The following is a 63,496-nucleotide window of genomic DNA, read 5'->3' as shown; positions in this document are numbered from 1 at the left end:
CTTTAATTATGCATGTGATCCTCCATCTCCCGATAAAACTGGAACTGTAGCGGAAAAAAGAATTGAAATTGAACCTAGAACGTCATGTTCTTATCCCTACTTCTCCAAGTCAAAGATCTCCATATGCTTCCACGTGTTTCTCCTTAATCTACTGTACACACATCAATTTTTTTTCATGGGGGTCTTGGGGACCATCAGCCAAAAATTAAGGTATAAAAAAAATGAGAAGAGATTAGGACAATAGATTCCGAAAGTCGATGGTCATTTGTCGCTTGAAATCGAAGTCCCCCTAGGAGATAAATGCTATCTGGAGCAGATTCTTGCACGCCAATCTGTTCGACTTTTGACTTTCATGCTCATGTTCTATCTATCTGGAGCAGATTCTTGCACGCCAATCTGTTTGACTTTTGACTTTCATGCTCATGTTCTATCTTCTATTAAATATAATCCCTTATCATTGTTCATAACCATATGTTGAAGTTGTCGTACATAACATTCATTGCTCGCGACTTATTACCCCCTGGAAATGAACTGTAAGTTCAACTTTATCAAATATAATAATGATCGGCTTAAATCGAATATTCTGTAACACATACGAACCCTCTATGATGATGTTCGTAGGCGATCTTCATTGCCGATCGCAGATTCCCATCCTTATTAAAAAAGAAGGGGTGATAGGGTGAAGGTGTATGAACTCCAAGAATTCTTGAACGCTAATTTCCTGTCAACTAAATAGATTATAAATCAGAAGATCTTGATGATGTCAGTTCTTGAAATGAAGCAATTTTTTCTGAATACTTCGATCAAGAATATGGGCAATAAGCTCAGCAGAGGACAGCTGGCCAACTTTGATTAATGAAGAACTATTTACACCACCCACTGATTTTCCCCATGTTTTAGGACATCTCTTTGTTTCGTCACAGGTCAAACAACTCTATATTTTCTGGCAACTGTGTTAACCTAAACATCGTCTCTGTCATCAGCCTGCCTGAGCACATTACTGCCGTTTTCGCTTCTTTACTCTTCCGCAGATGGCAAAGTCTGGAGTTTGATGTACACCAGAGAATTTGGTAAAGAGCAGCCAGGCATTTACTACATCTGTTTCATGACAAGGTAGCGCGGATAAACGAATAGGAGATAGGGCCTTTCTCCAAAGATGCAGACGCAATAACGTTCGGTCGAGTTCATATGATCATCTCACCCCGGCATCAGTGATGACTATAATACTACATCATGTTAATCCCCCAACAAGTAGGAGATCATACGATATGGTAGCGAGACGTGAACGGCTAAACGAATAGGAGATGCGCCTTTTTTCAAAGATTTAGACGCAACAACATCCAATTGAGTTCATATGATCACTCCCTGTATAAAATTACCGTGCAGTGTAGACAAACAAAATGAAGTGATCATATGATCCTCACGAGGTACCGTGCCCTTATAATCGATATCTTTTACCGTGGAGTAAAATGCAAAGGATCTCAGCCTTGGACAATTGTGATTTCTCCCTTCTCGATCCGACTGTAAAACGTAAAGGAGGCACGATGCCTCATAGGGATCACGGACTCACCCAACAAAATGAGTTGTTAAGAAAAACATCTGGCAAACTTAAACCGCTTATATATTTTCTCACAATTTTCATTATATATCAAGGTCCATATTTGAAAAAAAAGAAAAAAATTGAACTGAGATGCATTGCCACATCAATAAAGTATGTGTAGATGTCAACTCTATTGTAGATTCTTTTGTGAATCCCGTGTCGATTAGTATCTAGAAATTTAAGACTAATTGGCGTAATTCAAAAGCCTTCAACTCGTGTGGAGGGTCCTTTATTCTAGCGTGGGTCACACTCCGACGTTTGATATTCATTATAATAAGTCAAAGTTAGGCGAAGATAATAACATGTGGATCCAGCCAAAAGCCAAAGACAGCACCTCTAATCTATTGGAGATAAATCGACAGAATCGTACTTCAACTGAAGTTAGGAACGAATGTTAGCATCTATGTTTGATCTTTATCAACTTTTCAGGGTATAACAGGTCGATTATGATTCAGGATCATCGAGCTATGCATCCATCATGTTAAAACATGTTTAACAAGTGTCCGCCACATGTAATTAGATATACAAAACTGCAAAACATGAGAGCATTATCTGTAGTAATGTATGCTAAATGTTGAATCTATATAACACTATTTTTTTTTATTTTTTTTTTGGTAAGGTCTATATAACACTTTTTTTTTTGGTTAACCGAGGTGTCCGGGACAGCTTGCGCGCATCTCGACTATTCCTCGGGGGAGACTGGCACAGCAACCCACCGCCATAGCCCCCCACTTAAATCACAAGTGCTCAGCTAGGAAATCGAACCTGGGACCAGTGCGCCTAACCACACAATCCCAAGTACGCCATAACCAACTGAGCTACCCATGGGTGGGTTCTATATAACACTATTGATGTTTGTATAATCCCACTTACCCATTTTCTATCAAATTGGATAAGACTAATGTTTTGAGGAACTTGGAGTGTATGGTTTGGCTCAATGGACACAAGGGCAAGATCACTCACATGATGCCACGTCCAAAAAATCACATTCTTGAAGGGAGTTGACCATTGACTTTTAGCTGCTGCTTCTTCTTCTTTTGTCCTTTTCAATTAGTATCTCGTGCATCATGCGAGCTACGGAGGCCCCGTGCAATTAAATTGAAGCTTGATATTATATGATATCTCATCATTAACACAAGCAAAAGTAGTGTTCTTATGAAAAAAGTCTCCTCCTAAATCATTTCAACATTTGGTGCGAAATAAAGGGCACACCAAGGAATTTATGACAAGTAATATTAAGGCAAGGGAAAATTATATAAAAAGTCCTAAATTTATTGTACGGCGGCCAATTCAATTATAAACATTTCAATCATGCCAATTTAGTTTTAAACATTTCAATTGTTCCAATTTAGTCCTCATCTTTTTAACGAAATATTAATGTAGTCCTTCCGATTAATTTTGACTGGAAATTGCTAACATGATGGTCCAGTCAATGTTGGTCATCCTACATAGCCCGGTCAATGCTGACATGAAAATTTTTCTAATTTTATTTAGATTTTTTCGAATTTTTATTGAATTTTTTTACGTTTTTTCTTTATTTTTTTCTTCATGGGGTCGTCGGCCCTTGGGTGAGGACCGCAAAGCCCTCGCTAGCCATGGGCAAGGGCTAGCAAGCCCTTGTTATAGCTAGTGGAGGTCGCCGGCCCTCGTCTAGTGGTCGTGGAGGTCACCAGCGCTCGGCTAGTGGCCCTGACGGCCCTATGAAAAGAAAAAGAAAAAGAAAAAGGAAAAATTATAAAAAAATTGTCCACGTCAGCGCCGGTCGTGCCATGCAGGACAGCCGACATTGACAAAATTACCACGCCGGCGATTTCATTTTTAATTGGCCGCCGTACAATATATTTAGGATTTTTTTTTGGCAAATTTTCCCTTTAAGGCACTCATTAAGCAATCAAACAAGGATAATATAGAACTGCAATGCATCGCTTTTCTTGTGTCGTGCCCGATCGATATCCGAAAAATCCATACATTACTCATCGAATGTATGCACCCGATGAGATTCACTGAACAAAGAAGAGCTTCCTCACATAGTTACCACAGGAATTCAAAATTGCAATGATGGGGGAAATATCGTTTTTTCACGAGCAGCATCCACCATCCCTTCGCCGTCGAGTGCAATCATTCACAATTTGATAAACTAACGCATCAACGGTGATGAAAGCCGGTTGCGTGGAGAATTTTGCTCGTGGAGACTCTTATGGGTTTTCGTAATCAAACCCTATTACATTATTATCATGAGAAAAGATCAGCAATAATTGGAGGTGGGGCATGAAAGTCATACTGTGGACCAATAGCATTTTAGAATCGGAGGCGGAGAGCGTGCGATGCCGTTGAGCTATCTAACACGCATCGATTAATTCAATCCAAAACCTTTTAATTGTGTCAATTTAATCGTAAATTTTTTTATGATTTGTCAATATAATCTTAAACTTTTTAGCGATTCGTAAATGTAATATTTCCAGTCAATTATCCTAATAATATGTTTAAAACTAAATTGGCAAATTTTTAAATGATTTAGGACTCAATCGACATAATTAAAAAGTTTAGAATCAAATTGGCATAATTGAAAGATTTAGAATAAATTGGCTGTGTTTAGGATTTTTTTGGAGAATTATCTCAAAAATCGCAGATTCACATGTTTGGAGGGACTAAGAAAAGAGTCCATCATCCTCTCTCGCATTCACGTTTCACCTGAAAAAGGGTACACGCAAAATGCCAAAAATGTGAAAATTGAAAACAACCCCCGCCGCCCCCCCTTCCCTTTCCAATATAAAACTTTATGTCAATTTTTTTAAGCTGTACCACAACACTTAAGTTTGTCAACTACCCATCTCCATAGTTAGTGATGGGACGATTAAATTTAGGCGAATATCGGTTTCTTTCTGATCTATTCGACATGATCTCTTTGATTTGAGCTTCTGAAAGGTACATCAAGTGGAATGGCTCAATGAATAAAGAAAAGTCGCATATCTTCCATAAGGTTGTAACTATCAATCTTTTCGTGAACGAGTCTATAGCCAACTTATATCTAGGATCATGGTGATTCTTTATGTGGAGAGATTTCTTGATTTCTAACGTGTCAATGGGCCCATTGATCGTAGTAGCAGGCTCATCGCCTTCAGACCGTTGTGTTGTGAGTAAATTAAGTAATTATGATTCACATCGAACAATATTTAGCAAGTGCGAGATCTTATTGATAACCTCTGGAGGTACCTTAGCCATCATAAGTTTTTCTATTCAATCCCTTTCCTTCTTTTTGTTGCTGCTCTTAGTATTGGAATTAGTTCGGTAGCGAAAGGAAAGGTACACTTTCTCAAGGTACTCCCAGGAACACTCGGATCGAATCAATATTGATGTATCAATCCCTTTTATAAGTTGGTTTATTCTGTAGCAAGTTAAGTCTGTTGATAATACCCCCTCGTAAACTTTCCAAAATAATCGATTTCTAGCCATTAACTTTTACGCAGGTTTTAGTAATGAAACCTAGACATCAAAGCCAATTTAAAGCCGAATACATCCTTGGTCTTGAGCTTGAAATGTACCTAGCTTTGTTTCCTTTTTTGTCGTGTTTTTTTTTTTTGATCGAATTTGTCGTGTTGTTAACCGGTGCACGATTGAGCTCCTAACAGTGCACAAAATCAATAAAAAAAAACCCTAAGAGAAGCTCCAAGATCTTTCTACTTGAGGAACATCTCGTTGAAACTGACGTTTATTTATACTTTATTTTCTGTTGGGCGTGTCCAAGGTTTCATGACTCTTCTGATAATTTACATAAAGTCGAATAGGATGTGACAAGCTTTTCTATGTAGATGATGGACGAGGAAATGGGGAATGTGGCATGTGGCATGTGTGATGCAATTATTGTCGAGTTGATGTGAATACGAACGTTGACTTCTGATTTAGCATTCGTGTCGTACCGATTAGCTTAGGAGAGAAAGAAAGAGGGGGTCGATGTAAGGGGAATTTAATGCCCTAATCTCGTCGTATCTACACTTAATTTGTCCTTTCCCCCTCGTTTTTCTTGTTTTCATCACAAATTGTGACTACGGACGTATGTCAAATTTTGAGCGAAATTATTTTACTCACGACAGGAGAATTCTATTACGTTTTCTTTCAATCTCACCATTTCTAGCTAACCCTTTCGGCATCCGTCGTTGCTGCTGCGGGAGCTTCGTTGTCGTGGCCATCGACTCCAAATTTTATTTTGTCGTATCTACACTTAATTTGTCCTACTCCCCCTCGTTTTTCTTGCTTTCATCATAAATTGTCACCACAGACTTATGTCGAATTTTCAAGAGCGAAACTATTTTATTCACGATAGGAGAACTCTAGTACGTTTTCTTTCATTCCCACCATTTCTAGCTAACCCTTCCAACATCCGTCGTTGCCGCGACAGGAGCTTCGTTGTTGTGGCTGTTGACTCCAATTTTCTGGCCACCGTCATCTCCGGTAACGCCTCTGCCCAACCTCTCTCTCTCTCTCTCTCTGATCAAGTTGTAAACTAGCGATGACGGCAGTGACGGCCACAATATTGGTGCGGCTTGGCAACAGGGTGGAGAGAGAGTGCGAGAGATGATTTTTCAATCAAATTCTTTTAGATATAACATACATGAATCACAAATAAACGTCTCCATTGAAGGAAAACATAACCCTAAATCATCATAAGTCCGCATATAAATCATAGGCTCTCGCTGGTGTTATTGTGCGTATAATTTAGGATTTTTTGTGGTAACTTTCCTACCACTCGAGACAAACGGAAATTATTTGGACTTTGCTTTTGGTGGGAGATACGCAGAAGATTTGAAATAGCTGTCTAACCACCTCACTACCTATATATTAAGCAAGATATATCTAACATAATGGGGGAAATAACATAAGGCAAGGAAAAGGAGGGAGCATTAAATGCCTGCGTTTTTTTTTTTCTAGTATTTCATTGTTTTGGGGGGTTTCTATGTAGCGAATGAAATAGATCGACTCGATCCACACACAACTGCCGATATTAGCTGTAGCTTTCCCTACGACCCGGTCCAAGAAACAGTGCAGGTGTGCGTGTTGGTTCACATGTTGTGCAACCCTGTTGTGCGTTTGATATCACGAAGTCCCGTGATTCACGATGTCCCAAGGAAAAAGCACTTCAAACGGGACAAAAAACGAAAGAAAAACCAGTAGAAGAAGAAGCAGAAGAAACGGATTTGAACAGCACCGATATTCTGATCAAAAGCATTACATCAAATCTTTAATGATCATGACAATGAAGCGAAAGACTTGCCGGGGACCGGTGGCGTTAGGTGTGTTGCATAGGTTTCCATTTTTCATGCCACTAAGTCAAAACAATCGCGTGTCGGGTCTTCCGACTCGAGTTTTGGCACTCGTTTTATTTGATTTGTAGGGATAATATATAGGGTTAATACCCCGAATGATCTCAAATTGGTACGCCCGTGACAAATTTTCCCAAAACTAAATTTTTAACCACAAAAAATCCAAAAACGGTACACCCATGACAAATTTACTATAATCTAATTTTTTAACTACCAAAAACTTCAAACTTGTACATTTATGACAAATTTACTCTCTGTTAATTTCCTTTAAATTGAATTAATTCCACGAAAAATTACAAACTGACCTCAAACTGATATACCCGTCATCTGCCACGTGTTATCCAATTCAACAATTTGATGGTAAAATTTAACTGAAAAATTTGTCACAGGTGTACCGGTTTAATGTTTTTTGTGGTAAAAAATTAGTTTTGGATAAATTTGTTATAAATATATCAGTTTGTAATTTTTCGTGATATTAACCCTAATATATATATAGGATGCTTTCTAGATGCAGACCTTTCCAAGCCGTCGAGAAAACAAGATTTGCGAATCGGAACTCATCCTAGCCAACAACAAAACACTTACATAATATGTCAACAAATCTCCTCCTATCAAGCTAAGAAAAGACCATGTTAAAAAAGCTCACGCCCTTGGCCTTGGGCATCAACTTTTGCACCATCCCACCGAACCCTTACGCATTCCCACATACGCCGTCCACAGCAGTGGTGGAAGATGGGTAGGTATGCCCGTCAATAAGCCACGGGTTGACTCTCTTATCAAACCTCTATTCCCATAAAAAAGACAGACATAAAATGAAAGTGAGAAGTAGGGGTTGTTTTCAGCCAAATATGCAAAGACCCACTATCTCGTAGAACTCGAATCTATCTTTAAAACGATCCATTTCTGTATATAGACGCCCACACACATGATCGGGAACCATCTATCATCATCATACGGTCGCAGAAGCGCGAAGAGAAAAGGTTCATTATTATCGTGCGCTGTGTCTCTCCATCACAAACCTTAAGCTGAATTCCTTTCTCGATAAGTGAAGCATCGCCTTCTGAAGATAACGTTGTTACACGTGTGTTCTTGGTGTTTAAAAGGAATAGATTCCTCCTCCTCCTCCTCCTCGATTGGATTCTAAGTTCTTGACTCGATTTCCAAGAGGGGGAAGACGATAACATGCGCGATAAAGGTTTCTGATGATTCCAATAGGCTATATAGGATTCGCGAGGGGTCTAGGTATGACGAAAAGATGCATTCGATGCAACCCTTTAGAAACTCGGTAAAATAATTAGTCTCTTTGAGCCTTAACATTTATTATTGGCTAGAAATTATTATCAAACCAACCACATAGAGATAAAAACAAGTGGCCCGTCAAGAAAAGTTTTCACAAATCATATGTGATCGATTCCCGTCTATTACATTATACATGTCGACTAAGACTGCCCAACACTATGTTTCATTGGAAGGTGCGGGGTCAACAAGAGAAAGTAATCCCGTTTTCTCTTTTTCTTCTGGTAGGTAAAAAGGAAAAGAAAAGGGAGTTAGATGCTGCCCCCCTCCCCATTGTTTTGGACGGATAGAGAGGCGCACTTCACCAAGCAATCACAAGAATAAAGAAAACTTGTCTTTGATTTGGTTATGCACGGGTAGGTTGAGTGCTAAAGTGAAAGTCTAGTCAAACATAGGTATGTAATATACTCCATATGAGTAAAATGAAGCAAAAGAGGTTCAAGAAAGTGATTTTGGGTATAGACCATATCATTCTCTCCCCAAGTTGGACCTCCTCTTCACCTCCACAGTCAGTTCAAACCCTCCAAATCTCTCTCTCCTCTCTCTCTCTCTCTCTCTCTCTCCCTATAAATCTCCAATCCGCTCAGCCCTCTTCTTTTTCCTATTCAAAGTTCTCTCTCTCTCTCTCTTTCTCTTCTCCTGCAATAGCAAATCACAAGCACAAGTTGAAAAGGTTTCTGTGTGGAGAGAGAAAGGATAGAGAGAGATAGAAATGGTGGGTTCCTCTTTCTGATCTCTCTCGTGGTTTATGGCCCCCCCTTCTCTCTCTGTCTCTGTACTCGGCATACATGTTTCCCCTTTAATAACTGATAACAGCTACTCATCTTTTAGCAGAAGAAGAAAAAGGAAAAGGAAAGAGAAAAGGCTCATCATGTGATCAATCAATTAACCTTTTTGACTTTTCTGGGTTCTCACAGGATCAAGAAGGAGGCCATCAACAGATGGCGGCGACCACATGGGAGGGCTACGTCGATTGGAGGAGCCGGCCCGCCATCGTCGGCCGCCACGGCGGCATGCTCGCCGCCTTCTTCGTCTTAGGTAAAGCGCTCACTCAATCCAATTTACATGCAATAGCAACAACAGCAGTCATCCTTACAACAATAACAACATCGGCGTTAACCTACAGATCCGTTCATTTTGTTTTTTTCCAAGAAAAATGATCAGCGAGGCGTGATCTGATGGTGTTCTTTTTCACAGTGGTGGAGGTGCTGGAGAACCTGGCATTCCTGGCGAATGCGAGCAACCTGGTGATGTACATGGCGGAGTACATGCACGTGTCGCCGTCTAGGGCGGCCAACGACGTGACCAACTTCATGGGCACGGCCTTCCTCCTCGCCCTCCTCGGCGGCTTCCTCTCCGACGCCTTCTTCACCACTTATCGCATCTACCTAATAAGCGCGGCCATTGAATTCCTGGTACGATTTCACCCCTTGCTGCCTTTTTTTTTTCTTTCCTATCTTTCTTTCTCGCAGTTAATCAAATCCTTCTCGTTCCGTAACTTTCTGGGTTAAGTGTGGCCGTTGGAAAAAGAAAAAAAGAAAACGGAAAATTGAATCATAATCAGTAAAAAGTTCTCTGAAATTAGGGGTAAGTCCTCCTTTTTTTATTTTATTTTTTTGGTTTTTAGTTTTACTTTGTCCTCAACTCCTGCCAAAATCATGGTGAGTATGTATAGGGAATTGAAGCCGTGGCACTGAGATTTGGGACGGGATCATGTTTCACTCAAAACTTGGTGTCGAAGCCGGTGCATTGCAAATGCAACGCATCTCCTTTCTCATTGAATGCGCGAAAACAGACAACAGTCCCCAAACGACTTCGTAGTGTACATCGTAGTTGTGAGGTCAGACCTGAGCTACATACTTGTACGGACTCGAGCATACTTGGGTCGGGTCCATCGTACCCGTTAATTGTATGGGTTCAAATGGTCGACCGCTTAGATTTATTTGAGTACACAGACCCGGTCCGGACAAGACATTGTCCAGACCCGATTGCCGCAACGACAGACATAGAAAACTGGTTTAGGTGGCGAGAGATAAAAGACAGAAGGGTGGGATAGAGATATTACGAGATATTCTCCCCTAATTTTCACTTCTAACTTTTTTCTTCAAGATCCGAAAATTAAAAACAATTATTTCAAGCAATGATGCATATCAATCTTCATATATTTTTAAACAATCTCAAAATGTTTTTACGTTAAAATTGGAATGTTCGAAAACTAAGGTAAAATGTGAAAGTGGATCATTATACGCCACTTCCCTTCTTTTCACCGGAAAGGGCGCTTACTGGGAGAGGAGCTTGCTGTTTTTTGGGGTTACTCCTCCTCTTACCATGATCACGTGTCGTGAGCCACGTGAACGGCTGAAGGAACCGGCCAATGATGTGGTGCCACTTGGCCGGACGACAGCTTCTCGTAGTGCGTGCGCAAATCGACACGCCGTTGTTCGCTTGCTTGATCAGAATTAGAAGGTGCTAGTTCGTGAGATACGGTGAGATTTGGGTAGTGATGATTATGTTCCCATTGACTTAACGGTAGGGGGGGGCGTGGGGTTACAGTTTGGGGATATCTTTGGTGTCCTTGTCGTGGTAGATTGAGTCGAAGGGGGATCCATTCTTTATATTTCGGGAGCAAATCATATGTTTTACTTTTACTAATTTTAAAGACTCGAATCGAACCGAACGACTCTTGATTTTTACCAAGTTTTCTTGGCAAGCATGTTTTTAGGGTTCTTGAGACTCTTAGGTCCACATATGGCATGCCTCAGTCCACATATGAACTCTTTGTTGCCCACCTTGTATCCTAATGTGTGCGGCCTTCTCGACTAGTTTTTCAAAGATGCAATCTCCACGATGGATGTTTCTTGAGTCGCCCGAGACGTCGACATGGTCCAATTTGTTGACGTATGGATTTTGCTGTTAGATTGACCTGATGAATATAGACGGACCAAACCTAAAAATCATTATCTAGACCGGCTCACAACATAAAGATGGTATATTATCCGTACAAAATTGACGCAACTTGGGCAGGTGGGATCAAAGAAGAGAATGGCTCACTTAGACTCAGCATTTAGCCTTTCGAGCTCACCGGCCCCGACATCGGTCCACAAAATGATTAAATCTACCCGCCAGCACCCATCTCTTTAGAAAAAAGTCGTCGGAACACAGAGATTCGCATGGCTTCTAATCCTAAATTAGGTTTTGCCGTTGTAGTGCTACCTAAGTTGTCGGCCGAAACAGTTCCATAAAATCAATTAGGATAAAGTTTCCAAATTATTAAAAAAACCGAAACAAAAAGAAGACATCTTTCAATAGGTTGTTGCATCTTGGGACTTGGGTCCAAAAATCGAACATCAATGTATGTTGAGTTTGATGTGTGTGCTGTGTGTGACGGGTCCCTTTGCATTACTCCTCAAGGCAACTTGTGATCCTATCACATGGAGTTCCCTCAGCAAATGTGTCGTTTCATTCATAGGACAAACGCATTAGAAACTTTTCTCTCTCTCTCTCTCTCATTTTCAGCTTTGAAAACCCTTATCATATAATTCGAAAAAGTGTCAATTTTGTCCTCGACCTCCACAACTTCTTGTCCTATTCCATTGACAATGCGGTGCGGCATGAAAACTTGGCCACTGTAGTAGAGCCACCATGCCAATTGTCAACCCTCATGCACGCCACCACGTGTTGGCTTCGGTGTCCGATCGTCGCACCGGAGACACGTGCGCATGCATCCACTCTTGTGGTCATTGTCCGAGACATCAAATGATTGAGATCTCCCATTTGATTAGTAGTGATCTTATCTTGGCGAGGAGGGGATGGAAACGGAATGTGATCGTGACCCTTTGTTTTAGTCCAAGACCTCGTTTGATTTGGATCGAACATCGTTGGTCTTACACAAGTGTATATCCGAAGATGTTAATTTCTCTCAAGGATGTCATTTTTCCACGTGCATAAAGCTACACCCTTTTGATGATGCATAATCGTATCTAATCCGAGCGTATCCGGGTATATTAGTATCGGGGTATGTCAAACTTTCCTAAAGGGGGTGGTCTCTAAAGTGTATCGATGCACCATGATCGGAGTCGAAAATTCGGGATTAAGACATGCTTGTATTGTTGTAAACTCGTTAAGACGGTCGTGAGTTAGGGCAGATTATGCTGCTCAAGACCAAAACCACGCGTGTGATCGTGAAGTGGAGGGCAATTTGTGTTTTTTTGTGCGGCTTTTAGGAGCCCAAGTCTCGAACGTTGACATTTCATGTGAGGTACTTGTCACTGTTGGGCCAATGACACGTGGCCCTAAGGGCGAAAGGACGCATTTCCAAAATGCCTCTTCCTTATAAGGAAATTTTTTTGCACGTGACGTTGCTTTCTCCGGAGACCCTTTTGATTTGAATTAATTGATCTATTATTGAATTTTGTGAGGCTCCTTTATTTAGGTGAATAAAAATATTTAAAAATGTGGATGGCAAGGAAAAGTGTGCCGAAAAATAGAAATTAGAAAATAAGAAGAAAAGAAGAGCAAAAGCAGAAAGTTCAAGGCTCTTATTATCGTCGACCGAGAAAGATATCTCCCGTTGCATGAACACTTTAGCTGTGGCAATGCGGTTGTACCTATACCTGCTTTTGTAGATGAATTGGGGGGGAAAAAGGAAGGTTGCCTTTTATGGTAACTGCAAAAGATGGGAAGCATGAGCACAGGCCAAAATCACAGTTCATCTATTTGGCCTCGTGACTTGTTGGATTCATGATCATGTGCTAACATACTGAAATTTGTGTGGGGATCTCTTTAATTTCGATCGACGATATGATTGACGAATGAATTATGTCACAAGTCACGCCCCCGATTAGCTTTTTGCCAGATACCGATGGCGGGCGCAATGGAATCGACCCTCATCGTTGTCGAAATGAGCTAATTAGACCGAAGAATTTGCCCCAAATTCTTGTACTCTCTTTGGATACTCTGAAGTCTTGAACTCTCACCTTCTCCTTTTTATATGTGCAACAGGGCTTGGTCATACTCACGGTGCAGGCCAAGTCGGCCTCGCTGAAGCCGCCGCCCTGCGACCTCGCCAACCCTGCGGCCGTGTGCCAAGAGGTCGGCGGCGGGAAGGCGGCGATGCTGTTCGCGGGGCTCTACCTGGTGGCGCTCGGGGTCGGGGGCATCAAGGGCTCTCTGCCATCGCACGGGGCCGAGCAGTTCGACCACAGCACGCCGCAGGGGAGGAAGCAGAGGTCCACCTTCTTCAACTACTTTGTGTTTTGCCTTTCATGTGGAGGCCTGATTGCAGTCACACTGGTGGTATGGGTTGAGGACAACAAAGGTTGGCAATGGGGATTTGGGATCTCCACACTTGCAATTTTCTTGTCAATCCCAATCTTTCTTGCCGGATCAGCCAGTTACAGGAACAAGATCCCTTCTGGGAGTCCACTCACAACCATTTTCAAGGTTTGCATTCATTTTCTTGAATTTGGTTTTTTAGGTCTCTGCTAGAAGGTTGATTAATAGACCTTACTACGAGCCAGACGGTTTATGGACCTGCCCGGGCCGAATAAGCTCCGGCATGGCCTGAGCCCGCCTAATGATCACTTTAGTTCTTAAGAATGTGCATGTGTCTGATCAGCGATCACCCATTACCACCATATGATCTTGCCAATGTTTTCTAGTTTGGATCTATCTGAACTCATCCTAAATGCTTGTTTGCAACAGGTTTTGATTGCTGCTACACTCAATCCCTGCAAATCCAGGAACACGAGCAATGCCATTGCAAGCATGAACACAAGCCCCTCTCATGCAACAACCCAGATGGCCCAACGCAAACAAGAAGCATTTGAAGCAGAAGAAGAAGAAGATGACCCGAAGTCAAAGGAGGTAACACTTCCCTCAAATGGAAGCTTGAGCTTCCTGAATAGAGCAGTGACAAGCAAGCCCATTCACAGGTCACTGGAGTGCAGTGTCCAACAGGTTGAGGATGCCAAGGTTGTCCTGAAACTCCTCCCTGTCTTCGCTTGCACCATCATACTCAACTGTTGTTTGGCCCAACTCTCCACCTTCTCGGTCCAACAAGCATCGACGATGGACACCAAATTGGGCTCCCTCAAGGTCCCGCCGGCCTCCCTCCCGATCTTCCCCATCCTCTTCATCATGATCCTCGCGCCGGTCTACGACCACTTCATCGTCCCGTTCGCGCGGAGGGCAACCAAGACCGAGATGGGCATAACCCACCTGCAGAGGATCGGGATCGGGCTGGCCCTCTCCGTCCTGGCCATGGCGGTGGCCGCCCTCGTCGAGATCAAGAGGAAGCGGGTCGCGTCCCATTCGGGCCTCCTCGACTCGCCCGGCCCGCTGCCCATCACCTTCTTCTGGATCGCGCTCCAGTACCTGTTCCTCGGGTCGGCGGACCTGTTCACGCTCGCGGGGCTGCTCGAGTTCTTCTTCTCGGAGGCCCCGGCGAGCATGAGGTCCCTGGCCACGGCCCTCTCGTGGGCCTCCCTGGCCATGGGGTACTACCTGAGCACGGTGATCGTGTCCATCGTGAACGGGGTGACCGGGAACTCCGGGCACAGGCCGTGGCTCAAGGGGACGAACCTGAACGGGTATCATCTGGAGAGGTTCTACTGGCTCATGTGCGTGCTCAGCGGGCTGAATTTCCTGAACTACCTGTTTTGGGCCACCAGATACAAGTACAGGTCCACAGGGTGTAGCAAGTGAGGCGGCGATCGATGAAGAAAACACTGGCAAATTTGATGTGTCAGGAGAACTATTTCCACTGTATGTAGTTACACTTTAGAGAGAGAGTGATTGATAGGTAAAAGTGGTGAAGTTTGGTTGTAATTATGGGGCTTTCTTGTAAACCGTAGGGACACTCATTTGATGAAGGTCACGGTGAAAAAGATACCACAGCAATTTACTTTGTGTATCGCTGTTTGATGAGTTGCTTTTTACAATTGGAATTTCTCTAATGCTCCGTTCTATTTTCTAGATTAAGTATTTATATATTTATAAAATAATAAAAATCCATCACGGGGATGTAGCTCAGATGGTAGAGCGCTCGCTTAGCATGCGAGAGGTACGGGGATCGATACCCCGCATCTCCACTTTTCTCTGTCCCTTTTTTTTTTTAGGTAAAACAAACTTAGGACAAAAATATTAATATTTTTTGTTTGTCTTGAACCTAAGTAAGGCATGCCATTGGACCTTAGAGACCCATTCAGCCACTTTCGAGACAAACTTGAATCCATCCATCAGTTTCTTCAAAGAATGGTACGCATGCTGCTTCTTGTATTTGATCTTAAGATAGGGTTTGCCAATGTAATATATAATTCATAAGCTAAAATTATGATAATTTCATGCACGACTTCACGACCACGTCAAAAGGAGTTCAAGAAAATCCTTCCTCATCTGAACATTGACCTCTCTCCGATTGAGTTGTGGAAAAACTGTAAATTACATTAGGGAGTTTGGTGCCAACATAACAAATTCCACTGCTCCTTCTCTAAGATCTTGTTACATTACATGACAGGTTGAACCCGTCAAGGGCAAAAAATTCAGAACCTGTGAATCACATGGAATTGAATTTGAGTTGAATTCTATATCGCCCTCCAAGGCGAAAGAAGAAGGAGAAGAAGAAATTTACAAGAATTGCCTAGCTAATAATACTCTGCACCAGCTAATTACATGAGAGAGTCCGGACCCTTCACCGGACCCTCACCCAAATGCCGCGGCTCGGGATCTCTGCGTGGACGACAAACAGCATGTAGTACCCCGGCGGCGCCACTGTGGCGCTCGGCGGCGCGGCCACCGTGATCCTGTAAGCGAAGCTCGACAAGCGGACCACGCTCAGCACATCCAGCCACAGGAGCCTTTGGTTCATCGCGAAAGAGTGGGTCGTGAAGGGCGGGGCCAAGAGCCCGACCGAGAGCCCGCGCCTCGGCCGGTACATGGTCACGACGAAGTTAACGGAGAACCGCTCTGAATACAAAACCGTTTGCTCCGCGGCCTCGAGAGATAGTATGGACGGCCTCAGGATGGCGAATTGCGGGCTGAGGTACGGCGGATAGAAGGCCTCAAGGCTGAGGTCGGTCGGGTACGGGTAGGCCGTGAAGTTGTACTTGCTGTGCGGGTTGCTCCCGCCGACTAGGACCCTTCCGTCTGGCACCACGACCGCAGTCGAGTGGTACATGCGAGGGATCCGGGCCGGGTTCAGGACCTCGAACCTCCGGGCTAGGCCGGGGCCATCCGGCAGGTAGAGGACCGGGTTGTACACCGCGTTCCTTCCGTCCTCCCACCCGGCGGTTCCGTTTGTCGCGCCGTTGATCATCAGCACATGGCCGTTCGGCAGGAGCAGCATGTCGGACATGACACGAGGCATCGGCATTTGCTCCATTGTCCACTCCGGATTCGGGTCGGACACTCGGAGCCGCCCGCAGGACCGCGAGGCCTCCACGAACACCCGGAGCTTGTCGGACTTGGTGAACGCGCCTGGTGGCGAACCACCGCATATCATCACCTCCGCCGCCGGCATCGCGGACCTCCCTCCCAGCCGCATCGGGAGCAGCACCGACGACCCGGTGCTCGGGTAATTCCTCTTGTCAGATCCGGGTATGACCGGGTACTCCTTGATGACCCGGCTTTTCTTATAATCGAACAAAATGGACCGTTTGTTGGCGAAAATGAAGAGATTGCCGTCGGGCAACAAGTGCAGGAACGGGTACAGATTGTTCTCTTCTCTCAAATCCCTCGTCTCTTTCAAGAACTTGAGATAGAAGCTCTTCTCCGTAGCGGAGGTCTTGGGGAAGAACTCGTACGTGAACACGTTTCGCCCTCCGACGATGATCACGCGCCCGTCGGGCAATATGTGGTTCGACGCGTACCACCTTCGCTCGACCAGGGTTTCCTCGAGCTCCGTCCAGTCGCAGGAATTGCCCCTGCGGCCAAGGCACGGCGCGAACATCCGCACCTTCCGCTCGCCGTCGTTGTACCCGCCGGTCTGCAAGAGGGTCCCGTCGGGGCGGACAGTGCCGGAGGAGCACCACGTGTCGGTCTGGACGGTGAGCGGGCGGATGGAGTTGTACTCGACGTCGTAGAGGAGGGCGTGCGCGGTGCAATCGACCTTGAGGGCGACGTCAGCCGGGTCGCGGCGGCACCTGCCGCGGGGGAGGGACAGGTTGGAAGGGCCGAAGTCGGTGCGGTCGAAGATGACGACCGTGCCGTCGCGGAGGACCTGCATGTGCATGGCCGAGAGGCCGATGCTGGGGCGGAGGAGGGACCAGCGGCCGCCGCCGAAGAACGAGGTCGTCGGGAGGGCCAGGTCCGGGGAGGAGAGCCCGAAGAGGGAGAAGAAGAATGCTAGGGTCGCTGCGGCGGAAGTGGCCGAGAACATCGGTTTCTTGATGGCCGACGCCATGGATGATCTCGTCGGAGGTGGGTTCTGGAACTTGAATCGGGTGGTTTCTTGATTTTCTTGGACTGTGTGTGGAAGAGAAGAGGGAGGGTTTCAAGAATCTTGGAAGGAGAGAAGGGAAGGCGTTCGGGTTCCCGCTCATGCATGGGAAAGGGGATGATGCAGATTTTTCTCTTTTTTTTTCTCCTTTTTTTCTCTGCATGCAAAAATTGGCAAAATTCATTTCTAATGGGAGTCCGAGATATATGTAGCGGTATTGGCTTCTTTGCCTTAGGATTTGAGCAGTTCTCAAAATAAATGTTACTATTATTGTTGTATGCTGCCTTCCGATGGTAGCCGTAGATTTACCGATACTAATTTATAAAGCGGGCAAGTGCTATGCCAATATTTATCTCAAAAGACAGACGCCGTCGTTTCAAGTCAAAAATCAGTCGATGCAGTAAGTAAGGGCTTACTTAATTGATTAAATGGTAAAAAAATTTAATGAGTATTGAAATGTTACTAATTATATTGTCGAAACATTCCACCTATGCACGCTATTCCATATTTGTTAGAAATTAATAAAATTTATTGTTTGATTTTATATCTATTGTCAAGCAACTTCTTGTTTTTATTTTCATTACTTAAAGACTTAAGCGCTTAGTATTCAGTACCTGAACATTCAACATTTATATTTCAATATTGGGAAACGAGCCCAACTACGTGAAAAAACGTATCCGAGTTGACCCTTCAGATTTGCGAATGTTACCCGTTTGCGGATATACGAATATTTATTTTATTGAATGAAGCTTGTACGTCAATGGAATTAGTAACAAGAAAGAAGTTTTCATTTTTCTCCATACTAAAAATTACTTATTTACGGATTGAAGAAATTACCAGTTAGCCAGATATTCGAGCCTACTTTTCTAGGTGGACTACCGATTTTGCGAAGTTTGCGAACTATAAATATGTTGAAATTACCTTTCCCAATACAAAGTTACCAACGAGGTATAGTAATCATTAGTTTTACTAATAGGTTACTTACTTATTTTTCCATTATAAGAGTTCATAATCCCAATTAAAGAGTCGCTTCATATAATTACTTAACTATTCTATAGTCACTCGACCTAGATTAGAGACTCGCAATTGGCGCGTTCGTCTGTGTTCTTCTCGCACGCATTAGGGTGTCTTGAACCGAAAAGAAGAGAGGAACGACAACCTAGGGCTCAATTCAAGAGTACTTCTATCAAAGATGTTCGAGAAACGCTTAAGCAATCGAGTCGAGGTGATTCGTGCGTTGTAATCTTCTCCAAGCTTTACAAAAGAAAGGGAGCAGAGATATGTATCCATCCGGATACTACCGTAAGCTACCAAGTACGTAAATTCGAGTGTCTAGCAAGTAATCGACCGATATGTTATGGCCCGAATATGTCACCGCACGTCCGCTTGACATGCCGGATATTCTCCTTCCAATGTTTTAGCGAATGGAGAGAAATCTCTTCCGTCTCTCCCTTGCAGATGTCAGCACAATTCGCTAATTGCGCCAAATCCGTCTCCAACTAACGTTTCGCATTTTAATTTCTCTCAGCAATTTCGCTATTGTTTTGTTCCGCGCTTCTCGCATCAAGCGCGACACAGTCCATGACTAAGTCAGTCCCGTCATATCAAGCAGAAGCAGAAAAAATCGACAGAAACGCAAATCTTAGGTCGTTCAACTTGTTAATTGAAGCATTTTCATATATCAAACAATCTCCATATGACAAGGGTTGCCCTTACGTGACAATCCCACCTTGACGTTATCTGGCTACTAGACTAGCTGCAACCCCAGAACAAGATACTTGAAGTTCACTCACTACTAACTGGGATGGTAGAGAACGTAACTTGAACCATGTATAGGCGAAAGGTCGTTTCGTTGTACTATGATCTTGAAGTGCCAGCACCAATTGACATTGTCCTCAATGCAACCTTCACCGCACCAACAGTGCTACGTTGCCTCATTTCAGGGCTCAGTGCATCTCCGCCCTGGTTTTCGCAATCCTCTTCGATCTGAACACCCACAAAATATGCAATCTGTCGGGGACAACGGCAGAAAAGCAGATTGATTGATTTAGATGTCACCACCCAACAAGACACCGACAAACTGGAATTTAGAGAAAGATTCCTGCTTATGTGCTACTAACCATATATCAACTTGCTTATGTGTTAAGTATCAGCAAAATACATTTTCTGAATTGGAACTGTCAGAAAAAGATGATACAAATTGGGTATTGTTGCTAATCACAGTCCTGAAGGACACAAATTGTTGTTTCCTAGCTTCCACGTGAATTTGAGAGCAAAGACAATGGTGGCAAAAGAAGAAAGAAGATAAAAGTAACACATATTTTAACATGCCAAGTAACATTTGGAACATGGAGGTAATATAACTCGGATGATTTCTTCTGCGATAAACATAATCACATTCGAATTGCAGGACTTTTTTCAGTGCAAAGCAGTAAAAGAACTGGATGTGACTCATCATACAACGCATACACCAACTTGATGAGGACTCATAACCCAATTTAGACTAAATCACAGTCTCTCGGGAAAAAGAGACAACTAAAAGACAGGATTAAATGCGAAAGCATCGGTACAAGAATTCAGTTACAAAAAACCTAATGTCATGAATAAGTTGATATAGGCATCAGTTAGTCTCCTCTTTGGGAGAGCTTCTTGAATGGCCAAAAAGGAACCTAATATTGTTTTGCTAACAAAGTAATCATTAACTGAACAAAACAACGCGAAATAGGTATTACGTGAACCTGAGAGAATAGTTTATCAACAATTCTCCTCCTGGTCATTAGAAAACATCATGGTTCTCTCCTTATTTGTCTAAGCATAAAGGCATATAAGAAGACTGACTTCACAACCTCAAGTGTGCTAAACATCAAAGCTTATTTGGGAGTAAAATCCGTTTCTATCTCTTTGTAAGGAAATTTCTGAACACAAAATACTCATGAGCATCGCTCTTCCATGTCTTGAAAGCTTGACAGAAACCAAACTTAAACATCCACAATGCAGATGAGTTTCAGAAGCTTCTTTATATGACAATACCTTGCCAGAAGCATTACGAACAGGTGATATGTGGAGTCGATTCCAGAACGAATTTCCATCCTTCCTGAAGGGAAAGAGAAACTGAGATCACATGTTACGTTCATTTTGATAAACTTATGTTGAAAGGATAGACAAGTATCAACCTGTAATTCAAAATACGTACTGTGCATGGTTGTCTGATCCGAATGCATTCCTTAATCTAGTAGAATTATAATCCTTTAGCACTAAGCACGACATTGCTTAAAATTCAATAGAAAAAAAAAAAAGAGAGAGAAAAAGGTCGTTGCCGTCCACACTAGATAGAAACAGACCTGAAATAGAGTTGATGAGTCCGTATCCATCCCATTTAAGAATCTACAGTTTCGCCCCAACACTTCGTGCCTAGAGTACCCTACAGAGATTAGAGTATGAAATCCTACGTAAAGTATTCTTCTATGTAAATAGTTCAGAACTCAGCATAAGTCCGAAAATTCGGACAGAAGGTCAATACAGAAGGTCAATCACGTTGAAAAAACAGTGTGTATCTGTTGAAGAATGTAAATTACCGGTCAATTTTAAGAAGGCGTCGCTTGCGTAAACAATGGGCATGTCTGGTAAGTGCACATCAGTTCTGGAAAACAAGACATACGTGTCGCGCCAAAGACAAAACAAAGGAATCAGTAATGTCGATACAAGAGAAGGTGATAATGAAATTGAGACAATTAGGTACTTGTAAAAACTCACAATACAAAGCTTTGTTTGATTCTACCAAGAGATATAATTACGGATGAACTGAGAAGACTGGATCCGGGACAAAAGAATCTTTTCCCGCAAACCAGTCTGCCAGTCGATTCACTGTAGCGAGTAAGCACCGACATAATGTCGCCGATAGCGGAAGCAGCCCTTCGCTTCTCCGAATCACTTGCCTCACAAGGCTCTTCTGCCTCTACTCCTGTCATATTCAGACGCGGTACATGAAAACTTGCCAGAAAATGCTCGGAAATTAAGGCACAAATAAATCGAAGCCACGATTTTCTTCAACGTAAACTCAAATTCCGATATGTAGGGAAATACCATCATATGAATCTGTGTTGATATCTTTATAAGGAATCGACGCCCAAGCATTCAAAAGAACCATGGTCCAGATAACCATCTAGAAAGTCCAGATGCTAGAAATAGTACAGTGCACATCATGGCTTAAACTTAGACGCAGATATAAACTTCAATTTATGATAAACTTAACTGATTCAAATTAGCATGCACATTAAGAACGATGTTACGCAATCAGCAAGGTACAGCTGCCATTGAAACATAACCACAAATGACCCACCTAAAACATTTAAGCCCATCCCAGTATCAACTAAAAGACGAGGCCAAATTGATTGTATCCTAGAAAAGGTGAACATCACAAACTAGTCCATGTGATGAAACTAGCAAAGCATGTCTAAGTGACTGAAACCAGAACATCACCACCCCCTGGCCAAAGCACACTGGAGTACTGAACTACAAGAGAACGAATTACAGCACGAGTAGAAAAATGCACATACGAACAATTAAATTCTCAGTAAACACACACCTCTGCTATCTGAATCCAAAACCGAACCAAACGCCGAAACATGACCCAATTCCGCCAGACTGTCCGAACACACTTCCCTCCTACAAGAGCCCAACAAAACATCCCTCAAACCACCACCAACCTCCCCACTCAGGTTCACCCCATTCCTCCAATTAGCAGCGCAGGACCGCCTCCGAGGCCTCGATATCGGCACTTGAACCGCCACGAAATGCGCGACCGCCCCGCCGTCCCGATCGAACACGGGGATCATGTGGAACAGCATCCACAGCGGCGTCCCGTCCTTGCGGTAGTTGAGCAGATTGATCTGTATCGGCCTCTCCTCGCGTATCGCCTCCCGAATCTCCATCACCGACCGCCGGTCCGTCCCGGGGCCCTGGAAGATCCTCCCGTTGCGACCGATGACCTCCTCCCTCGAGTAGCCGGACATCTTCAGGAACCCGGGGCTGGCGAACACGATCGGGTGGCCGCCAATGCAAGGGTCGGTGATGGTGAAGCTGTCGGGCAATTCGTCGAGCGCCTCGCGCACCGAGCGCGAGTAGCGACCATCGAACGACTGCTCAATCAGAGCCGACTGCGACCCCATCGCGACCGCGCGCGCACTCCTCCCGATGCTTCTTCAGCTCCTCCTATGCCTCCTCCTGAGCCGTTCGAGCCCAGTCCCATGTACGCGCCCCTCTGGTTGCTCCGGGAGAAACTCGAAGGCCGGCACTCAATCCGAGCAAAATCAGGTGCTAGAGAGAGAGAGAGAGAGAGAGTTAAAAAGGGAACGTAAGGAAGCAACAACGCGAGGCCACTCGCTACCCGAAGTCCATAGATTTTCCCGCAGCGAACCTTCCGGCGCAAAGAGACAAGGGCGAGAGCGACAAGGACGGAGCCGATCGTACTGCCGCTACCGCCGCGGAGCAGTGGCGGAGGAGGAGGAGGAGGAGGAGGAGGTCTGAAATCGCTCGAGCGAGCTCGTCCGCGGCTGTGGCGAGCGACGTCGACGCATATCGGTTTCACGGGCGACGATCGGCGCCAAAGGGAGGGGGCGGGGGGGATGAAATATCTCGGCGCGGATTCGATTGATGGAGATTGCGAAAGCAGAGAGACAAAGGAAGGAGGAGCAAGAAGACGACGACGCTAGAGAGAGAGACGGACAGACGGAGAGAGAGAGAGAGAGAGAGAGAGAGAGAGAGAGGACGCGAGTGACGCAGAAGCGAGCGAGGGACGAGAGTCACAGAAACGAGATTTTTGTAATTTTTCTTTTTTATTGTTATCATTACGTGGCTCTTTCGGAAATTATTACTTGACGAAGAGAGTTTCCAAACTTACCGATCAAAAAAATTGAAAAATGACACAAATAATCTCGAAATTTTGATTCAACGTGTAATTTAATCGCTGAATTTTTACTTAAACCCAACCCATCTTTATGACTCTTTTTTCATTCTTTCTTGCCATGCCCTTAATCACTCCGTCCACTCATCTCGATTTAAGTACAAATTTTCCTAAATTGGGTTTTTATTGAAATGGGTCAGATTGGATATTTATTGGATATGAGTCACAAGATTTGCATTGTATGAAAAATGGATCAAATTGGGTTAATAATTAACCCGCCTATTTGGCGAGTCTAATTTTGCTTCAGCGGTCATTATTACTTGATATGTTGAGCTTATATCTAAGGGCCTTAGCCTAACTCTTAAGAATATTAGCCGTTAACCTGGCCATATAACATAATCAAGGATGAATGTTTTTCACGATTCAGGGAGACAAGTGTGGAATATTCACGAAACGCTCTCGTAAGTTTCATTAACCGATTGAGTTTGGGCCATGGATTGCGTGGGCAGCTCTAATTTAGATCAGTTTGAAAATCCTCTCATTCCAAATAAATGAAAGGGTTAGTCGATAATACTCCTTTTGCTTCCTTTTACGTGGATGGCCAAGAAGAGGTGATTCTTGGTTGAGCTCGCGACCCGTCAGGGTCCTTTGCCGGGCTTAACTTGTTACCCAAGCTCTTCATCTCGAAAAAAGAGAAACACGAAAGTAATTTTTCGGACTAGATGGGACCTTGCTCAAGATTGAAAGAGCTGGATTCGAGCTTTATCGAGACGCGTCGCCTCTAACACGCCGTATCGATTGATACGCGAATCCTTCGAAGTCATAGCAAGTAAAACCCGCATGCCGGAATTGGAGAAAGAGGCACGAGGCTACCATCGCCGTGGCCGACGAAGACGAGGCTGGGCCCCTTCGAAAGAAGAAGCAGTCTCGAACCGGACCAGAAAGAGCCTTCCCCAGAAGAGGACTTTGGCTTCCACCACGAGCCACTCCTTCCTTTAGCTTTATTATATCTATAACCACCCCAGTTTGGAACTCAATCATTGGAGCTGGAATCTTTAACATACGGAGAAGAGACGCATCCAAACTTTTCTCTATTTTAAAAAAGAATTATTTTCAAGAGAAATAGTTTTTGTTTTTCTGTGACTGGTTATCCTTTGGGATTACTTTTCCTGATTTTTGTTACCGGGAAATCCCGGAACGCGCGGTTTAGGAAAAAAAGCGGACTCGGAAATGTAGCCGCAGAGGCTCGAGTCCAGTGCGCTGCGCGGGGTCTCCGGTCCAGGCCGCTAGGTCCTAGATATGGCGATCCAACCTCGGGACGACGGAGACTCGAGTTCTAGCCGACCAAGCACCCGAGGTGGCCTTTGCAGCGGCGGAGGCCGAGTTGTACTGCGAAAGACGGATTTCTGATTTACTGAATCAAACGCTGAGAAAATAGGGAAACTATTTTCGGATGGTTAACTTTTCGTGTATCCAATAGAGCCGTCAATATTAATAATTTATAAATATTTTAGATCTACGGAGAAAGCTCATACGAATCTCGGAAATGATATTTTCTTTGCCACGTCGGATCGAAACTCAGCATTGGCTACTAAAATTGATTTGTTTTTTTTATCCGTCCTATTTCCAATATTTCTCGCTCTAGCTCGCCGGCGAACGCGGAGTAGGTGGGGCCCACGGACGGGAAGGGCGAGGCCAACGGGGGCCGGGACAAAAAATAATAATAATAATAATAAATAAAAAGGGGAATAAGATAAATAGAACCCGCAAAGAGACAAAACAAGTCCGACGTGGATGCTTATCCATACGCGCCCACCCCGCCTCTATACGCCTCCTCCCGCCTCGGACGCGCGGCATCTCGGAGGGACAAGACAAAACCACCTTTGTCGGCCACTTCTAAATTTCTTTTATATATTTTTTCTCATCGGATCCATCGCGAGTGCAAAATGGGTAAATCCTCTTCTTTTCTTTTTGATTCAAATATCGCGAAAAACCTCAAATTAGTATACCAATAATAAATTTATCCCGAACTAATTTTTTTACCACCAAAAATCTCAAACCGGTATACTTGCGATAAATTTACTCCGAACTAATTTTTTGACCACCAAAAATCTTAAATCGATACACTTGTAACGGGTTAACCCTCCGTTAACTTAAATTAATACCGTGAAAATCACAAACTAGTAAATCTGTGACAAATAAAGGGATAAAACCTTAAATTGGTACTCCCGTCAACTGCTACGTGTCATTCAACTCAACAATTTGATGGTAAATTTAACGGAGGATAAATCTGTTACAGGTGTACCGGCTTGAAGTTTTTTATTATCAAAAAATTAGTTTGGGGTAAATTTGTCACATGTGTACCAGTTTGAAGTTTCTTGTGATATTAATCTTTTTTTTCCATCTCTTAAGAAATATCAATTTTAACTCGAAACTTAATTTTGATCCCAACTTTTTTTACGTCACGCGATAAAAAAATCGACTTTCGGCAAGTACTCAAATTTTGTCCTTTCCATCAAATTACCATTAATCATGCGACGGGTCGTTCGACTTGCACTGAACGATCCCACGGCCTTATTGAAGTGCAAGGCCTGCATGCACAATTCGAGAGCTTCCCGTGTTTATGGACACTACTGATCGCCGGTTAAAGGTTCCATTTTTCTCGATTTCGGGACATGCTCGATGTTGACACCTAAATTTTGGCAACCTAGTTCGTCGTCCATTGCCTAAAAAATTTGGGATCGATCCCGGTCCCTAGGAAGAAGAATTAGTTAAATTGCATATAGATTAGGAGCATTTGCATTAGTAGTTAGCCCATATAATTCATTTGCATTGGACTGGTAACCGATGAATTCGAGTCGATGGTTCTGAACTCAATGAATTATCCGGACTAAACCCACAAGTGAAGCAGAATTTGGCCAAGCCCATGTACATCATAAGAGGCCAAAAATTGAAATGCCAAGCGTAAAATATTAAATAATTGGGTAATTTCGTTTGATATTATCACAATTAAATTTGATAAGAGAAAAATTTTCTTTTGGGGGAAATAGGGTATATATCTCTTAAGATCTTTGAAGATTGAAAAGTTAAAACCCTAATTGCACTCTATATATATAAAGGCTCGTAGGTTCACGATCAAAAGGGAGCCACACAATTTCATACACGGCCACATTTAGAGAACGGCGAGGAACAGACGAGAGAGAAGACGAGAAAGAGAGAGAGACTCGGCTGAGTTCACACGGTCCCATCCCCGAGCTCCCTCTCGGCAGTGGCTTCCACGCTGCACCGCCGCTGCTCGTCACCCGCTTCTGAAGACGCTCGCCGCTGCCGCGCTATCCGAAATCTCCTGTCCGCGAAGTCGCAAAAATACAGAGAGAGAGAACGACGTCCATTGGGGAGGGCGTGAGAAAGGGGCGACCACAATTCAGAGCGAGTGTCGTCCGCAGAAGATACAAGGCAAGAGAGATTGTAGAACGTGTGCAGTGAGGGGGGACCCAACTCTCCATCAATTCTCATCTTCACGCCTCACTGTCATTCACGTAGAAAACGATATCAAGCATTGAAGACTTCTTCACAGGGCGTTCAACACGCTAGACGGCGACAACTTCGGCCGCGACGGGCAAACGCTAGCTGGGTCCACCACCGCGAGGAGCCCCGCCAGCCATCCACCATCAGGTATCGCCGCTCGTGATCCATTGTGAGCTACCATCACGTCCCGTAATCCGCAATCCCGATCCTGTGTTGACTTCGAAATTGGAAGTTATCAACAAATTAGGTAAGAATTTCATCCGGTATTAATTTAAATATTTTACTGCCTAGTTTGTTTGATATCGTTACCTTTTGTGAAATTGTTGTTATCTTCGGAGTGATTATGCATATCTTTAAGGTTTTAAAAATCACCCCGAGTTAATAAATTTTCTAACTTAACAATGTACTTGGACGACAATCCGATCTCAATCATAAGATACGGTACTCGGCGGTACGGAAAATCGTCATTCTATCCATAACCATTTGGATATAATGATAGATTTTATTTTGTTTTCAAATTTAAACGAATAGCCTTCCATCAATATCTATAACCACATGGGTCTGATCGTTCGTTTATATCGTTTTCCTAATTCAAAGATAACAAAACAGATCTAGCGAATTGCGTGGATTGGTTTTGACCGTGGTGGTTATTTGTTTGTTTGATTTTGTTTCCTTTAAAATAAAATCCAAAAAGATTAGTTAAAGTTTGAATTGTTTTCTTAGAAGATAACTTTCTTTGAATAGAATAGTCTAACCTAGATACGCTAGAAACATAGGATAATTTTCCAATTTGAAATTAATTTATTTCCTAGTCTAATTTAGATATTATCCTAATCTTAATGGTTTATTTAGGGTAATTCTTGATTTCGAATTTTCATAAAAAATACCAAAAAGAAGTCACTTTAGGATAGATTAAATTATCTTTTCTTTAATAGATTGCATGCTAATTTAGGCATTTTTTTAATTCCGAATTTCATTGAAAAGCACAAAAAAAACCTCATTTGCCCATCATTAGAGTTAGGTCATTTAATCGCATATCATGTAGTTCTCATGCTAGGTTTAATTAATCGCATGTCATAATTTGCACATCATAGCACGTAAGTTAATTTTCATCTAATCAAGAGAAAATCCGAAAAAATACATTGAGTGAATTGCTTGTTAATTAGAAATCATATTAGGACTGTCGATATGATTTTCTAGCTGACGATGCAGATGCATATGTTGCTTTGAGTTACGTCATTCTTCCTATCTAGCAATTTATTTACTGCTATCATTATTATATGTTAATTTGGTGGTTTGCGCACCGCATGATCACCCCACATGTTAGAAAGTAATAAAATGGATCCAAACTGCATGTTCAAACATTTTCATAAAAAGAAAAAGTATCGAAAGGGCGTTAGAATAATCTAGCGTAACCAAGTCCCCGTACTCATAATCTCCCTATATTTTATTTAGGTTTATAATCAACCTACCGTAAATAAATTAGTGGCGACTCCAAGCATGAAAATATTTGTACGTTAAGAACTTAAACCTTAAGTCGCGAATTGATAGGGTTTGGAATGGCCCGAGTTAGACTTTGACTTAATAATCCATTAGCCGAACCCCTAGGTGGTGCATCTGCGGGAGGTTTAGGTCGCGACACTCGAAACTCGGCCAATTGCTCGTTCATGCCTCATTTACTCCGAGTAATTCATTTCTTCGGTCCATTTCGATTTGTCGCCCAAATCCAAACCGGATGCTTGCGTTTCCTCCTCTTGCTCGGCTTGGAACTATTTAGATTTTGGCAGCAGCAGCTTTGACTACAACCGCGGGCAGACACCAAGTACGCGTGAAATGACGCGTCAAATTTTTAATGTCATCATGCGATGGAAACTTGATAGGGGATCAAATTCGGGTAACAAATTTTTAGTGAGAATAAAAACACTTAGATTAAAATTATTGCTCAAAAGGATACGGGAGAATCGGACCCCGGTGCAGTCCCACTGTTCCGCACGTCGCTTGTTAAATACTCTTTTTCTCACGCCTCTTGTTTTAGCTAGGAACCAAAAGTATTAAGTCAAACACAGAATCACGCCCACAAATCTGTGCGAATCTGTCCAAGGTAGACACAATTTTAACTCGAGGAGACTAAGATATAGAGAATTCGCAACATTTAAGCTCGTTTATTCTGCGAAAAATAAATTATTTTGAAAACTATATTTTAAAGAATGATTATTTATATCGCTTGCAATAATTAGTCGATGAAATATATTTTCATTATCAATAACAATTTATGTCTAATTATTCTCGTAAACAACGAATATATTTTTAATTCATTCATTTTTGTAAGCAATACAAGATATTATTTTTAAAAAGATATTTCAAAATCTTTCATTTTCTGCAAAACAAATGGAGTTTTAAGCTAAAAATGAGATGAAAGATGATGATACTAAGGTTTTGTTTATTTATTGGAAAACAAATGATTCGAAAAACATTTTCATAAAATAATTGCTTCTATTGCTTGAAATAATTAATTAGTAAAATTTCTTTTATTGTCGACAACAATTTAGGTCTAAATATTTACATGGACGATATAAATATTTTTTGTTCATTTTTTATAAACGATACGAATGATTATTTTTAAAAAAAAATTTTAAATTATTTCTTTTTCGCGAAACAAACGCGCCCAAATAAAGCATTTAACACCATCATTCGTATAAAAAACGTAATAAGTACCAATAGATTGTGCGCGGAGTTTTGTGCCGATGAAGAGAAGCACGGGTTGATTTGACACGTGCCCGGATCTTAGTGGAGCAGATGACCCTAAATGGGAATAAGACGGTCGTGGCCTCCTTCTTGTTAGGGAAAATAACACGAATAGTTCATGAATTTTGATCCAACGTGCAATGTGATTCATGAGCTTTTAATTTGTTTAATATATTCCCTGAACTTTTAATTTGTTAAATACCGTCCATCAACTTTGGGTACATGTTCAATTCAATCCCTGAACTATATAAAAATGTTCGATGTAGGAACTAGACTGAATATGTACAAAAAATGTAGGGATCACATTAAATAAATTAAAAGTTCAAGGACCATATTGAACATTAGTCTAAATTTCAAAGACTACATTGAATAAATTAAAAGTTTTAAGATCAAATTACATATAAAATCAAAATTCAATGACCGTTTATGGCATTATCCCTTTTGTTAACTGCGGGAAAATCATCCGTACAAAAATTCTCTTTGGAAGGTCATGATAGGCATGGGCTGGGCCTTCGGGTCGGGCCCATATGTCATATGGGCCCGGGGCATGCCACCGGCCCATGATCTGCCCCTTTTCAATCGCATATTCTTCGCCCGGTGGGGACAGCAGCAGAGCAAAACTTTCGGGCATCATAATTGCATCGCAGTCCCCGCTGCTGCCGCTTTTGCAAATGCGGGATGCTTCGGGAAATGCGCCTCCGAAAGAAAATCGAATAATGTCAAACAACATTAATTGCCCCCATTCATTACTTTTACTCAATTCGAAGAAACAAGTCTAGGATTTCATCAGTTCGAGCTCCTACTTCTCGTCATCATATTCAATGATAATTTATTAGGGGATAATTACCCAGTTAATCATAAACGGGGTACTTGTCTAAATACGCCAATTGTGCATTTTAATTTGGTCAATTTAGTCATAAACTTATTATAAGATGGCCAATTTAATTATACGCCTTTCAACCGTATCAATTTAGTTATAAATATTTTGATAATTTAGTAATAAACTTTTTGCCAATTTAGTTATTCCAGATAATTTGGGCCGGAAATCGTCGACGGACTTCATTGGCAAATTATTAATAGGTTTAGGACTAATTTAGCAAATTGTCAAAAGGTTTGAGACTAAATTAATATAATTGAAAGGTTTGTGACTGAATTTGCTACCTTATAACAGGCTTAGAATTGAATTGGCGCAATTAAAATGTTTATGATGAAATTGCCGCTACAATGTGTTGATAACTTTTTTGGACAAATTTTCTAATCGTAATCTATTGTACGGACACCAATTTGATCATAAACTTTTTGATTTTGTCGATGTAGTCTTAGACTTTCATGCGAAATTCCGATGTAGTCCAGGAGAGGAGAGGGGAAAATATTCAATCGACCGGCCAATCGGGTCGGATTTGGTCAACTCCCGCGATCATCCCACGGTCAAACGTGAAAATCCCAAGATGGGGAACCGGAGGGTCGCTCCAAAGAATCGTTGTTTGCCTCTCCATTACGAGACACGAACGAGGTCTAGATCATTGTCTAATGAAACATTATATCACGTAATTAAAAAAACTAATCTTGGATTAGATACGTATCATACATTAGAAGAAAAGGGCCCGTCCGCTCTTAGTGCTGTGTACGTGACGAGGTGAGCAACTGGTTTTAATTAGCAAGTTAGGCACGTTCCACCATCGAAATCTTGACATTTTCCTGTTGTGGGATTATTCAAATATATCCGCTTTGCGTGAGCTACATGGAATTTGCCTCCTTTTTATTTTTTTAATTGGTTGAATAAGACTATCTTATTCCATATATATATATTTTTTTATTATTATCCTTCTCTTGGACTGTTTCGAAAACAATTTATAATGTTTCGGCATAATTTAGTTGAAAACTTCGTCGAACATTTCGATTGACTTCGTATGCTAAGGTTGGAAGTTTTCGTACTTGGACAATTTATTGAAAATATTCGTGTTGATTTCGTGCATCCGGACAATTCGGAATGCTGATTGTTTTAGGCTCGAATGAGGTAGATCTTGACTAGACGATATAACACCTATTAAGCTCTCGAATTTTTCAATAAATTCAACCGGTCCAATTTGGTCCCGTTCCCTCGTGGAACCGGGAATCGGACTACCCGGATACCAGTTCCATTTTTAGGAACTTGGAACCGGATCGATACTCTCGGAAATCTAAACCTGACCGGCAGGTTCGGTCTAGTCCGGGCAGTGCCCAGTTCGGGTGATTTGTTTTGCACAATCCTAATTTCATGCGTTTGGTTTGTCAACAATAGTAAGTCATGGTTGAACAAAATACGCATGCTTAAGGGCAGGAAAATGCAAGATACTTTCCTGAAAATGATTTATCGAAAAGCATTTCCTTTTATCACGCGGCGCTTCTTATTAGCCCTACGAGATTCCGACACAACCTTATTTGGCTATGGTCGCCGGGCTTTAAGGACGGGGAGCATTAGATTTCGGGATTATAGATTATGGTTAGCATTTTCTCGGAGGCGAGATTAAAGCTTAAGCAAACATCCACCGGTCAGACAATTACTCTTCACGTTTTCGGAATAATTTAAATTTCTCGGCTGTCCTAATGCCCCCAAACATTTGTTTGGTTTAATCGAGGAAAAAGCATTCGCAGCCCCCCTCCCCCCACATTCCGAAAAGAAGACGCATAAAATAATTGGAACTTGGAAACCCTTCTTTTTTTTTTTTTTTGGTAATAGAAAAAGACTTTGTCGTTACTCTAATTATTACATTATTTAACTCACAGTGTTAAAGAGATTAGTTTAATAAAAAAATTAAAAAAAAAAAGAAAGCAAAAAGGAGGAATTAGAAAATCGAAAAAAAGGGGCAGGGGCGCATGCCGAGCGAGCGCGTCCGTCGTCGTCCGCAAGCTGACGCGCGCGTTGTGCGTCCGCCTAACCCACCCCCCGCCCAACAATGACACGTCACCATCATGTGGGCCCCACCCTCTCTCTCGCTCTCTCCTGCCCGTCCTTCCTTCGTCCCCGGCTCCCTGCCCGAGCTGCCCGCCACTCGCCTTTCTGCAGCCCCTGCCCCTTGCCCCAGGTACGGTCATCGGCCGACGGGATTTTCAAAAATTAACCCACGACGATGACAATGATATGGCAATAATTGCCATATTAGGCTCGTCGTCGGTGATTTTTGGATGAACGGACACGTCTACTTATGAGTAGTCGAGTCGTAGCGCGACGGGCGGTGTGCATAAAGGCCCGGGAACGAATTCACCGCCGTATGGCTGACCGGCGATCCGGGCTTTATGCGGGCGAGTTGCAGCCCGTGAAGCCGAACCGAGGACGCGATTTTTTTTGGAGTTTAGGCTCGGATTCATTCACATGTCGTCCACCCGACGACGAAGGTATGTAAAGATTTTCACGCCGACGATAACAGAAATCCAAGACGATCGACTGTTCGGCAAAAGTAAGTAAAACCCCCCCCCCCCCCCAATCATCGAAATCTTTAGCACGATTCGAATCGAACCCGAAAACGTCACGAACAGCACCCTGCAGAAAGCCCGAGACTCGATACGCGGGGCTCTGCCCTGCTTGTGCCAGTAATAAAAGGCGGCACGACCCGAATTTACCTACTGTCGCAAGGATCCGAGCTGGGAGAAGGAGGAAATTCGAATTCGAAGACGCCCATTAATGTCTTAATTTTCGGCTCACTCGGCACACGTAAAGTCGCGATGGCGAAGGACACGAGCACAACGTTGGTCCCAGAACGGAACGGGGGGCGGGGGGGGTGGTGGGCAGTTGAACGTTTTTCCTCCGGGCAGGACAAGTGCCAAGAGCTCCGTCCCGCTTTTTTCCGAGTCTTCGATTCCACCGCTGCGCAAAGAGGGAGAGAGAGAGAGAGAGAGAGATTTTCTTCTCGATTTAAAATTTGCAGAAGAGAGAGAGAGAGAAAGTAGAGAGTAGAGGTAGAGAGGATTCAATCCCCAAATCCCACACGGCATCTTTCTTCTTGTTTCTCCTCCACCTTTATCTTTTTCAAAAACGGTCAGCTTTTCGCTCCTTTTGCTGCTGCTTCCCCCTGCCTCCTGCGATTGATTTTCTTGTTTCCTCATCCCCCCCTCCCCTTCCCCTCCTTCACGTTTTTTTCACCACGTACCCCATTATTACCCTCCCTCCCTCCCCCCTCTCTCTCTCTCTCTCTCTCTCTCTCTGCCCTTTTTCTTTATTTCTTTTTTTTTTTTTTTGGGGCTCTCCTGGTCCTGGGGGGCTCCGCAGCTGAAATGTTTTCTTGGGGAGTGATCACGTCAGTTCTCCGTCGTCGCCCCCCTCCAACTCCAATTCGCGAGCCGGGCACCGCTCAAAAGACGTTCTTTTCGCCGCCCAGGTTCTGAGCCCTGCCTGCCTGCCTCGGTCGCGGCGTCGGAGCGCCTGATCTGGGTCTCGTGATCTCAGCTCTCCTCCCTCCCGGTTCGGTTCGGTTCGGTTCGCTGCTCTGTGGTCGGCTGCGCGACGCTCCGGGTGCCCCGCGCGAGCGGCGACAAGCTCGACGCTCTCGAGGGCCGGCGGTTGCGATCCTCGCGGTTCCGAATTGGAGTGGGGGCGGTGGGGGCGGTGGGGTTCCTTGGTCTCCTCGTGGGGTTTGATGATTTGGGAGGTTTTCCGCTTTTAGGGTTCGAGAGAGATGAGTGTCGTCACCGGCAACAGCGGCGGGGGCGGGGGCGGGGGCGGGGGCGGCAATGGCAAGGTCGAGGCTTGGGACTCGGGCGAGTCGATGGGGAGGAAGAAGAAGAAGAGCAGGGACGGCGGCGAGAGGAAGAGTGTGGAAGGCCCTGAGGATGGTCTCGGCGGCGGCGGCGGCGACGATGACGACGATATTGTGGGCGCCAAGGACGGTGGGTGTTGGGTTAGGCTGAAGTTCATCGGGAGCTGCATCTCCTCAAGATCCAAAGTCGATAGCTCCATCAGCGGTACCAGTACTAATTATGGTAATGTTCCCCTTCATTTTGACCCGACCGCGTGCTTCTTCAGCTTCGATTTTTTTTTTTTGTGCTTTCAGTGCGTTTGTCTCTAGGTGCTGTGGGTTTTGAGGTTTACAGGAGGTTGCTTGAGCTTGGGTTTTCATTCTGTTGGGGGCGACCCGTAGGATTGTTCAGTGCATTTCATGGGTTTCTGCCTCTATGTTTACTGGACCTTGAATGACAGGACCGTGTGCTTCTTCAGCTCCAATTTTTTTCACTTTCAGTGCGCTTGTCTCTAAGCTCTGTGGGTTTTGAGGTTTACGGGGTGTTGTTTGAGCTTTACGTTTTCATTCTGTTGGGGGCGACCTGTAGGATTGTTCAGTGCATTTCATGAGTTTCTGCCTCTTTACTTACTGGGCCTTGTTATAAATCTGTAGTGGAAAGAGCTAGTGAGTTTTGCCAAAGTTGTTGCTGTACCATGGGTGGCTCTTTAGAAGCTCAAGTGAACCTGTGGAGTTTTGTCATCTTCATGGAAATCAGAACTGTGGAGAGCCTCTTCCACTTTTTTCCTCGACTGGAATGAGGAGATAATGACACCAAATATTGTTTCACCATTAATGGGAATGAAGATAATGGAAATCGAAAAAAAAAAGAGAAGAAGACATTTGACAGATCGAGCTAGTGCACCTTCAGAGCTTGATAGATAGAAACCTGACACAGCACTAGTAAGAGAATCCACACTTTTGAGAGGTTGAAATCCATCATTGTTCTACCCGGAATCTAAAAAATTTCAATACCCATATCAATCCAATTTAGCGTTCCTTCTGTGCTATGTCATGGTGGGTTGCAGCAAGGGAAGCACTAGCAGCGCTTTAGGGAACTGTTAAGTTTTTCCAGGAAGTTTCAGCTGAAAACAGAGCGTAGTGGCTCTTATTAGCTTCTCCTTTAAAATTGAACCTCCAGTAATTTCTATTGAAATGTTTAAGAAGAATGAGGCCATGGCAACTAACTATTTTACCAGTATTATGGTGTCCTCATCAAATGATCACTTCTGATGCATGTAGACAATATACTTCAGATTTTAGATCGAAATGCTGCGGCAGCATTAGCATGAATGTGTATGAATTGCTGGTTTTTTTGTTGCCACTGTAAACATTGCTTCCAGCCTAATCCAGTGCCTTTACTGTAGCTGATTCTTTTTACCATCGTTTGGTCGGAGAATTTTGTCCATTAGAATGCTTAAGTTGGATTTATGGCTGATATTAATTTTGGTTGGACTATGGGAATACCTTATCAGTTTTGCAGAAAGACCTTTTTCTAGGTTTATGGAGGTCTTTGTGATACATACATGTTTGCATTGGAGAGATATTATGGGGCAAAATAAGGAGTAGACCTTTTGTTCTCGTTTGGTAAATTGAAGGAATAAACGGCAAGGTTAGGATGTCAATTTCATGTACGGTTTATGAGTCATCTCATAAGGGCAGCGTAATAGGGCGTCGATACTAATTCATCCAATGTTTAGTTTATGTAGGTGTAGCTCGTTTTTTGACGATTCATCACTGTTTTAGACTCATTCATCTTTTCTATTTGCACTTAAAGTTTTTCTTCAGTAAGTCACTTACCACGCACGAACGCACGTGCGCACTCAAACTGCCTGAATGCTGGTGAGTGCATTTCAGTAAAATCTATTGGAATGTTGGTTTGAGAAGCCATTGGTAATTGTTGTGCAGTTATGGATCGACCAGTCATTGGTAATGACAGCTCACGTGTATGTCATGGGATGCTAGTTTGTGACGGCTCTAGAGTAGCTTGAGGATATGAATTTACCAAAGAAGAGTTATCATTGACAACTTTCTTTATAAGGAAGAAGGACAATTTCTCGTTCTGAGTTATTTGCGAAAAAAGCTGAAGTGTCGTATTGAGTTCTGACAAGGTATAAGCTGAAAGTTGTAAGCTAGTTCATGAGTTGTTTTAGCTACTGAGAAGGGGCTGGTGGTGATTGCACAGAAGTATTTTAGTCCATCAGAAAATCAGGTGGGCTATGCGCTGTGAATTGCATAACTCACTTTGATTACGAGTTACATTGTCCTCGTTATCTGTTGTGCATGCAACATGTATCTCCCTGGTTTGCTATAGTCTAACCTAAACATCTCGATGTGTATGCTCATGTTCTGAGGAACTGTTCATGTAGCACGCTTTGGCCTGTACCCACAGTGGATGATTCAATTTGAATTCCTGTTTGGAAAGCTGGCTTGCTGCATACTGTTTATTGAACTGTCCACAATCCATGCTTGCTCGCTTGTAGAATAACCGCTATTTATTTATTTGAGCAGCAGAAAGTAAATTTACAAATGATACAAGCAGAGACCACCCTGCTCCTCCTGTGGTTTCATCTACGACCACTAGCAATACAGAAAGTAACTCCTCAACTTCCAAACTTGAAGAAGAACTTAAAGTTGCCTCTCGCCTGCGAAAGTTCTCATTCAATGATCTTAAGTTAGCTACAAGAAACTTTAGACCTGAAAGTCTACTTGGGGAAGGTGGTTTTGGCTGTGTCTTCAAGGGTTGGATCGAAGAAAATGGGACTGCTCCTGTGAGACCTGGCACTGGGCTTACTGTTGCTGTTAAAACTCTCAATCACGACGGGCTTCAGGGTCACAAAGAATGGCTGGTGACTTTTCACTTTATTCACCTGTTTGTATCTAAATTATTGCTTATTTGCTTGTTAACATGGGTTTTGATGAGTTGCATTTTCGATATGGCAGGCGGAAGTGAATTATCTTGGTGATCTAGTGCATCCTAATTTGGTAAAATTGATTGGGTATTGCATAGAAGACGACCAAAGGCTGCTAGTGTATGAGTTTATGCCAAGGGGAAGCTTGGAGAACCACCTCTTTAGAAGTATGCGGTTGTTCCGTATTGTGTGCTCGACTGCCCTCGATGACGTATTTTACATATTATTTATTCTATTTGTATTCATGCCAAAGCGATCTTTCTGTAGCTGGATATTGAAGTCCTCTCTCCCAAAAAAGTTACTATATCGCTAATACTATGGATATCAATCTCTAGAGAAAAGCATATATATTACCACATTATGGGTCTCTTTTCAAAAGACGGTAGATTTGGGAAAAATAATTACCTAAAGAGTTTGTCGTGATGTTTGACTTGTGTAGGAATTGTTATGCACAAGATGCTGAACGTGTTCTTCTGCCTGAAAAGTTTTGGCGTGAATTGTCTGTTGGATGACTCTGTCCCTGAGAACCAAAAAAGCACACAGCTTTGTGACTCTGCTAAATCAGATTAGAATTGGAAGCCAGGAAAAACGAAGGGAATGGGATATTGGGGGACTTTTTACTGGTCATGATATATCGCTCTTTAGCAACTTCATCAATTCGATCATTTTAGGCATCCTTTTAGCGTCTTCTACGCGTAGTTACTACATCAGGAATTATGGAGTTAATGTTCTTGGATTTTTTGGAGGAAATCCCCAGTAGTACTCTATTGAGGATGAATTGTGCTAAAAGGTTGTTAGTACTTTAGAAATTAAATTAAATGGAAAACATACTTGGTAATTTGGTGACTCTCGACAATATTCTAGATGTGGTTATTTATATGCCATTAAGTATCAGAATGCTAAGCTTGCCTTCGTGTAGCATCATTCTCTCATCCAACCAGTTAAAATAGGTATCATGGCATGCTGTAGTTTCTAATATATTCCCGGTCATTTTTGAAAAGTTGGTGTTAGTATTTAATTAAGCTTTATATGACTGGTGACTTAAGAAATTTTTTCTTAATTTTTCGCTGTGGTCATAAACATTTTATGAGTTAAGTCCTTTGTTTTTCTTTATACTTGGGCTATGTAGGAGCTCTGCCTCTCCCTTGGTCTATCAGGATGAAAATAGCGCTAGGTGCTGCGAAGGGTCTTGCTTTTCTTCACGAGGAAGCAGAAAGGCCAGTGATATATCGTGATTTCAAAACTTCGAATATCCTGTTAGACGCTGTATGTCCTAAATTTATGATTACATTTTGTCTTCCTTTTTTGGCCTGTCATGTTATTCAATTCTTTTAATTATTTGCCTTTCAGGACTACAACGCCAAGCTTTCTGATTTTGGGCTTGCAAAAGATGGTCCCGAGGGAGATAAGACTCATGTCTCAACACGTGTCATGGGAACATACGGCTATGCTGCCCCAGAATACGTGATGACCGGTACGTTATCGTTTTACAGTATGAGCTATTTGACAATGAGAAACGTATGGCTGACCTACGCAAAGATGGCTGAGTAACGATTCTAACGTGTCAAATTATCAAATAGGATAGTGAAAAGAGAATGGTTCCAATGAATGCACCTTATGTATGCATCGTACTGCCGTTACATATTGGTATAGTAACTAATGACAAGCAGACATGTGCACCGACAATGATTAGGTGTTGATAGATTTGAGGACTCCATCATCCTGATCAAATATGCGAGAGAATGATTGAAGGTCATTGACCGATATACCTTTATTTATCCTGTTGTCTTATGTCTTTGTAAATGGTCACGACATGCTGGAATGGTACATATAACCATAGTCATTCTTGCACTGAATGCACAAATGACTTTTCTCTGTTTGGTCTTGTATGCAGTCTACTGGTATGTTAGTCCCCTTCTTTTCGAGTTCTACACGTGTCATCTTTCCATGTGATTGATTATTCTGCATCCTTCTTACTTCTGAAATTTTACCCCCAGCGTAGCATGTGAAGCTCTTGTTTTCATTACCTGTATTAATGGATGTTGTCTTCTCATATTCTTTGTTTGGAGGAAGCTTGATAAATTTATGGACCCTGCAAAATATACTCGCTAGTGGAGAAAGGCTGACTAGTGTGAGCCATAAGTATGGATGGCATGAGTTAGAGTTCCTAGGTGATTCGTATTTGGTTTTACTGGGTTGCACAGGTAGTGGCAAGGGTGTCACTAATATCTACTTTTTTTTTTTTTTTTTGGTGGGTGGGGGGGCAAGTGTTTACTTGTTTTTGACGGCTGGATGTGGGCGAGACATCTGATGGTTTGCCATGGGTCGGTCATACTTGCCTGAACATATGACCAAATGTTGCTTACTTCACATATCCCTGTCTCCTGTCTAGTCAGCTCATATTCACTATTGCAGGGCACCTTACTTCAAGGAGTGATGTCTATAGTTTTGGTGTGGTGCTTTTGGAAATGCTGACCGGAAGAAGATCCATGGACAAAAATCGACCTAACGGCGAGCATAACTTAGTTGAATGGGCTCGGCCACATCTTGGAGAGAGAAGAAGATTCTACAGATTGATAGATCCACGGCTTGAAGGTCACTTCTCGATAAAAGGTGCCCAAAAGGCTGCGCAGTTGGCAGCTCACTGCCTTAGCCGAGATCCGAAAGCTCGTCCCTTGATGAGTGACGTCGTCGAAGCTTTGAAGCCTCTCCCAAATCTCAAGGATATGGCAAGCTCATCGTACTATTTTCAGACCATGAGGGCGGAGCGCATAGGATCGAGCCCAAATGCTAGATATGGCATTCAATCGCAAGCAGGAGCGAATGCAAGAAATAGGAGCCTTTCAATACCGAATGGGACCCATGCATCCCCATACCACCATCAGTATCCTCATCAATCTCCGAAACCGAATGGTAAACCATAGCAATGGGTTTAGACTTAGTGGTCCCTTATTCAATCCCTCTCCCCCCAATTTATTTCCCTTTCTTCTCTTCTCTTTCTTCAGTATAGGAGTTGATTTTCATCCAAACATTTGCGCTTGATTACTGAAATGGTGACGGAGAAAAATGTGCTCGAACTGTGATGTGTTTTCACAATGACATCCTTGTGCGGAGGATGTCTGGCTGGCCAGGTGAAGCATTTCTGGCAGTGTCTATTTTGACCCATATGGAACTCTATTTGGAGATGTGCTGAAGCTTGTTGCCTCATTTCCGTTGGTTTTCTATTCTCTTTAGCTTTATGTTCTCATATTGACCCTTATTTCAATGGCATAGTTTATGTGTTAAGACAAAAAGCCCATATCCATTGTTTACATACCGTTCCGCTAGAGGGATTTTTACCGGATATAGTTTCCATCGATAAGGGCTGAAGTATGTTTCTGGGCTGTTAAAATTTTTATCAAAGACCTCGTTTTAGGAATTTTTTTCGGTCAGACGATTTCTACATAAATTGATTCGTTTTCTCGGAATGTATAACCATTTGCTGGTTGAAGACTGCATATGCACAGTACTTGTTTTGGTATTGAACGAAAGTACAGGAGCATGCTACGTCTGAAATGAACTATTTTGCATTTAAGTGTAGCAACTATTATTCCGTCCTTACACATCCAATGAGTATTTTATTGCACATATTGACACTTAATACGGCCATCAATGCTTATCCCATAACATGCCGATGTTTAAACCCTTCATTAGGTGTTTCATTGTTCTGTCTTTGACCTCCATGCTCATGCAGCTCTCCTAGTGAGCTGCTCTTTCGATGTGCTCTCGAAGATCTTGTCGGCATTCCCGACCTCGAAACCGTCTCGTCTATGGAACTCTTTGACCTGAGAAAGTTGAGCATTGAATAAATACAGGGTATTAAGGATCATCTATAGGCACCAGTGGCTAGCAGATTACACGTGAGCAAATTAGAGTAAAATGACTAACAGAGCAAACTACTAACTATGAAATTTACCAGAACAAGTAGAAGATTACCTCTTTCTCCGGTAGACTCCGAAACTGAGGCAGTACAAGGCGTTCGGCAAACTCAATATATGAACAGGGAACTGATTCTTTGATCCCCTCTGAGAACTGGAAAAGAATTGAATCTGCCACGGTTGAGCTTTGAAGCAGAAGACCATCGGGGCTAACTGGTATGAACACCGATGAAGTGTTAGTCAAGATACGTGTAACTCATCTAATGAGCTCACAATTTCCATGGGAATTACAAGTTCACAAGTCTTAAATTTAGTCACTGATTCCCGGAAGCCAAGCTTCTATCTCGCAAAGCAAGCAGCTGAGCTTATTTCATCATGAATCCTATAAGCAACTATTACCGAAGACTGCGAAATAATTAGCAAAATGGCAAAAGGAGAATGCCCAATTGCCCTTGGCTCTTATGATCTGCTTCATATTTGTTACAACTGTCTGTCTGGAACTCGTAGTTATATTAAGACGGTTTAGTATCATCAAACAAATTATGGCAACTTAAACTACGCTGCATAAGTGAAAATTGGAAGCAAACCTTTCAAGATCCCTCCTTCTGAGTTCAAGCTGAATCCGTTCTTTTCAATGAATTCATTTAAGCTTTTGATATTCCTCAGGTGTGATTTTAGCTGATGAGTCGAAATAGTGACATGGTTCACCGCATATCCATTGACGAGGGTCCAGGCAGCATACTCGCTTTCCCTGCATGACCGGAAAACTAGGCATGAGCCCTTCTTTGTGGATACATAAGTACAGGAGAAAAAAATAAGCTGAATACTTCAGCATAGAGCATAATGCAATAGTAAGGTGCGAAGAATTAATTTCATTGCTTTTTACCTATCTCTGCATATTGGTTGGTAGAAGCTGATCCTACTTGCGAGAATCAGATCAGCTAAAAGGATGAATATTATCTGCATACCTCGCTAATTGTTGAAATTCGGAGTACAGAGGCTTCTCCCAAGTCAAAGCTCCCAATGCGCTTGCCAGAGCAGCATGCTTATTTCCATTCCCAGAGATCTCAACGTATTTTCTAATTATTTCCTAAAGGTAAAAGGTGTTAGCAGAGATACACATCCGTGAAGATAATTTACCTGGACTTGATAAACCAGACCAAACTCATCCCTTTCATTTTTGTATCCCCGACCCCTCCTCTCCAAACCAAAGGCACCGTGTTATTACTGAAGAATAATATTATCGGTGAGTAGTTCACGAGAATGTATCTTATTGACATCCCAATCAAAGGCACCACAAGAATCACCAAAATCGGATCAAATTTCCGAGAAAACTGTAACCTCGCCTAACCGAGACCTCACAGAACTTACAAGGGCATCTCAAACGGTGCACATGAAATGTTTAACATTGACTGAGATTATTGACCATCTTCCTGCTTTTAAAAGCAAGGAATAATCTCGAGAATACATACCTGTGTTTGTGGAGTCATCTCGTCGACGAGAAGTTCAGATATAAAAATTCTGGGTAGAGGCCCATTCACACCGGTCCCACCCTCTGAAAGGGAGTTTCTTGGAGGCGAAAACCACAGGGCTCTCAACTTTTTCGCAGGAAACCTCAACTCCTCTCTCTGTGTGTAACCATAATCCAGGAAAAAGTCTGCGATCGAGTCGATCCCATAACCATTCACCTTGTAAGTTCAGAGACAATTATACGAGTCAATCACAGATGCAAGAACCTAACTCTTATAAAAGCAGTGCCCTGTAATTAACAGAAAGTCTCATGAGGAAAACATGCCGATGAACAGAGGCATGATTTTATTTAATCACTCAAAAACAGTTCTTGAAACACAAAGATAGCTTCTTTCATGTCATTTGATTTAATAGCACGCGGCTTGCAAAACCATCTGTCCAGGGTCCCAGATTTTGATGGAACAATCAGTCTCCTGACTGTTTGCTCACGAAGGACAAAAGAGATCGCCATAAACGCATACCATTTCTCGGTACTTTGGCTAAGATTAAGTGTAATATCATTTCTTGCCAATTCAACCGAATCACAACAAACACTTGCTTAAGGCAACACCACACTGCATCCACAATATCATTCAATCAATATCATGGTCCATTGTTTTCCAGAATTAAAATGAACATACCCCAAAAGTCCTAAATGCGAGATGATCGTAACATATGCGATCTTCATCGGCCGACCGAACGAGCTCCAGGATGGCTTTGGCAGTGGGGTTCCTGTTCAAGTACACGCATTCCATATTCTCCAAGACTTTCCTGAGAAATGATTCAGCTCCCTGCAACCCCTAAAAGAGATTCAAAATGGACCTCGTAAAGAACCGTCTTTCGCAAGCAACTCGACGCACTAGTACTGACTCCACAGTTACAGATAGAGCCAAACGACAGTTACAGGCAAACCACATCTGCGGCGCAACCCAAATGATCATATCGCTCGATAAATACATCGCATATCTTCAGCTTCGGACATCAAGTTGACACGAAAAAGAAGCCGACCCAGATGGAGAAAAAGGACGAAGCACCTGAGGAGGGGATCGGTCGGGTCCAGCTCCCGCCGCGGACGAGGAAACGACGCCGAAGCTCATCCTTCCAACGCCGAAAGACTTCCCCGGGAGCGGCGATTTTCTCGGGAGAACCAGATTCCCCGATTTGGGTCGGAGGGGGGAGCGGAAGGGAGGGAAAGCCGACGATGTGGGGGAGACGTTCTTGACGGCGGAGGACGTGTGGAGGGAGAACATGGCGGACAGCTTCATCGACTGCTCCCGCGGATACGATGGTTGTAGCTTCTGGGCCTGTCCACTTTTTTCGATTTCTGGTGAGGAGAGAGGAGGAGGAGGAGGAGGAAGAAGAGGAACTCGTTCCGCTTTATGCAGCTCTCTTCTCTTCCTCGTATGTGTCTTTTCCAGGTCTGCAACTGTGTTACGGTATATGATCGGATCGATTTGTCACGTCAGCCACACTTATTTTTGTCATTTTATATAATTTGTTACTCTGTTGACCTATATACATATATAGAATTTGTTACTCTTTTTAGGCACGAAAAGAAAAGAAGGGACAATGACATGATTCGTTATATAACTTTAGCTTAGCGTACAATATAATTTCTGAACTTTAACTTAATATATAATATTATCTTTAAATTTTTGGTACATGTTCAATTTAATCTCTGAATTATGTGAAAATATTCGATGTTGTCCTTCCATTAATTCAAGTTTAGAGACAACATTAAACATGTACCAAAAGCCTATGAACCACATTAAATAAATTAAAAGTTCAATGATCGATGTTACACATTGGGCAAAAGTTATCCGAAGTGAACATTATTTCAAATAAGGACTTGAAGTAGCTAAATCGATCTCAAGCAAGAATCTGCGCTCGCCGGCCGGTAAGCATGTGACATTTCCTGTGGCTGAAATATGATTTGTTTTTTTTTTGGTAAAAAAATTCGGAGTGTAAATTAACAAATCCTAAGAAGGAAAAGAAAAAACCCAAAATTCTTTTTTCGTCTGTCTTCCCTCATGCTGGGAGCACGCAAATTCTCTGCTAAGTCGAAGCGCCCAATTGCGTGCTTCCGTCGTTCGTCCTGTCCGTGGGAGCATTTACCAAAAACTTATATTTTTTTTCCCATTCTTCGCTTCTCTCGAGGGAAGAAGACGACCCTCGAGCAAGGCCCACCTTGTAGCGACTTTGCGATAGCCAAACATTTAACCTTTTTCATCCAGAGTATTCTTCGAAGCTTATTTGGATTGGCAATTACATATGCATTAAGAATTTTCAGTCCACAGTAGATATATGGCGGTGCATTCCCGGGGAACTACGAACCTCCAAATAATTTATATTGTGCAGTTAAAGATGATTCGCCTATCGTTCAGGTCATCTCCTATATAGAAATTTTTACGTTTTTCCCTCTAGATTTATCTTATAGTCTGCCGAATTTTTTTTTCATTGTATCGATTCGTAGGATGATTACAATATGTTTGATTCCAATGTCCTGGAGCGAGTGAATAAGTTTGTGTCTGCATCAATATCACAAGTAAGACTGGCATTAGTAAGATAGGAATTCACTTAACTTTGGAGCCTTGCAGGATTTTGTCTCCGTGTGCTTTGAACAAGTGTGGTAACTTATGTTTTACGTGCATATCTGGTTACTGATACTACATAGATAAGCCACTTGCATTCATTGTTTTCAATGGAATTTTGAGTATTTTTAGGATGGATGAAGTGTCAATGCCTTATGCTGGACCCCTTCGATTTATATACCGAATCCAAGCATGATTCCAACGAGCAATGGCCACTCAAAACTGGGGACTTCTTTCCGTAAGCTGGATGGTTTAGAGCAACAAAGAAGTTGCAGAAATCTATTCCTTCCTGTCTCTTCGCTTTCGACCTCTCGAAGGTGCTTGACAAACATGCGGATCAGATAAGATGATTACCGAACCGGACACCCCTCAAGGACTATGTGAGGATATCGAGCGGTTATCATTTTGTAACATCCGTGTGACCCATCTCTCGATTCCAATTGTCAATGAGAGATTGCTTAAGCTCTTGATAATATGTGAATGAGTTATGTATAGGCAATTAGAACATTCGACTGGAAGAAAGAAACCGGGGCCAAGCACTGATTGCTTCGCCGGCGCTTTAGCCATTGCACATCATCATTCATCACGGTGCAATTTAGTGATATTGAGAGACAGCACGTTGCCGATGACTATCTTAAGCAGGACTGGCATGGTAATCTAGCGTCGCAACCCTCCTCTCAGTCTGAGCTCCTCAGGACAAAAACCGGTTCGACGATCATTGATCCTCGAGCAGAAAGCATGTCAAAACTCTTGCCAGTGGATCAATTGAAAGTTTGCTAGTAGGATTTGGATTGCTTTCACCAAATCTACTTTCAACTATTCATAAGTTTCTGCACCCCCCCAAAAGAAAACTGTTCATAAGTTTGATTTGCGGAGTGTCTATCTATTCGATATCTCCATCGATGTCTCAACAATTCTTAACCTTCGATATATCATTTACAGCAACTACTCTTATTCACCTGAATTTACGATTTGGATAGAAGGGACACTGGATGGAGATGGTAATGGGTATAGAGAATCTCATCCCATTTCTACAAAATGCTGAACTTTTTTTTTTTCGCTAGAATACAAAATGCTGAACTTGCAACGTGAGCAGATCGAAGTCGGCGAGAGCGGCTTCCCGAAAGTTTCAAGAAATATTAGCCACGACTGCGAGGTGCACGTTACACGTCCAATCACGACTACGAGGTGCACGTTAAACGTCCAATCAATAATAAGAGATGTGTTAACAAAAAAAAGGGCTAAAGACACAAAAAGTTCTTGAACTTTGACTCAATGTATAATTTAATCTCTGAACTTTTAATTTGTTCAATGTAATCTCTGAACTTTAATCCAATGTTCAATATGGTCCATGAACTTTTAATTTGTTCAATGTCATCCCTGAACTTTTGGTACATGTTCAATTCGGTCCTTGAACTATATAAAAATGCTCAATGCAGTCCTTTCCATTAATTCAAGTTCAAGGACTACATTGAGCATTTTTATATAGTTCAAGGACCGAATTGAACATGTACCAAAAGTTCAGGGATGACATTGAACAAATTAAAAGTTCAGGGATCACATTGAACATTGGGTTAAAGTTCATGGACTATATTGAATAAATTAAAAGTTCAGGGATCAAATTACACATTGGGCCAAAGTTCAGGGACTGTTTGTGTGATTTTCCAAAAAAAAAAATAACACTAGTTTGGGCCTAGCAAAACAACCGGGCCGGTCTGTTTGGGCCAAGCCGAAATTGTTTTTTCAATGGACTTGGCCCGTGTGACTCCCACTTAAAATACCTAATTTTATATGTACGAATTTAATCTCATCGTCATTCCTCCGCCCCTTTTTCTTGGCCTTGCTTGGATCGTAGTATCATCATTTAGCTGAATTAGGAATCTTCTACTTTTCTCCGAACCATCCACATCTTGCCAAAGTTTCAACCCACTTGTGATCATCTGTCAGTAGCCAATCAAAACGTAGGACCAACAAACTGTGACGCGTTTCATTAAACAACCTTTCCCTCAACTAGCAAAAAATCCCATTTACGGCAAAAATTGACCCAGCTAGCAATATGCACTGACGCAGAATTTAGTGCATATTCTTTGAGCGCAATTAATAATTATACTATTTACAACGACGCAATTCGAGATTGATTGCGAAATTCGAAAATGAAAAGTGCACTTGCTAACACCAGAGGAAGGAAAGATCTCTCTGTGTACTAGTCATGTTGAAATTGTCCTCTCGTTTTTTGCCTGACCCTACTTACGATTGTTATTCATTAGTTTCAGTAGCATCAGCAGACACCAACCTTGTGACACGGCCCAAGAGAGCGAATGGTTCCGAGCCCGTCCATGTATGAGACACGGCCCCTTACGTGCATGAGACGTGGCCCATCCGTGCATGGGACGTGGCCCATCCGTGCATGGGACGTGGCCCATGCAGGTCTAGGTGCGAACATCATTTGCGACCCTTCAGTGGCCTCTGACACACGACTCTGCAGTTTCCCTTGGTAGACGTCCCTTGAGCTTCCCCACGTCCGCAGGGCCCCTGCAACTTCTTGAGTAACTATGTAATGATTATATCGGTTCAAACACCACCGTTGGATCATGAGAGGATCAACGGATCGGATTAGACCCGCACTTGTATATATAGGGGACCCTCCCCTTTATTTGTACATCCTCTTTCTTGCAAGAAATATAACTACACAGCTTTCTCTCCATTCTTGTGAGTTCGAGTGTATGTGTGCAGGACTGACTAGGGAGTAATCCTAAGGCCGCACGGGTGTGGGATCGTTGTTAATCGATCGACCCGTGACAAGTGATATCAGAGCCTTCGTTAGCGCAATGGTTGATCCACGTTCCAGTGCCGCGAATGTCCAAGGTGAGGATTGCGAGGATCGTGGAAGGGCGACCGAGAGAGTCGGTGTCCAAACCAGGAGGAGTCGTGCTGCCTCCAGCTCGAGGGATCAAACGGGTGACTTGGAACGTTGCATGACGGCATTAGAGGAAACCGTTATGGACGTCCAGGGGATGGTCGATGACCTACAACAAACCGTCGAAGGAGTGGAAGCCGGAAGGGAGGAGCTCTTGGCCGAGATGCAAGAGCTCAAAACCAGCATAGGAGAGCTTCGCGACAAGGTGTTGGGGCCCGTGACTCATGAGCTGCAGCAGCGGGACGAGACCTGGGAGGCCGCGATGACGGCCATGCGCTCTGAGATGGCCGAGCTCAAAGGGAAGCTCGCGGATGTAAAAGCAGCACGCGTGAATGGGGTGATCACCGTGCAACCACGTATGGACGCACCCAAGCCGAGAGAGTTCAAAAGATCGCGGGTGGCCAAAGACGTGGACAACTTTCTATGGTACATGGAGCAGTACTTCTAGGCCACGGGAATGAACGACGACACGGCCAAGGTAAATACAACAGCAATGTATTTAGCTGATAATGCCTTATTATGGTGGCGTCGCAGGTCAGACGATAGGAGTGACGACCCTATCACGACCTGGACCAAGTTCGTCGAGGAATTTCGACGGAACTATTATCCAGCTTATGCGGAGGAGGAAGCTCGCGACGAGCTCAAACGCTTTGAGCAAAGAGGCATCGTCCGTGAGTATGTGAAGCGGTTCTCGGAGTTGCTACTCCAGATCCCGTCAATGAATGACACGGAAGCGTACCACCAGTTCATGAGTGGCCTCAAGCCGTGAGCCAAACAAGAGCTCAAACGGTGCAACGTGAAAGATCTCACGACAGCCACTTCCGTGGCGGAATCCCTAGAGGAGCTTAAAGCCTTGCTTACAGCTAAGCTCGACTTTCATCCGAGGGATAGGGCCAATGGCGGGGGAGATCGGAACAAATAAAAATGCCTAAAAGGAGGCAAGCCAACACTGGCACCACCTAGAGCCCAACCGGAGTCGAGCAGTTAGGGGCAACGAAAGGTACGCACCTTTAAGTGCTTCTTTTGCGACAGGCCACATATGGCTCGGAAATGTCCTAAGAGGGGCAAGCTGGCGGCCCTATGCAAAGAAGATGAGCCGCGAGAGGAGGCGCAGTTGGATTCGCTGCGAATCCTTAGTTCCATTAAAGCCAAGAAGGCCAAGGAGTCCAAAGGGATGATGTTCGTGGACGTGAAGATCGGGGGTACTACGATGAGTGCGCTCGTGGATACCGGTGCATCCGACCTCTTCATATCCCAAGAGGCTGTGAAGAAGCTGAATCTTTGGGTTGAGAAAGGAGGAGCCGGGTGGCTCAAAATGGTGAACTCCAAAGAAGTCCCGACTAGCGGTGTGGCTAGAGACGTGGAGCTTCATCTTGGTCCATGGACCAGCAAGGAAAACATCGAGGTAATCCCCCTTGATGATTATGATCTTGTGTTGGGTTTAGGATTCCTTGATCGCATAAATGTGGGCGTAATACCCTTTGCGGATTGTATATGTATTCTGGACACGCGATGCCAATGCGTGGTCCCGATCCATTGCGAGTCAGGATGCTATCGACTATGCAGCTTAAGAAGGGAGCAAACAAAGGCAATGTGACCTTCTTGGCAACCTTGAAGGTCGAGGGCAAGAAAAATGAAGTCCCAACTGAAGTAGCCCACATCCTCGATTCGTTCCAAGATGTGATGCCGCCCGAGCTGCCCAAGAAGCTGCCACCTCGAAGAGAGGTGGATCATAAGATTGAGCTGGTGCCCGATGCTTGACCATCGGCCATGGCACCCTATCGCATGGCCCCATCCGAGCTGGAGGAATTACGGAAGCAACTCAAGGAGCTGCTCGATGCGGGGTACATTCGGCCGTCTAAAGCTCCGTTTGGCGCCCCGGTACTATTTCAAAAGAAGCACGATGGATCCCTCCATATGTGCATCGACTACCGGGCATTGAACAAGCTCACCATAAAGAACAAGTACCCGATCCCCTCATTGCAGACTTGTTCGATCAGCTTGGGAAAGCTCGTTGCTTCACCAAGCTTGATCTTCGATCGAGTTACTATCAAGTACGGATTGCCGAAGGGGACGAGCCGAAGATCGTATGCATAACACGATACGGATCGTATGAGTTTCTCGTCATGCCATTTGGCTTGACTAATGCGCCGGCCACATTCTGCACCTTGTTGGATAAGGTACTTCACTCGTTCCTTGATCGGTTTGTTATGGTTTACCTTGACGACATTATTGTCTATAGTCGGACGCTCGAGAAATATGTCGAACACCCGGGACGAGTCTTCCAGGTCTTGCGTGAGAACAACCCGTTCATTAAACGCGAGAAGTGTGCCTTTGCCCAACGGGTGGTACCGTTCGTTAGGGCATCTCGTTGGGGACGGACAAGTAAGGATGGACATGGCCAAGATCCGTACCATTGTCGAATGGGAGCCCCCGACCAAGGTAACTAAGTTGAGGTCGTTTCTCGGCCTCACAAATTACTATCGACGCTTCATTCGGGGATATTCAAGTATCACCGTGCCACTCACGGACATGTTGAAGAAAGAAAGGCCGTGGGAATGGACGGGTTGATGCCAAGAAGCGTTCGATCAGCTGAAGCGGGCCATGATCGAGGAGCTAGTGCTCGTGCTGCCCGATCATGCCAAGCCTTATGAGGTAGAGATTGACGCTTCCGATTTTGCGATAGGTGGTGTTCTCATGCAGGATGGACACCCGGTGGCGTTCGAGTCTTGGAAACTGAATGAGACCGAGCGACGTTACACGATTCAAGAAAAGGAGATCACCGCGGTGGTGCACTGCCTTCGTACTTGGAGGCACTATCTCCTAGGATCGAAGTTTATCGTACGGACGGACAATGTGGCCATGAGCTACTTTCAGACCCAAAAGAAGCTGAGTCCGAAACAAGCTCGGTGGCAGGACTTCTTGGCCGAGTTCGACTACGTACTGGAGTATAAACCAGGAAAGGCCAATTCGGTGGCCAATGCCTTGAGCCGGAAGATGGAGTTGGCCAACATTGTAAGTCGACCTAGCTGCCCATGGATCGACCGTATCAAGGAGGGGCTCCAGCACGATCCAACGGCTCGGCAACTCCTTGAGTACGCACGGGAAGGAAAAACCAGGCAATTCTGGTGGGAGGACGATCTCCTCTACGCTAAGGGACGGCGACTATATGTGCCGCTCTATGTAAGGCTAAGGAAGGAAGTTCTGCAAGAGTGCCACGATTCCAAATGGGCAAGACATCCGGGAATCCACCGCACCATGGCACTCGTTGAGGACCAGTACTACTAGCCTCACTTGCGGGACGACGTCGAGGCGTATGTGAGAACATGCCTCGTGTGCCAACAAGATAAGATCGAGCAACGTTCGCCGTCGAGGCTCCTCGAGCCACTTCCCGTCCCAGAACGTCCATGGGAGAGTGTCTCCATGGATTTCATTGTGAATTTACCCAAGTCCTAAGAGTGTCGGACCCTCATGGTCGTAGTGGACCGATTCTCCAAGTATGCGACATTCGTACTCGCGATAAAGGATTGTCCGGCCGAGGAGGCGGCCAAGCTATTCGTCAAGCACGTTGTCAAATACTAGGGAGTCCCACGGACGATCATGAGCGACCGCGATCCTCAGTTCACTGGGCGGTTTTGGACCGAGCTCTTCAAGTTGCTGAGGTCGAACCTCAACTTTTCTACGAGTTTGCATCCCCAAACTGATGGACAGACGGAAAGGGTGAATGCACTTCTCGAGATATATCTCCGGCACTATGTGAGCACAACACAGGTAAATTGGGCGAGACTAATCGATGTAGCTCAGTTCTCGTACAGCTTACAGCAGAGCGAGTCCACAAACCAGAGCCTGTTCGAGATTGTGACGGGGCAACAGCCGCTCACTCTAGCACGGTTGCCTCAGGCTATCAGGGGAATAGCCCCTCTGCATATAAGTTCGCCAAAGAGTGGCATAAGCAAGCGGACTTGGCACGGGCGTGCCTACACAAGGCCTCCAAACACATGAAGAAATGGGCCGACAAGAAGCGACGGCACGTAGAATTCCAGGTTGGGGACCTAATGTTGGCCAAGCTACACGCGGTCCTCCGATACAGGGACATGCACAAAGGCTTGATCCGTCGCTATGAGGGGCCCTTTCGAGTGCTCAAACGGGTTGGGAAAGTTGCATACAAGCTGGACTTGCCACCGAAGCTCAAGCTACACCCGGTGTTCCATGTAAGTATGCTTAAGCCTTTCCATATGGATGAGGAAGACCCAGACCGAGAAGAATCGCAACGGGCACCGCTTGGGGCAAAAACCTCGTATGATCGAGACGTCGAAGGCATCATAGCTGTCGGATCATACGGAAGAAGTATCGAGCGCCAAGGCGAGAATACTTGGTCCGCTGGAAAGGCCTTCCGGAGGGTGAAGCAAGTTGGAAACCCTCCGAAGCTCTTTGGCAATTTCGGAAGCACATTGACACATTTCATGCCGAAGACGCGATGAGGGCGTCGCCCAATTAGGTAGGGGAGAATGACACGGCCCAAGGGAGCGAAGGGCTCCAAGCCCATCCATGTATGAGACGCGGCCCCTTACGTGCATGGGACGTGGCCCATGCAGGTCTAGGTGCAAACATCATCCGTGACCCTTTAGTTGCCTCTAACACACGACCCTGCAGCTTCCCTTGGCAGGCGCCCCTTGAGCTTCCCCACGTCCCTAGGGCCCCTGCAACTTCTTGAGTAGCTATGTAATGATTATATCGGTTCAAACACCACCGTTGGATCATGAGGGGATCAACGGATCAGATTAGACCCGCGCTTGTATATATAGGGGACCCTCCCCCTTCATTTGTACATGCCCTTTCTTGCAAGAAATATAATTACGCAGCTTTCTCTCCATTCTTGTGAGTTCGAGTGTGTGTATGTAAGACTGACTTGGAAGTAATCCTAAGGCTGCACGGGTGTGGGATCGTTGTTAATCGATCGACCCGTAACAAACCTTGCGTCTCGGTTTCAAAAACTTAGAATGAAATTTTTTTAAAAAAAATGGTACTTTTGAAAATACAGCTCAAGAGCGATATCTTAAAGAGGATAATAAGTGCACTTGATTAATAAGTGTCGATTTAGATTGGACGTAAATCATCTTGGTTCCGATGGGATATGGTCCGTCACGAAATTTAAAATATGGTTAAGTATACGTGAAGTTATATGTCGATATTTGAATATCGTAAAAGTTTCGAAAGATTTGAGAGCTTAAGTTAAAAAAATATAATAGGAGTAATAAAAGCAAAACCCAAAAACCAATTGGTTGTCTTTTTGTCAAAGGAATTGATCGCCGTGACTTCAGTTCCGGCCGACGGACTTTCGAGACTAATACCAAAAAAAAAAAAAACCTTAGATTACAATCACCGTCGTACATCCAAAAGTCTAATTTATGCTCACCCCGACATCGATGCTAAGTGTCGCCGTGACGAAAATGGTTGATAATGAAAATAATTTTTATTGACTAATTATTTTAAGAGATATATACGATCATTTTTAAGATAATATTTTTCAAATTGTTTATTTTCCTAAAAATAAATTATTTTTGTAGAGAGACTGGTATTGTGTACGATACAACGAGCCCCCAACCCCAGGCCGTGGGCCTAACGGAGGAAAAACCACCTTCCACGTCATCAGTGCTTGGCGGGACCCACTTATTTGGGACCGTTCCTACCCAAACGAACGTTTAATTTTTATTTATTTTTGTTTGGGCACATTCATGGTTAGACAGCTATCATATTTAATTGAATTTATCTATCTTATCTATCTATCTATCTGTTAATGTATTCAAGTGAATTGTAGATTTTCAAGATTTAGTCCTCATCCACATGGTACTTTTTGTAGTATTGTTGCTCAATTTAATTTTTAAAATGCGAAAATAGCAAAATTGGCCCCAAAAAAAGGACAAAAAAAAAGGAGGAAAAATAAAAGGTTAATTATCCACTTTCCGATGAAACATCGGCGAAAATCCGAACACTCTTGTTGTTCTCTAGTACGTGTTATAACCACGCAGGATCTCATCTATTAAATATGTAATTTCTATATCCGAAATTAGAAACCCATTTTGGTAAGCTTATTCAAGTTAGGAAATTTGCATGGATTGAATTTCCTTATCTTAGGAAATCGCGCTGGCCGAGACTAAGAAACTTCTCAAACTAAGAAGTCTGCTTAAACTAAGAAACCGATTTTGATTGGGTTTCCACTCGGGGTTAAATCGGAAAACATACAAATCAGGAAATCTACTCGGACTAAGAAACGATTCAATTTAAGAAACCCGCTCGAACTCGAAAACCTCCGGCTCACTCAAACTGGGAAATCTACTCTAATCAAATTTTCCTTTACGGATTGAAGCTTGAGATATATCATCCACGCCAAATCTCACTAAAAAAGAGGCACTATTAATTTCGCATAGTTTGATAGATAGCGGTGTGATGTGTATATACTCAGCAATCAAAAGAGGGGATCTGGATGGCCTTGGAATCCTTTTATTACGGGATCTCGAATGTAATCGAAAACCGTTTTTCCTTAAATATATCGTAAAATTAACTGCACTTCCCTTTTTTTTTAAAAAAGATTTCTGGTTCCAGCGTGTAACGGACAGACAGACGGACGGCGTCGTCCTCTTCCCGTTCCGTTCGGGCCCCCGCACCCCCCTATATAAAGACGGACCGGAAATGTCTACCCGGTCAATTTCGCCACCGGAGGGAAAAGCCAAAAGAGCGTGAAGAAGGAGTCGAAGAAGAATCTCTCTCTCCCTCCTCCGCCTCCGCTCTCGCCAGGTCTCTCTCTCTCTCCTCTTTCTCTCTCTTCTCTTTCTCTCTCTTCTGCGCGACGAAAGGGACCGCGGATGGGCGCGCGTCGCATCGAGTTCCGAGCAGCTTCGCTGCTGCTCCCGCGAAAATGATTTCCTCGCAGTTTCCGCGCGCCGCGTTTCGCGGTTCCTTTTTCTTGTGTTCGCGTTCGCGTGTTCATCCTCGCCATCGCATCGTCATTGTCTCGCGGCGTCCCTTCTCGCGCTCCGTCGTCGTCGTCGCCGTCGTCGTCGTCGTCGGGGCTGCTGCAGGTTAGCTGCCCGCGCTTCGTCGTTTTTTTCTTTTCGCCGGCCTCTTCCCGATTTTGCCTTTCCGCGGGCCGAACTTCGCCCGAGTTTCGCGGTTCGCGATTGGAGGTTTTTCGGGGCGCTTCGGACGGCCGGGGCTGCGTTGGTTGCCCCCCAAATTGGCGCGAGAATTAGGGTTTTGCGCGGGACGGATGTTGTTTTTCGAAGCGTGATTGCAGCCATTCGCTTGTGTGATAGCGCGATTTCCGCGAGTCGAGTCGAGTCGAGTCCGGTGGGCCGAAATTGAGTGCTTACCGGATTTCTAAAGCCTGAATACTTCTCGTCGTTCCGTAATCTCGTGCCTTGACAGTTTCGCTTGGTTCGTCGTCTGTTTCCGTGACTTCGGGTAGGTCCCTACTCGTGAAAATGAATGTATTCGTATCGGTCGAGTGGCGTAGTCTGTATCTTTATTTTGTGCTATGTGGATGGAGTTGCGTGCAAGTATTGTTATCTTATTTAAACGCAAAATCTAGGTAATGAGCGTCCTTTCTCGTCTGTTTGGGGGTTGTTTGGACAGTTAATTAGACCCATGTAATATTTCTTATTCGTTCTCTGGTCTTTATCGCCTTTTTTTGGGGGGGTCCAAGCTGTCTTATTTTTATTTCTTTGGGTCGAACAAGCTGTCCTATTCAGTAGTTGTCAATTGGCACTGTTCTCAATTAGATATTTAATGGTGAATTGACCTAAGGAAGGCATATAATGCCTATCCTTGTCCTGGTGGCTGTTGAAATTTCTCCACTTCATGAATTGTCGACCGATTATCACTTTAGTAATGGTCCTTAGACGTGCGATTGATGATCGTTTGGTGGAATCGTTTCTTATCTCCTAGTTCTGTTCAACTATAGCCTTACGAAAAAGGTAATGAACGACCAAAATCTATTTTTTCAAAACTATTTTCTACTACTGTCTCCTGCACTATACTCAGATTGAGTGTAGGTTGTTTCTTGCTGGCCTTGCCTCCATTTACTTTGTAGGATAGGAAGTGAGTGATGTTTCTTACTGTAGGTGCTCCAAGGTATATGTCATATACAATTTAAAGATTTGTCTTAATCTTCAAAGAGGAGCGATATGCAGGGTCTATAGAACTGTATTTGATATAATGTCATTGACTGGGAAAAATATAGCAGTTTTAACTCCACCATCTCTGAACTATTTGGTTTGATTATCAAGTTAGATTTGGGTTGGGTATGGGAAAGCCACATATGAGAAACTGACTTGCACTATATGTTTTGAATTTATATCCTTTTGAAGTCCGTAAACACTACCCTTTCCTTATAGTAAGGATTTAGAATTGTCTGGGGCTCTTTTAGCAAGGCGATTTTTTTCATGAGTGATAGATTATAGCGTTTCTGGTGTCTTGCTGGTACTTTTGCACAGATAACAGAATTCAGTTGAGCTTTTAGCTTGTAGTTGCATCTTGCATAAGCAACCAGTGTTGGTGATTTATTGTTGAAGTGATCTCTCTTTCTCTCTCTCTCTCATGCACATGCGTCGTCTGTTTGTGCATAAACTGTGCATGCATCTTTTCCCTTTTGTGTCACAAATGAAATACCTGTGTCAATTTGACTCCATCTGTTGGCAGGCTAAATGCCGAGTGTAGCTCGTTTAACATGTCTATATCTCTATCAGTTCTACCCTTTTGGCATTAAGAATCTCAACCAATTAATTGTTGCATTATAGAACGGAGAAATGGGACAAGCGTTGGGATGTATTCAGGTGGACCAGTCAACTGTAGCTATCAAGGAAACTTTTGGCAAGTTTGATGATGTACTAGAGCCTGGATGCCACTGTTTGCCCTGGTGCTTGGGGAGCCAGGTGGCTGGGCACCTCTCTTTACGTGTACAGCAGCTGGATGTCCGGTGCGAAACAAAGACAAAGGTATGATAACCATCCTGAGTACAAGAAACTATACCTTTGTTTAATCTGTATTCATTTGAGAAGTTGGGAGGAGTTTCTTAAAGTTGAGTTGAAGACGTTTGAAGTTTTCTCTAAGTGATTTGGTTGTTCAGAAGCCCTTTAAGTAATGTAGTGTCATCACTTAAATAGAACCAACATGCGGAACGTCACCATCCTATGCTTCGATTTTATTGTTTTGGCAGACCTATGGCATACAGAAGCACGAAATCACGACTTAATATTTCCGACTACGCTTTTAAGGTTCTTTTTCATAATACAATATGACCTCTCTTTGTTGTTTCAGGAGTGACTTACAGTATTTCTAAGAGCTCTGACTATGAGATTTCATTCATAAGGCATAGATACATGTTCTCCTTGTTTCTGTTTAAGTTGATTAGTTGCCAGCATAAGCATGTGTGTTGGCTGGAAGCTGTGGCTTTAGAATTGGCACCACTTTTATGTTTTCATTTGTTGTAAGGGTCATTTTAGAAGCATCAAGCGGGGTGCCAAATTTAGAAAGGAAACAGCTCAAGCCCAACAAGGAGCTTATTGACATTAAATTATTAGTGTTTTTACTTAATGTTGACCAGTCATTATATGTTGTTAGATGACTTTATCTCCAGGATAATGTCTTCGTCACTGTGGTTGCTTCCATCCAATATCGAGCACTGGCAGAAAAGGCGTCTGATGCTTTCTATAGGCTCAGCAACACCAGGGCGCAGATTCAAGCCTATGTCTTTGATGGTATGGTCTCTCTCTCTCTCTCTCTCTCTCTCTCTCTCTCTCTCTCTATATATATATATATATATATATATATAAGTTTGACGTTATGAAGCATGGACACACAACATAATCCCTTAAGAAAGAGGAACATATCTCTGGTACAGAAGGCAGTGGTCAAGTTGCTGTCCCCTTCTTGATAGACATGTGGTCAGAATAGTTTTGTCTTTGTTTTTGACACGGTAGCGTAAAGTTTTTTGCGAAGAAGATGGATAATGGTTATTCACACTCATGAACAGATAGTAGTTTCATAGTAAGCTAAATTGGACTGTTTTGTTACGTCTCCATGAGTTGCTAACTATCACCTTGATATATAAATTCTTCCTTTTCGGAGTTGTATTTTTGGAAGACTTATTTTGAGCTGAATGTTTATTGAAAGTTCTTCCTCCGGCATTTTAGCAACATGATGCAACTTAAATATCTTTGGTGTATGCTAGCGAAAAGAAGAATTCCCCTTCCCTCCCTTCTCTGTGGTCATTCAAACCTTTTCATCTTTATGTTGAGGCAACAGAAGTAATCAGAGTTTGAGCTAGTTTGCTTATTTTTACTGTTTCTTTTTTATTTGGTCAGATATTTTTATTGTTTCATGAAGCATTGTTTTAGTGCATAGTTGAGATGAATTTTCGTTTGCATGTCGTGGGATCTTAACATGAAATTTTTTAATGCACTAAATCGTTGGCCATTTTGTTTGCTTTGGAGCAATTATTGCTGCCTCATGCCAGAATCCTCGAATGTCAGTGATGGGGCAGAAATGACAATCTTTTTTTGTTTTTTGCCTCAGTCATTCGTGCAAGTGTTCCCAAGTTGGAACTTGATTCGACATTTGAACAGAAGAATGACATAGCAAAAGCTGTAGAGGATGAACTTGAGAAGGTATATCTTATCATTCAGGTACTCCTTGATGATTTCATTGAAGGGGACTGTGTTTATTATCTATTCTGTAAGTGCAGGCTATGTCAGCTTATGGATATGAGATTGTTCAGACTCTCATTGTAGATATCGAACCAGATGTGCATGTGAAGCGAGCAATGAATGAGATAAATGCAGGTAGACTCCTGATTTCGTTTATGATGATAGGATGTTGCATGTTTCATTTCTTTTACTTAGTTTACAAAAGGGGTGCCATACTGAAATTGTTTCTATTGCCCTATTAAAAAGAAAGTTTTCACCCATTGATGAGTTCCTGCAGAATCAATGAATCTTGATGGCTCCTGTGGGATATATGTTTAAGCAATATAAGAGTGTTTGTTTGTTAACCTAACCCGCAAAAGTTAAAGTTGAAATATCTAGAGCACCAAGATAGGCAATTCTATTGGTTTATTTCCAGACAAGGAGTGCCTAATGTGTGTTGCTGTTGTGCGTTTCCTGGAGAATTTCAGGTAAGTCTTGGAAAGAGTCGGATTGTTGACCATTGCAAAGCAGGGATTAATTGATCCACTTTTTAAAATCTAAATTGTGCACACATGATGTCCTCACATGAGTCATCAACTTCCAAATGCAAAGATAAATCAAATCCTGTTGGTATGGCTGCTAAATGTGCTTTAGAAAATATCTTAAAAATCTAGCTTCTGTTGAGGAAGTTATAATCCTGACCAAGATTCCCCTTGTAGTTAGGTTGACAAATAACGTCTATCTTAATAAAAATCATGCGGCACAAGTAGATTAATGGTATTCACTTGTTTTGCGTAATTGTCAGCTGCGCGGTTGAGAGTGGCTGCAAACGAGAAAGCTGAAGCAGAGAAGATTCTGCAGATCAAGCGAGCTGAGGGAGATGCAGAGTCCAAATACTTGGCTGGACTCGGGATAGCGAGGCAGAGGCAGGCTATCGTGGATGGGCTGAGGGACAGCGTGCTGGCTTTCTCCGAGAATGTTCCTGGAACAACTTCAAAGGATGTCATGGATATGGTCCTGGTCACCCAATACTTTGACACTATGAAGGAAATCGGTGCATCCTCGAAATCCAGCACTGTTTTCGTCCCACATGGTCCCGGTGCTGTGAGGGACGTCGCGTCCCAGATCAGGGAGGGTCTCCTTCAGGCGCATGCCACGCAGTAAGTCGAGTATATAAATGGGGCCGTGGTTTCACTTTCACCGAGCTGTTATATGATGGTAAATGAGCGCTTGGTGATATATTTTCTTTGCACTTTGTTCTTCGTCCGTTTCCTTCTGTTTTTACCTGTCAAACTCAAATAGACGTGAACTGTCATTTAAATAAGGAGTTTCAGGATGTTGATACTGGTGAATCCTATCTGGTTATCGTTTGAGGAGAAGTGGGTGCAAATCTTAAGAATATAAGTTTAAGGACGACATTACATATTAGGTTAAAGTTCATGATCGATGTTTTTATAAATGGTGTATTCATAGGTTGGCTCTCGCCTAGTGCCATGGAGTGAAAGTGCTACTTTTTATCGAGAATGATTCATCTCTTTGTTTCGCTAGTAAATGAACCAAATCATTGTTGCCAAAATGATCTCCATCTAAATTTTAGGTTCATCAGAAATGTCCACCTTATCTTTCTTAGGCCAACATCACTTGTACAACCCCGTGTGATGTGGACTATGGTCATAAACTTAATGTAGCGGTTTGCGCATACATGGTTCCCAATTGGATAAATCTATCCACTACGTTAAAGCAAGTTAGTATCTTTTATGCCATCACAAATGCATCCGGACGGGTTTCTTCTATGTACTCATGATTGGATTTTTTTTTTTTTTATGTACTCCTCTAAGTTCAAGTGATGTTGGTCAACATTGACTAGTTTTTTCTCCATCTAATACCTATTATTAACACCCGTGGCTGCGAGTCGCTTGTCACACGTATGATCAATAATAAGATATTGGGAAAAAACCACCAAAAATCCCAAATTTTGCTATCTGTAACACATTTACCCCAAACTTTTTTTTTTCATACCAAAAACCCCGAATTTTGCTTTTTGTGACACATTTACCTCAATGTATTTAGTCCATGGGCATTTTTGTCTTTTTTGCTTTGTCTTTTTTTTTTTCCTTTTTTTTCCTTTTCGGCGAGGGGGGGCCTCGCCGGCGTCGGGCGAGGGCTGCCCATCGCCGGATCCGGCGAGGGGGCCCTCGCCGGCGGCTCGAGCGAGGCGGCCCTCGCCATCCGGCGAGGGCGGCCCTCGGCGCGTTGGGCGAGGTTCGCCCTCGCTCGGGCGAGCGAGGGCGGCCCTCGCCCAGCTCGAGCGAGGTCGACCCTCGCCGGCGTTGGGCGAGGTCGACCTCGCCCGAGTCGACAAGGGCGCCCTCGCTCGCCCGGGCGAGGGCGACCCTCGCCGGCGTCGGGCGAGGTCCGCCCTCGCACAGGGCGAGCGAGGCGGCCCTCGCCCCGTCTGGCGAGGTCGACCCTCACGGCGAGGCCGCCCTCGCTCGCCCGGGCGAGGCGACCCTCGGCGCGTCGGCGAGGTCGACCTCGCTGGGCGAGCAAGGGCGGCCCTCGCCGTCGCAAGAGTCGACCCTCGCCGCGTCGGGCGGCCCTCGCCCGGCAGCCGGCGGCGGCCCCTCGCTTGCCCGGGCGGGCGACCCTCGCCGGCAGCCGGCGAGGGCGGCCTCGCCGGATCGGGCGAGGGCGACCCTCGCTCGGCGCCGCGAGGGTCAACCTCGCAAGATCGGGCGAGGCCGCCCTCGCTCGCCCGGCGAGGGCGGACCTCGCCGACGCCGGCGAGGTCGCCCTCGCACAGGCGAGCGAGGGTGGCGCTCGCCCGGAGCTCGGCGAGGTCGACCTTCGCCCGACGCCGGCGAGGGTTGACCTCGCCGAGTCGGGCAAGGGCCGACCTCGCTCGCCCGAGCGAGGGCGAACCTCGCCCGACGCCGGCGAGGGCCGCCCTCGCCCGACGCCGGCGAGGGCCTCCCTCGCCGGAAAGGAAAAAAAAAGAAAAAGCAAAAAAGACGAAAATGCCCATGGACTAAATACATTGGGGTAAATGTGTCACAAAAAGCAAAGTTCAGGGTTTTTGGTGTCACAAAAAAAAGTTCGGGGTAAATGTGTCACAGATGACAAAGTTTGGGGTTTTTGGTGGTTTTTTCCCTAAGATATTTGTTAAAGAAAAGAAAAGAAAAAAAACAGAGCACTAGTTTGGGCCTAGAAAAACGGCTGGGCTGGTCTGTGTGGGCTGAGCCAATCTTTTTTCTAAGATACTTGGCCCGTGCGCAACCCTACTTAAAATACCTAATTTCACATATACCGAATTAATCTCATCGCCATTCCACCACCACCTCTTTTTCTTGGTCCTCCTTGGATTTTAGTATCATCATTTAGCTGAAATAGGAATCTTCTACTTTTCTCCAAACCATTCCCACAATTCCAAAGTTCGACCAACTTGTGATCATCTGTCACTGTCAGTAGCCAATAAAAACGTAGGACCAACAAAGTATGACGCGTTCCATCAAAGAGCCTTTCCCTCGACTAGCAAACACTGGCAATTTCTAACACGAATTGATGTATTTTAATGCGAGCATTGATAGAAATCCCATCCGATCGTGACATGCACTCACAACTATTTATGGTGACACGGTCCGAGAGGATTACAAAATTCGAATGCGTAAAGTGCGCTGGCTAATGCCAAAGGAAAGGAAAAATCTCTTGTGTGCTACTCATGGTGAAATGGTCCTCTTCTTTGTTGTCCTGACCCTACATATGGTTCTTTTCCATTAGTTTCAGCAGCATTAGCAGTAGCAGACACCAACGTTGGACCCAAAAGTTGGCATTTGCGTCGCGTCTCGGTGTCAGAAACTTAGAATGAAAAATTGAAAAAAAGGGCATGCTTTTAAGAATACAGCTCAAGAGCGATGTCTTAAAGAAGAAAAAATTTCAATTTGCGCACGCTTGGCTTTGTCCGGATAAACATTACGACGGGGGCCAAGTGGATAAGTACACTTGAGTAATAAATGTCGATTTAGATCGGATGTAAAATCATTTTGGTGCGGATGCTACGGACATAGGAAGATCGAGGGTCTATCTTTTTACGTCTTCGTATTCCCTTAAAATTTAAAACATTGTTAAGTATGTGTGAATTTATATATCGATAATTTGAATATCGTGAAAATTTCAGAATATTTGAGTGTTTTGAGTTAAAAAAAATAAAATAGGATTACTAAAAAAACCCATCGAAGAAACCAATTGGTCTCTGCTCTTCTTTCGCGATGCGGATGTACGGAACAAATTGCACGCGTCGATACCTTAGCTCGTCTGTGTGGCCGAAGCGACGTATTGCGACGTGGAATACAGAGTCAAGCTGCACAAAACTTCACAAAAAGCCAAGCCTTACCA

General features: G+C 43.7%; 6 protein-coding genes and 1 non-coding gene across 17 annotated transcripts; 4 read left to right on the top strand and 3 right to left on the bottom strand.

The window, feature by feature from the left end:
- Positions 1-8,780: 8,780 nt before the first annotated feature.
- Positions 8,781-15,114, top strand: LOC115672626 (protein NRT1/ PTR FAMILY 4.6). The gene is made up of 5 exons (XM_030594492.2): positions 8,781-8,929; positions 9,132-9,252; positions 9,412-9,629; positions 13,216-13,656; positions 13,918-15,114. Exons 1-5 carry the CDS (start codon positions 8,927-8,929, stop codon positions 14,917-14,919), a joined length of 1,785 nt encoding a protein of 594 aa, XP_030450352.1. The 5' UTR covers positions 8,781-8,926; the 3' UTR covers positions 14,920-15,114.
- Positions 15,115-15,232: 118 nt separating this feature from the next.
- On the top strand, positions 15,233-15,305 carry TRNAA-AGC (transfer RNA alanine (anticodon AGC)). The gene has a single exon. It is a non-coding gene; the product is annotated as a tRNA-Ala (tRNA).
- A 364-nt stretch (positions 15,306-15,669) lies between these two features.
- On the bottom strand, positions 15,670-17,864 carry LOC115668449 (aldehyde oxidase GLOX-like). The gene has a single exon (XM_030589926.2). It carries the CDS (start codon positions 17,612-17,614, stop codon positions 15,905-15,907), a length of 1,710 nt encoding a protein of 569 aa, XP_030445786.1. The 5' UTR covers positions 17,615-17,864; the 3' UTR covers positions 15,670-15,904.
- A 1,428-nt stretch (positions 17,865-19,292) lies between these two features.
- On the bottom strand, positions 19,293-23,410 carry LOC115664666 (protein TWIN LOV 1). 6 transcript variants are annotated; one of them, XM_056308370.1, is made up of 8 exons: positions 23,067-23,410; positions 22,236-22,966; positions 21,404-21,611; positions 21,226-21,290; positions 20,992-21,071; positions 20,844-20,879; positions 20,681-20,761; positions 19,293-19,660 (listed from the first exon to the last, which is right to left on the bottom strand). In XM_056308370.1, the coding sequence occupies exons 2-8, from the start codon at positions 22,816-22,818 to the stop codon at positions 19,508-19,510; spliced, it is 1,206 nt and encodes a 401-aa protein (XP_056164345.1). In that variant the 5' UTR covers positions 22,819-22,966; positions 23,067-23,410; the 3' UTR covers positions 19,293-19,507. The 6 variants fall into 6 exon arrangements, with proteins under 6 accessions (XP_056164345.1, XP_030442504.1, XP_056164346.1 ...); XM_030586644.2 differs by having other exon boundaries at positions 20,681-20,744; positions 20,824-20,879; positions 23,067-23,408; XM_056308372.1 differs by having other exon boundaries at positions 19,455-19,660; positions 20,681-20,744; positions 23,067-23,409.
- Positions 23,411-34,045: 10,635 nt separating this feature from the next.
- LOC115678558 (serine/threonine-protein kinase PBL34-like) lies at positions 34,046-40,695 on the top strand. Of its 2 annotated transcripts, none has more exons than XM_056306573.1 (6): positions 34,046-34,781; positions 37,091-37,425; positions 37,520-37,655; positions 38,618-38,754; positions 38,839-38,962; positions 39,904-40,695. In XM_056306573.1, the coding sequence occupies exons 1-6, from the start codon at positions 34,478-34,480 to the stop codon at positions 40,410-40,412; spliced, it is 1,545 nt and encodes a 514-aa protein (XP_056162548.1). In that variant the 5' UTR covers positions 34,046-34,477; the 3' UTR covers positions 40,413-40,695. The 2 variants fall into 2 exon arrangements, with proteins under 2 accessions (XP_056162548.1, XP_030457840.1); XM_030601980.2 differs by having other exon boundaries at positions 34,048-34,781; positions 37,088-37,425.
- Positions 40,696-41,036: 341 nt separating this feature from the next.
- LOC115678644 (uncharacterized) lies at positions 41,037-44,341 on the bottom strand. 2 transcript variants are annotated; one of them, XM_030602077.2, is made up of 7 exons: positions 43,949-44,341; positions 43,556-43,714; positions 42,878-43,093; positions 42,374-42,495; positions 41,993-42,156; positions 41,464-41,618; positions 41,037-41,312 (listed from the first exon to the last, which is right to left on the bottom strand). In XM_030602077.2, exons 1-7 carry the CDS (start codon positions 44,177-44,179, stop codon positions 41,214-41,216), a joined length of 1,146 nt encoding a protein of 381 aa, XP_030457937.1. In that variant the 5' UTR covers positions 44,180-44,341; the 3' UTR covers positions 41,037-41,213. The 2 variants fall into 2 exon arrangements, with proteins under 2 accessions (XP_030457937.1, XP_030458012.1); XM_030602152.2 differs by having other exon boundaries at positions 43,556-43,705.
- A 10,782-nt stretch (positions 44,342-55,123) lies between these two features.
- LOC115689961 (hypersensitive-induced response protein 2) lies at positions 55,124-60,456 on the top strand. 4 transcript variants are annotated; one of them, XM_030616280.2, is made up of 6 exons: positions 55,124-55,217; positions 57,218-57,415; positions 58,057-58,177; positions 58,995-59,086; positions 59,164-59,260; positions 59,910-60,456. In XM_030616280.2, exons 2-6 carry the CDS (start codon positions 57,227-57,229, stop codon positions 60,266-60,268), a joined length of 858 nt encoding a protein of 285 aa, XP_030472140.1. In that variant the 5' UTR covers positions 55,124-55,217; positions 57,218-57,226; the 3' UTR covers positions 60,269-60,456. The 4 variants fall into 4 exon arrangements, with proteins under 4 accessions (XP_030472140.1, XP_030472430.1, XP_030472351.1 ...); XM_030616570.2 differs by lacking the exon at positions 55,124-55,217 and adding an exon at positions 55,761-55,883; XM_030616491.2 differs by lacking the exon at positions 55,124-55,217 and adding an exon at positions 56,250-56,395.
- The last annotated feature ends 3,040 nt before the right edge of the window (positions 60,457-63,496 follow it).

The sequence above is a fragment of the Syzygium oleosum genome, unplaced genomic scaffold, assembly GCF_021117445.2.
Source record: "Syzygium oleosum isolate NSW1041296 unplaced genomic scaffold, Sole_v2.1 Sole_v2.02, whole genome shotgun sequence".
Classification (NCBI taxonomy): Eukaryota; Viridiplantae; Streptophyta; class Magnoliopsida; order Myrtales; family Myrtaceae; genus Syzygium; species Syzygium oleosum.
Note: the sequence above shows the minus strand (reverse complement) of the source record. Positions and strands in the feature narration are given on the sequence as shown.

Coding starts and splice junctions, on each gene's coding strand:
- LOC115672626 (XM_030594492.2), top strand. Junction 9,630..13,215: donor GCGCGGCCATTGAATTCCTG/GTACGATTTCAC, acceptor TATGTGCAACAG/GGCTTGGTCATACTCACGGT. Junction 13,657..13,917: donor CACTCACAACCATTTTCAAG/GTTTGCATTCAT, acceptor TGTTTGCAACAG/GTTTTGATTGCTGCTACACT.
- LOC115668449 (XM_030589926.2), bottom strand. CDS start 17,614: ATGGCGTCGGCCATCAAGAAACCGATGTTCTCGGCCACTTCCGCCGCA.
- LOC115664666 (XM_030586589.2), bottom strand. CDS start 22,818: ATGGGGTCGCAGTCGGCTCTGATTGAGCAGTCGTTCGATGGTCGCTAC. Junction 21,612..22,235: donor TTTGGATTCAGATAGCAGAG/GTGTGTGTTTAC, acceptor TGAATATGACAG/GAGTAGAGGCAGAAGAGCCT. Junction 20,880..20,991: donor ACTCATCAACTCTATTTCAG/GTCTGTTTCTAT, acceptor TAATTCTACTAG/ATTAAGGAATGCATTCGGAT.
- LOC115678558 (XM_030601980.2), top strand. CDS start 34,478: ATGAGTGTCGTCACCGGCAACAGCGGCGGGGGCGGGGGCGGGGGCGGG. Junction 37,426..37,519: donor AGGGTCACAAAGAATGGCTG/GTGACTTTTCAC, acceptor TCGATATGGCAG/GCGGAAGTGAATTATCTTGG. Junction 38,963..39,903: donor CCCAGAATACGTGATGACCG/GTACGTTATCGT, acceptor TCACTATTGCAG/GGCACCTTACTTCAAGGAGT.
- LOC115678644 (XM_030602077.2), bottom strand. CDS start 44,179: ATGAAGCTGTCCGCCATGTTCTCCCTCCACACGTCCTCCGCCGTCAAG. Junction 42,157..42,373: donor GAATTTCAACAATTAGCGAG/GTATGCAGATAA, acceptor CCGGTCATGCAG/GGAAAGCGAGTATGCTGCCT. Junction 41,313..41,463: donor GGAGTCTACCGGAGAAAGAG/GTAATCTTCTAC, acceptor CAACTTTCTCAG/GTCAAAGAGTTCCATAGACG.
- LOC115689961 (XM_030616280.2), top strand. CDS start 57,227: ATGGGACAAGCGTTGGGATGTATTCAGGTGGACCAGTCAACTGTAGCT. Junction 57,416..58,056: donor GGTGCGAAACAAAGACAAAG/GTATGATAACCA, acceptor CTTTATCTCCAG/GATAATGTCTTCGTCACTGT. Junction 58,178..58,994: donor TCAAGCCTATGTCTTTGATG/GTATGGTCTCTC, acceptor TTTTTGCCTCAG/TCATTCGTGCAAGTGTTCCC.